At 39.2% G+C, this 72,089-nt stretch overlaps 1 protein-coding gene across 3 annotated transcripts; it reads right to left on the reverse strand.

Moving 5' to 3' along the window:
- Positions 1 to 8,940: 8,940 nt before the first annotated feature.
- LOC131248808 (protein TITANIA) lies at positions 8,941 to 43,342 on the reverse strand. Of its 3 annotated transcripts, none has more exons than XM_058249278.1 (4): positions 42,615 to 43,342; positions 27,802 to 28,364; positions 27,600 to 27,666; positions 8,941 to 9,620 (listed from the first exon to the last, which is right to left on the reverse strand). In XM_058249278.1, the coding sequence occupies exons 1-4, from the start codon at positions 42,943 to 42,945 to the stop codon at positions 9,148 to 9,150; spliced, it is 1,434 nt and encodes a 477-aa protein (XP_058105261.1). In that variant the 5' UTR covers positions 42,946 to 43,342; the 3' UTR covers positions 8,941 to 9,147. The 3 variants fall into 3 exon arrangements, with proteins under 3 accessions (XP_058105261.1, XP_058105259.1, XP_058105260.1); XM_058249276.1 differs by having other exon boundaries at positions 8,941 to 9,629; positions 42,615 to 43,341; XM_058249277.1 differs by having other exon boundaries at positions 8,941 to 9,629; positions 27,802 to 28,361; positions 42,615 to 43,340.
- Between the last annotated feature and the right edge of the window lie 28,747 nt (positions 43,343 to 72,089).

The raw sequence follows: 72,089 nt of genomic DNA on the forward strand, positions 1-72,089 counted from the left end.
GACATTTATCCACACCGTTCATCCGTTTTTACAGATCATTTTAGTCGTTGAACCCAAAATTGAAGCATATCCAAATCTCAAGTCGACAATACCACAGGAAAGAGTGGAAGTATTGATTTCCTCCGTTGATACCTTTCTAAGGCCCCAAGTGATGTTTATTTGTCTCCAAGATATTCATAAGATCACACAGACATGGCTGAAGGGAAATCACCAATATCACCTTGATCTAAAACTTTTATGGCCCCTATGAACTTTGCAATGGTAGAATTTCAATTCACACTGTTTCTGGTAATGTGTTCCACTTGCGCTTTGGATATGCTTCATTTTTGAAATAACTCCCTAATATTATCTAGTAAAAAGGATGGACGGAGTGGATAAGATGTATGTATGATGGTGGGCCCCAAAGAGTTTACTCAGTACGTTAAGCGTACTGAGTTACTCAGTATGTAGTCCGCTTCCCTACAAGAAATCGGATTACGTACTGAGTTACTCAGTACACTCTTATCGTACTGAGTACAATCTGTTGGGCCCACCTTGATTGCAAGACATTTATCCACACCGTTCATCCGTTTTTACAGATCATTTTAGTCGTTGATCCCAAAATTGAAGCAAATCCAAATCTCAAATCGACAATACCACAGGACAGAGTGGACGTATTGATTTCCTCCGTTGATACCTTTCTTAGGCCCCAAGTGATGTTTATTTGTCTCCAAGATATTCATAAGATCACACAGACATGGATGAAGGGAAATCACAAATATCAGCTTGATCTAAAACTTTGTGGCCCCTAAGAACTTTTCAATGGTAAAATTTCAATTCACACTGTTTCTGGTGATGTGTTCCACTTGCGCTTTGGATATGGTTCATTTTTGGGATAACTCCCTAAAATCATCTAGTAAAAAGGATGGACGGAGTGGATAAAATGTATGTATGACAGTGGGCCCCAAAGAGTTTACTCCGTACGCTAAGCGTTCCAAGTTTCTCAGTACACAATCCGCTTCCTCTCAAATCGGTTTTCGAGGCAGTGCGCTCTTATCATACTGAGTAAACTCTGTTGGGCCCACCTTGAGTTCATGAATTTAATCCACACAGTTCATCCGTTTTTACAGATGATTTTAGTCGTTGATCCCAAAATTTAAGCATATCCAAATCTAAAGTGGACAATACCACAGGAAAGAGTGGAAGTATTGATTTCCTCAGTTGATACCTTTTTAAAGCCCCCAAGTGATGTTTATTTGTCATCCAAGATATTCATAAGATCACACAGAGATGGATGAAGGGAAATCACAAATATCAGCTTGATCTAAAACTTTTGTGGCCCCTAAGAACTTTTCAATGATAGAATTTCAATTCACACTGTTTCTGGTTATGTGTTCCACTTACACTTTGGATATGCTTCATTTTTGGGATAACTCCATAAAATTATCTGGTAAAAAGGATGGACGGAGTGGATAAAATGTATGTATGACGGTTGGCCAGAAATAGTTTACTCAGTACGCTAAGCATAATGAGTTACTCAGTACGTAATCCGCTTCCCTACAAGTAATCGGATTGCGTACTTAGTTACTCAGTACGCTCTTAACGTACTGAGTAAATTCTATTGGGCCCACCTTGAGTGCATGACATTTATCCACACTGTTCATTCATTTTTACAGATCATTTTAGTCGTTGTTCACAAAATTGAAGCATATCCAAATCTCAAGTGGGCAATACCACAGGAAAGAGTGGAAGTATTGATTTCCTCCGTTGATACCTTTCTAAGACCCCAAGTGATGTTTATTTGTCATCCAAGATATTCATAAGATCACACAGACATGGATGAAGGGAAATCACAAATATCAGCTTGATCTAATACTTTTGGGGCCCCTATGAACTTTTCAACGGTAGAATTTCAATTCACACTATTTCTGGTGATGTGTTCCACTTACACTTTGGATATGCTTCATCTTTCGGGTAACTCCCTAAAATTATCTGGTAAAAAGGATGGACGGAGTGGTTAAGATGTATGTATGACGGTTGGCCACAAAGAGTTTACGCAGTACGTAATCCGCTTCCCTACAAGAAATCGGATTGCGTACTGAGTTACACAGTACGCTCTTATCGTACTGAGTAAATTCTGTTGGGCCCACATTGAGTGCATGACATTTATCCACACCGTTCATTCATTTTTACAGATAATTTTAGTTGTTGTTCCCAAAATTGAAGCATATCCAAATCTCAAGTGGACAATACCACAGGAAAGAGTGGAAGGATTGATTTCCTCCGTTGATACCTTTCTAAGATCACAAGTGATGTTTATTTGTCATCCAAGATATTCATAAGATCACATAGAAATGGATGAAGGGAAATCACAAATATCAGCTTGATCTAAACCTTTTGTGGCCCCTAAGAACTTTTCAACGGTAGAATTTCAATTCACACTGTTTCTGGTGATGTGTTCCACTTGCGCTTTGGATATGCTTCATTTTTGGGATAGCTCCCTAATATTATCCGGTAAAAAGGATGGACGGAGTGGATAAGATGTATGTATGATGGTGGGCCCCAAAGAGTTTGCTCAATACGTTAAGCGTACTGAGTTACTCAGTATGTAGTCCGCTTCCCTACAAGAAATCGGATTACGTACTGAGTTACTCAGTACACTCTTATCGTACTGAGTAAACTCTGTTGGGCCCACCTTGGGTGCGTGACATTTATCCACATCGTTCATCCGTTTTTACAGTTCATTTTAGTCGTTCATCCCAAAATTGAAGCATATCCAAATCTCAAGTGGACAATACCACAGGAAAGAGTGGAAGTATTGATTTCCTCCGTTGATACCTTTCTAAGGCCCCAAGTGATGTTTATTTGTCTCCAAGATATTCATAAGATCACACAGACATGGATGAAGGGAAATCACAAATATCAGGTTGATCTAAAACTTTTTGGCCCCTAAGAACTTTTCAATGGTAGGATTTCAATCCACACTGTTTCGGGTGATGTGTTCCACTTGCGCTTTGGATATGCTTCATTTTTGGGATAACTCCCTAAAATCATCTAGTAAAAAGGATGGATGGAGTGGATAAAATGTATGTATGATAGTGGGCCCCAAAGAGTTTACTCCGTACGCTAAGCGTTCCAAGTTTCTCAGTACACAATCCGCTTCCCTACAAGAAATCGGATTGCATACTGAGTTACTCAGTGCGCTCTTATCATACTGAGTAAACTCTGTTGGGCCCACCTTGAGTGCATGAAATTTATCCACACAGTTCATCCGTTTTTACAGATGATTTTAGTCGTTGATCCCAAAATTTAAGCATATCCGAATCTAAAGTGGACAATACCACAGGAAAGAGTGGAAGTATTGATTTCCTCCGTTGATACCTTTTTAATGCCCCCAAGTGATGTTTATTTGTCATCCAAAATATTCATAAGATCACACAGACATGGATGAAGGGAAATCACAAATATCAGCTTGATCTAAAACTTTTGTGGCCCCTAAGAACTTTTCAACGGTAGAATTTCAATTCACATTGTTTCTGGTTATGTGTTCCACTTACACTTTGGATATGCTTCATTTTTGGGATAACTCCCTAAAATTATCTGGTAAAAAGGATGGACAGAGTGGATAAAATGTATGTATGACGGTTGGGCCCAAATAGTTTACTCAGTACACTAAGCGTACTGAGTTACTCAGTACGTAATCCGCTTCCCTACAAGAAATTGGATTGCATATTGAGTTACTTCGTACGGTCTTATTGTACTGAGTAAATTCTGTTGGGCCCACCTTGAGTGCATGACATTTATCTACACCGTTCATTCATTTTTACAGATAATTTTAGTCGTTGTTCCCAAAATTGAAGCATATCCAAACTCAAGTGGACAATACCACAGGAAAGAGTGGAAGTATTGATTTCCTCCGTTGATACCTTTCTAAGACCACAAGTGATGTTTATTTGTCATCCAAGATATTCATAAGATCACATAGAAATGGATGAAGGGAAATCACAAATATCAGCTTGATCTAAACCTTTTGTGGCCCCTAAGAACTTTTCAATGGTAGAATTTCAATTCACACTGTTTCTGGTGATGTGTTCCACTTGCGCTTTGGATATGCTTCATTTTTGGGATAACTCCCTAATATTATCTGGTAAAAAGGATGGACGGAGAGGATAAGATGTATGTATGACGGTTGGCCCCAAATAGTTTACTCAGTATGCTCTTATCGTACTGAGTAAATTCTGTTGGGGCCACCTTGAGTGCATGACATTTATCCACACCGTTCATTCATTTTTACAGATAATTTTAGTCATTGTTCCCAAAATTGAAGCATATCCAAATCTCAAGTGGACAATACCACGGGAAAGAGTGGAAGTATTGATTTCCTCCGTTGATACCTTTCTAAGACCACAAGTGATGTTTATTTGTCATCCAAGATATTCATAAGATCACATAGAAATGGATGAAGGGAAATCACAAATATCAGCTTGATCTAAACCTTTTGTGGCCCCTAAGAACTTTTCAACGGTAGAATTTCAATTCACACTGTTTCTAGTGATGTGTTCCACTTGCGCTTTGGATATGCTTCATTTTTGGGATAACTCCCTAATATTATTTGGTAAAAAGGATGGACGGAGTGGATAAAATGTATGTATGATGGTGGGCCCCAAAGAGTTTGCTCAGTACGTTAACCGTACTGAGTTACTCAGTACACTCTTATCGTGCTGAGTAAACTCTGTTGGGCCCACCTTGAGTGCGTGACATTTATCCACATCGTTCATCCGTTTTTACAGTTCATTTTAGTCGTTCATCCCAAAATTGAAGCATATCCAAATCTCAAGTGGACAATACCACAGGAAAGAGTCGAAGTATTGATTTCCTCCGTTGATACCTTTCTAAGGCCCCAAGTGATGTTTATATGTCTCCAAGATATTCATAAGATCACACAGACATGGATGAAGGGAAATCACAAATATCAACTTGATCTAAAACTTTGTGGACCCTAATAACTTTTCAGTGGTAGAATTTCAATTCACCCTGTTTCTGGTGATGTGTTCCACTTGCGCTTTGGATATGCTTCATTTTTGGGATAACTCCCTAAAATTATCTAGTAAAAAGGATGGACGGAGTGGATAAAATGTATATATGACAGTGGGCCCCAAAGAGTTTACTCCGTACGCTAAGCGTTCCAAGTTTCTCAGTACACAATCCGCTTCCCTACAAGAAATCGGATTGCGTACTGTGTTACTCAGTGCGCTCTTATCATTCTGAGTAAACTCTGTTGGGCCCACCTTGAGTGCATGAAATTTATCCACACAGTTCATCCGTTTTTACAGATGATTTTAGTCGTTGATCCCAAAATTTAAGCATATCCAAATCTAAAGTGGACAATACCACAGGAAAGAGTGGAAGTATTGATTTCCTCCGTTGATACCTTTTTAAAGCCCCCAGGTGATGTTTATTTGTCATCCAAGATATTCATAAGATCACACAGACATGGATGAAGGGAAATCACAAATATCAGCTTGATCTAAAACTTTTGTGGCCCCTAAGAACTTTTCAACGGTAGAATTTCGATTCACACTGTTTTTGGTTATGTGTTCCACTTATACTTTGGATATGCTTCATTTTTGGGAAAACTCCATAAAATTATCTGGTAAAAAGAATGGACGGAGTGGATAAAATGCATGTATGACGGTTGGCCCCAAATAGTTTACTCAGTACGCTAAGCATACTGAGTTACTCAGTACGTAATCCGCTTCCCTACAAGATATCGGATTGCGTACTGAGTTACTCAGTACGCTCTTATCGTACTGAGTAAATTCTGTTGGGCCCACCTTGAGTGCATGACATTTATCCACACCGTTCATTCATTTTTACAGATAATTTTAGTCGTTGTTACCAAAATTGAAGCATATCCATATCTCAAGTGGACAATACCATGGGAAAGAGTGGAAGTATTGATTTCCTCCGTTGATACCTTTCTAAGACCACAAGTGATGTTTATTTGTCATCCAAGATATTCATAAGATCACATAGAAATGGATAAAGGGAAATCACAAATATCAACTTGATCTAAACTTTTTGTGGCCCCTAAGAACTTTTCAATGGTAGAATTTCAATTCACACTGTTTCTGGTGATGTGTTCCACTTGCGCTTTGGATATGCTTCATTTTTGGGATAACTCCCTAATATTATCTGGTAAAAAGGATGGACAGAGTGGATAAGATGTGTGTATGACGGTTGGGCCCAAATAGTTTACTCAGTACGCTTACTCAGTACGTAATCCGCTTCCCTACAAGAAATCGGATTGCATACTGAGAGTTACTCGGTACGCTCTTATCGTACTGAGTAAATTCTGTTGGGCCCACCTTGAGTGCGTGACATTTATCTACACCGTTCATTCATTTTTACAGATAATTTTAGTCGTTGTTCCCAAAATTGAAGCATATCCAAATCTCAAGTGGACAATACCACGGGAAAGAGTGGAAGTATTGATTTCCTCCGTTGATACCTTTCTAAGACCACAAGTGATGTTTATTTGTCATCCAAGATATTCATAAGATCACATAGAAATGGATGAAGGGAAATCACAAATATCAGCTTGATCTAAACCTTTTGTGGCCCCTAAGAACTTTTCAACGGTAGAATTTCAATTCACACAGTTTCTGGTGATGTGTTCCACTTGCGCTTTGGATATGCTTCATTTTTGGGATAACTCCCTAAAATTATCTGGTAAAAAGGATGGACGGAGTGGATAAAATGTATGTATGACGGTGGGCCCCAAAGAGTTTACTCAGTATGCAATCTACTTCCCTACAAGAAATCGAATTGCGTACTGAACTCTGTTGGGCCCACCTTGAGTGCATGATATTTGTCCACACCGTTCATCCGTTTTTACAGATCATTTTAGTCATTGATCCCAAAATTGAAGCATATCCAAATCTCAAGTGGACAATACCACAGGAAAGAGTGGAAGTATTGATTTCCTCCGTTGATACCTTTCTAAGACCCCAAGTGATGTTTATTTGTCCTCCAAGATATTCATAAGATCACATGGACATGGATGAAGGGAAATCACAAATATCAGCTTGATCTAAAACTGTTGTGGCCCCTAAGAACTTTTCAACGGTAGAATTTCAATTTACACTGTTTCTGGTGATGTGTTCCACTTGCGCTTTGGATATGCTTCATTTTTGGGATAGCTCCCTAAAATTATCTGGTAAAAAGGATGGGCTGAGTGGATAAAATGTATGTATGACGGTGGGCCCCAAAGAGTTTACTCAGTACGCAATCCGCTTCCCCTCCACAAGGGGTGGAAATGTATCAGGTTTGTCTCGGGTCAGGGCTCCTGAGCTGGATCGTTTACTAACTAGACCAAGAATTCTAGAGTTAAAGGTATGTCCAGAACGGCCAATTAATGGATATATACATTCATGCATTACCAACCATATGTGTGAACTCTCTCTCTCTCTCTCTCTCTCTCTCTCTCCTTATATGGGCTGGCCAGACCAGGTAGTGAACCTTAGCCCAACGCATGTACTTAAATGTCCAACCTTTTTAAGCACAAACCAAAACTGCTACCCACTTGGCATGGGTGAAACCCACCTCATAAACAGGTCAGGCCAGTTGACCCACAGGCCCGCCCAACCATTGGCCGCTGTACTCTTTATGTTCAAAATAACAGTACCATCATCAGCCATCAGAGACCACCGTTGGGCATTGCTATCTAACTTACAGCGACCAGGAGGACGAGATAACAATGGTGTGATTGTGGTGATGAAAATGGCATTGATAATGATGAAGATGATGATGAAGATGATTCATATGCATGGATATTTCAAAAAATAAAAAATAAAAATACAATAAAAGGAGGGACTTTTCCAAGAATTCTTGTCCCGGTCTTTTCTTTTCTACAAGCATTCATGTGCAAGCAGCCACTTTAATTTGTGGGGAGGTAGGATAGCCCACATGTGCTTGCCAATATGAGGTACAAATCTTTCATCAGGTGCGGTGAATGTGGCCCAACAAATATGATTTTTGGGCCACCGTAAATGCATACACATTAAGGCTCACCTGATAACCCGAAGATCAGGCATGATGATGGATCAAAAATGGCTTTGATCAAAGTTATAATATGAAGTTCCGTTTACATAACCCTTTAGAATAGCCACATATTAGATGGTGGAGAATTAAAAATTAAAAAAAATTAAAAAAATGGTCCACATCCAATGAAAATAAGACCAAAGATCAAATGCATAGGATCTTCCAATGGGGAAAATATTGGAGCACTGCAAAACAGTAGTGGCATTCAGATCAATAATCTGGACCACTGAACCAAGGTCCTCACATGAATGGAAACTTGGACAGCAAGGGAGTACACGATAATTCATTTACAAGTCCAACCTAGGGAGGTGGGTTGTGTGGCCCTGACTGTCAGTTTCAGCGCCCAACTCCATCCTCCTGTGAGCCAATCCAATCAAATAGCCTAAATCAACAAACCATAAGTACATAATTATGATTGAACCCAAGAAGCTAAATGGCCCTACTATTCCTCAAAGCATCTCAAATAAATGTCCATTGAAGTGAGGGAAATTACAGTAAGATCTCATTTAAGGGGTCTCAAGCTGAAACAGGGAGAGTTAATGATCCCCTCAACAGAGATCTTCGTAAACAGTTTGGACAAATTCAGCTCTCACATCTTCTAAAATAAAAATTTTAAAAAAAATTAAAAATGCGAGAAGATTCGTGCGCATTAAAAAACTGAATTGGACACTATACCATGTTGGGTACCAACAATTCAAAAACGACCCGCTCATTGTGGAACCTGCTCTGAACCATCAAATCCAGGGTGAATTAACTTCAGCATTTTTTTTTAGTACTGGATATTTGTTTCGAAAACGCCAATAAATACAATGGAGACAAATTACGAAGATAATGGCAAAGCAATTCTGCAATATCAGATGAGAGATTTAAAAGTCCTTTCCTAATCAAGATTACTCAGAGTAGGTGGAAAAACAGTTAGACGTGTCTTCCAGTTGGCTCTGTGTCTGCCTGGTAGTTTATACATAAGTAGTTAAGCAAATGCCAAGAGGAAACATAGTACCACAAGGACACAAATGAAGAACAAGCAAACATACTCAAGTTGCATGCTGGTGATGTTAAGTGAGTTCAATCTTCAATCGGCAAACCAAAGTGCTCCTTTAATATAGCTTTTGGAGTCCTCCCAAACCCATTAGCAATTTCCACCATATGCCTGAGCTTTATGACTTCTCTCTTTATTTGTTCCACTCTACTCAAGACATTGGCAAGAAGGGCATCCGAGTCATTGCCAGCAGGTGATGCTGTATGCTTTGCAAGTTCAGACCTCTCCATATCAAGCTTTTGATACAATCCAAGAAGGAGATCCTTGTGGCCATACAGCTTTTGCTCTGCAACTTTGTACTCCTCTTCCTGTGATTTTCTCAATGATTCAAGAGCTCTATCAATCTCATTCTCAAACTTCAAAGAAGCAATATGATGATCAGAAGTTATGTAGACAGGTGTTTGAGCTCCTCTTCCACGCGTGTCATCAAGCTCATGTGAAGGTTCAGATCCAGCAATGAAATCCAAAGAAACTTGATTGCTTAGAACATCCAGTGGCCCTGACAAGGCTGTGCTATTTTCAGGATGAGATTAAGATATAACAGTCGCTACACATCTGGACAGAAATTACAAAATCAAATCTTCAAGACATAGCAGGGAAAGGTTCTTCACAATTCCCAAAGGGTCACATTAAAGTATGATATTATAGTTTTCCTCATGATAATCCAGCTTTTTAATTCTCAGTGCCCAACCTTGGGTACATACACCGTGCGGGCCACAGTGTAAAACATGTAAAGGAGGTCATCCCATCTAAAAAAATAAACTAAATGGGCACACACATTGGCATGGCTAACCAAATTCCTAGCTTTTCTTCTTGCATTTGGCATGGGAAAACCTGACTAAGCACAGCATACCTATTATTAGAAGGTTTCAGGTTTTCTAGCGTTGATGCAAAGAATGGAGTGATTTTTGGGATAAGTGGACAAATGTGAGCCGGATATGGGAAAGTATTGCAAACTCATCCAATAATAGCAGGTTTCTTTTGTGGGATTAGAAAAAAGATTCTAGTTTTAGGAGAAGTCTCAGTGTTGAGAAGGAAATAGCCAATGGGAGTGCTTAGGGAAATCAGGTATTTACGATTAGTTTTGGAATACTATGAAAAAAAGTGTCTAAAGAATAGGGATGGTATTAACAGTTTTAAAACTTCTCTATATACAGGTGAACGTGGATGCGCATAGAGCCTTGTAAAGTTGGCATTGAGACATTTGAATGAGAGAAAAGTGCCTCTCTGGGCACAATTACTCCATACTCACACGCACATGGATTAAGGTCTCTACCATGCAATAGCAGACAAGGGATTTAGATTAAAAAACTGAGTCCTTTTGAAAACTCCTGCAAGAAGATTCCCATGGCGTGAAGTTCCTTCTATTGTGCTCCTTCCATAGTGGAATCTATTGGCACTGGTGGCAACGTAAAAGGCCCTTTCAGTCTTAGTTAGAAATATCCCTTTCTCATAAAATCTGGCAGGGGTTTTTGGTTGATATGGTAACCTAACAGATGTTATTATCCCTATGTATAGAAACTCAGGCAGGAGTTGTGGTTTGCTTTCAGTTGGTAATTGATAGCAAGATGAGGCCCTGAAGCCCATCTTTATCCTTGATCGATGGCAGATTGGAAGAAGCATCACGAAAGTCTGTGAAGGGTGTGTGGAAGAAGCAAGGGCCACACCCCAGTTCGTTTTTTAGAGAGGGCATCAAAATAATGCTCCCAAGGGTATTCAAAGTGCTGGAGTATGTGGCAGATCTTTTGGAGTCTCGGTGTGTACAAGAATGACGATTCGCAGTGTCCGACATTCGGTGGGTTGAAATTTGATATCTTGTTAGAGTCAGAGGTGATTATGCTGGAGGAGCCTTTCAATATCAATAAAATTCAAGAGGCAATGTTCAAATTCAAAAGGGGGCATTGCCCCTGCTCAGACGGTTCCAATGTTTTTCAAACAATTCTATTGGAATTTTACCCACGAAGAACTACCAGTAGTTATGGAGGATTTATGCATGAAGATCTAGAGGTGGTTGGGGTGTCAAGGTTGCTTCAAGAAGATTCAGCTCCTTGATGTCGTGTGTGATTTCTTCAACTCAGACTTTATTCTCTAGCGGCTCACAGTTCCAAGTTAGGAAAGATGACAAAGTTAATTTCTGGGAGGATAAATGTAGTGATCCTTCTGCTAGTAAGTTTGGCCCTTGTTCCAACTGGCTACTCAAAGGGGAGAAGTGAGTCATTTCTTCAGTCAAGAGGCTCCAATTTGCTTTGTCCAGCCATTACCTGAATTGCAACGGCGCTTTTAACACTACAAAGGTTGTATAAAAAAATTTAAAAATTATTATTATTATTATTATTTTTTTTTTTTTAAAAAGAAAAAAAAAAAAAAAAGAGCCTAGAAGCTTTGTCGTGCCGGCCAATTGGAATAATAGGCCTTAGTCAAAGAAGGCTGATGGAAAACAAACTATCTTTTTGCAATCGTTCTAGACAAAGTACTGAAGGCACTGAAATCTTCAGAACCCTTAGTAAGTGTGTTAAGATTGGTGCACGGTAATGAGAAGCCAACAATGGGATATATCTACAATGCGATGTAAATGGCTAGATCAAAAATTATGGAGCACTTTAATTATAAAGAACGTGATTATAGGCCTGTATTAGATATTATAGACAAAAAACGGGCAACCAAATGTCATCTGCTTTGTATTCAGATGCCTACGTTCTTAATCCAACCGTATTCTTCACTTTCGCCAATCGGAGTGACGCAGAAGCGATGCCTATGGTTGGATTTCTTAATGTTTTAGATAGATGGTTCCAAATAAAGACGAACAGAATAGGATCTCTAAATTTCCGAACTTCTACTTGAAGAGTGCAAGGATCTTCTCATAGGATAGTCATCAATCATAGAATTTTGAAACTGCCAAGTATGAACGTCTTGCCGAGTTACTCTAATTTAGAGGGATTTCTTGCAATCAACAAAGTCTGACTTACTCCAATTGTTATTTGGACACCTGATTAGTGGGGAATGTACAGAGTAGACCCAAACAGGAAGGATTCATCACTGAAAAAGTTAGCCATGCAAATTCTTGGCCTTACAGTTCAACAAGCGATTGAGAGCACAACTGGAGGTACGTTCAAGTCAGTAACATTTTCAATTCACTCTTCAAATGTTGGATTTACAGTGAATATTAAAAGTAGATAATCAGTAATCACTATCACGATTCACGAATTCACTTCAATTCAAATGTGATATGGATTCACCAAAAAAAAAAAAAAAAGTCTTCAACAAAAGAAGCCAATGAGCTAGTCTTTGTCCAATACAACCAAAAGCTACAGAAACGATTCCAAGCTAAGCAACAAAACCCTGGTTTCTATGATCCCATCTGCTTAGATGATCTAGAGGCAAACAATGTGACGGAAGACTAGGTGTTTGCAGGATAGGACGTAACATGGGCCCAAGCTGAAAATGTCACAATTGAATCAGCACCTGAAGAAGATAGAGAAGATAGAGAAGACAATATTTAGGAGATAGAATAAGAAAATGATCAACCATTGGCTGTAGATCAAGAACTCATGAGAACCGATGACAAAGAAACAGAAGAAGAGGAAGTTCATGTCGAAGGAGGTGGTGGCAGCGGCGGCAATGATGGTAAAGATGTGTCACAATGGATTAGGGAACAAATTGTATAACTTATCTTTGAAATTTTAAATTTTGATTTTGTACTTTGTAATTGTAACTTTATAGTTTGTAGTTTGTACGATGTATTTTTTATTTTTACATCAAGCCATCTGTTGAAAGGAACATTATTGAATAAGTTTTACACTTGAATAAGGTCAAAGCCATCTCTTGCTGCCTCCTATGGACTATCACCTTAGGTGATCGACTCAAGAGCTACCTACCATATGACAGGTTCATCTTCCCTCCTCTCATTTCTCAATACATTTGTTCATTGTTCCCTAGTTTTCCTAGCTAATGGATCATTGTTAAAAGTTCTTCATCAAGGAGCTGCTTCACCTAGTCCTTGCATTACCTTGTCTTCTGTTTACTCTTTGTGAGTAAACTTACTGATGAGGACATCGTGCACACGCACGCCCGCACACCACCACCCCTACGCACGTACGTACGCAGAAGGAGGACCCCACCATCGATCTGGTTCGATGACGACGTTCAGGGAGGGCCTCCTAGCTAGAAGACAAGTTTTGGTTCAAAAAAGTGGGCCCGATACTCAAGAAAAGCCCATCATGGGATCTCATGATCATGGCCCACTCGTCGGATTGATTTCATATTTTAGGTTTTGCTTATTGTTATTATTTAAAACATCATGAATGCTTTAGATTTCTTTGTTTGGTTTTTATTTTAGTTTACTTCATCGCCAAGTAATAGGTTGCGCACATGGTGCGAGTTTTTGGGCTATAGGGTTTTCCCTATAAATAGGCAACCCTTGTAGTTCTTTAGATATTGAAGTTTAATACAAATTTCTGCTTTATTTTTCTGCTCTCTTCCTGAGTTGTAGAAGAATTCAAAAGTGGGTGTAAAGCCCTCTCTTTGCGAAGGGCTAACTACCGTGGTGCAAAGCCACATCGATCCCGATTCACCCCCATCCTCCATCATCTCTTTTTTTTTTATCTTCCATCCTCATCCGTACTTCGAATTCATCCTTTATTGCATTGGCTTTCTTCATTATAGTAGGTTTTCAGATTTTGGCTCGCGGGAGGGCTGAAACTTCGGCGGAGCACCACGTACAAGCCGTAGCTCGGATCGACCCAAAACTTCGGGGTTTTGGAGCATCCCCCTGGCCAACTAGGGCCAAGGAGAGCTTTTCCACAAACGACGCCCCCTCGCACGTGCAGCCAGGTACCTGCGCACGTGCGAGCGCCCCAGGCCCGCTGTCCATACATGGGATCGTCTTTTAGCTCAGGTTTTTATCCTCTTTTATTCTCCCATAGCTGTTTTTTTTTTTTCATGAATCCTAGCTCTAGATTACGTTTTCCCTAAGTTATTTGCCAATTTTCTCACCCTAGGGTTCCTTGAATTAAGATTGGGGAATCCCTTGGATTAAGGACTGATTCTTATGCATGTGTGGTTGATTTCTATTTCCCTTTGAGTATTGTTTGGTTCATAATTTTCATTGATTCAGCCTAACGTGTGTAGGCCTGGACCTGCATAGATTCTCCTTTAATTGAATGTTTGGATTTTCATGTGGGATGTGGAATTTGTGTGATTGTTTCTGAATTGGTGTGATCCAAGCCTGAAATCTTGCATATCGTATTTAAATTCATGTCCTGCATCACTTACTAACATATTTAACTGCTCTGTCACCTTTTATCCTTCCCATTATGTGTTTTAGGACCTCAAAACAAATGAGATAATTGGTGGAGGTGAACTGCATGGATTCTAGTATATAGAACCTTGAGTCATTACTTTTACCCTTAATGTCACCACCACTCCATTACAGTGGCACGCACGGTTTCGTCACCCCTCAGACTCCTCGAAAATTTATGTTCCTTCTTTATCATCTATTTCCTCTCGCGTATGTGAAGCATGTCAGTTAGCTAAACACATAAGAATTACATTTTTGCCACGTCTTCACAAACGGAGTCTATCTCCATTTTTATCTCATGCATAGTTGCATACCGATGTGTGGGGCCCAATTCAAATACCTAGTCTTCAAAACGTCAAATATTTTCTGACATTTATTAATGACTATTCAAGAATGACATGGTAGTCATGATGAAAGACCGAATTGAAGTGTTTGAAATCTTTAAAAATTTTCATTCCGAAATATGTACACAGTTTAACACAGGAATCAAATGCTTTCGGTCAGATAATGCACTTGAGTATCTCTTGACCTCCTTTCAAGAGTTCTTAACTTCTACTGGCATTACCCATCAGACGTCTTGTGCCTATACTCCACAATAGAATGGTGTTGCCGAAAGGAAGAGTAAACACTTTTTGGAAGTTGGAAGATCCCTTCTTACTCATATGATTGTTCAAAAATGCTTCTAGAGTTTTTCCATTCTTACAACATGTCATCTCATTAATCGAATGCCCTCCTTAATTCTTGAGGGCAAAAATTCATTTTCTATGTTATATCATGATGCCTCACCCTTTCCTCTTTGCCCATGAGTATTTGGATGCATTGGCTTTGTCCATGTTTTACAACCTAGTTCCGATAAACTTGATGCACTTGTTGTTAAATTTATCTTCTTGGAATACTCTCGCACTTAGAAAGGATACAAGTGCCTTGACCCCTCACGTAATCAGATACTGGTTAGTGCAAATGTAAACCTTCTTCGAAGATACACCATTCTTTTCCCGTCCTCCCGATCATAGGGAGAATTGTTACTCAAAGGAAAATCTCATTGCCATTACTCCCATTCCTCGTCCTTCTATTTCATATCCACCAACCATTCCCCGACGTCTGAATAAACTGACATCACTTTTCAGGACCACCCCTATGATCCCCAATCCACACAATCCCCATCTCATTTGGATAGGGCTCTTGAAGCATAACCAACACCTTCGGACCAAGACATCCCGATTGCTCTTTGTAAAGGTACTCGCTCCTCTACTCTTCACCCAATCACTATTTTTTTTTTCATACCATCGTCTGCCTCCATCTGCCTGTACATTTGCAATGCCCCTGTCACAGGTGGTCATTCTGATATCCCATCATGAGGCGTTAGCTCATCCTAGGTGGCGAACAGCAATGGAAGAAGAAATTACGTCTATGCATCAAACTAGTACTTGAAAACTATATTCCCTTCATCTGCTAATAAACATTTAGCTGGTTGTCATTGGGTTCTCCATTAAATATCTACTTGATTGCTCAATTGAGCGTCTGAAAGCACGACAAAGGAATATACTCAAACACCAGGCTTAGATTATGAAGAAACATTCCTCCTATTGCAAAATTGAACTCTATTTGCGTATTGATTTCTGTGGCAGCAAATAAGTCTTGGTCGTTATACCAACTGGATGTAAAAAAAAAAAATGCTTTTTTGAATGATGAGCTAATTGAAGAAGTTTATATGGAGAAACCACCTGGATTTATTGCTTAGGGGAGAATAGGAAAGTGTGTAAACTTCAGAAGGCTATTTATGGTTTAAAACAATCTCCCAAGGCCTGGTTTGAAAATTTTAGCAAGGTGCTAATCAACTTAGACTTTAACATATGTCATGTTGATCACTTAGTATTTATGAAGCATAATCACAGAGGGATGGTCGCAATGGGCTCACATCTAGAAGCGGTTCCAAACAAAGGACCTTAGCCCTTTCCGTTACTTCCTCAAAATTGAAGTGGCTCGATCAGCATCAGGAATCAATTTTATCTCAACAAAAGTATGTATTCGACTTGTTGAAAGAAACTGGAATGTTAGGATGCAAGCCAAGTGACATGCCAATGGAGCCCAACAGTAAAATATTTGACAATCAAGGGGACTTGTTTAAGGATCCATAAAGATACAAAAGACTAGTTGGAAAACTCATCTACCTCACAGTTACTAGACCTGATGTATCATTTATTGGAGAATGGTAAGTCGGTTCGTGCATAAGCCACGTATACAGCACTGGGATGTAGTCCTACGAATTCTTTGTTACCTAAAAAAGGGCCCCAGGATTAGGACTAATATATCAATCTCACGTGCATCTTCAAGTCGAATCATATGCTGTCGCAAACTAGGCAAGCTCCATGACTGGCAGGAAATCCACCTCTGACTATTGCACCTATGTGGGAGGCAACCTGGTAACATGGAAAAGCAAGAAATAAAACGTCGTTGCTAGATCTAGTTCAAAGGCAGAATACAAAATTATGGGTCGTGCCATATGCGAGCTAATATACGTCCGATCTCTTCTCTAAGAATTGCAGTTATTTGATGAAGGGGCATTCACACTATTGTGATAACCAAATTGCACTACACAATACTAGCAATTCCGTATTTCATTAGTGGACAAAGCATATAGAGGTTGACTGCCATTTTATGAGAGAGAAGATTGCCTCCAAAGAAGTCTCCACGAAATATGTAAACTCAAGAACTCAACATGCTGATATATTCGCCAAGTCCCTATAATGCAGGTGCATTTTCACACTGGGCTCGAGTGGGGTCGCCTGTGGGATGCAGGTGCACACCCGGGGTGGGTGACCCATGTGATTTGGGGCCCACGGGGGAGGTCTCGTGTTCAAGACTCCTCAGCAGGGGTGATTAATGCACATTTCACACCAGGCTCGACTGGGGTAACCCGTGGGATGCGGGGACACACTCAGGGTGGGCGGCCCATGTGATTTGGGGCCCACGAAGGTGGTTCGGCCGAAGTCCTAAACCCATGAGATGTGGGGCCTGGGCTATGAGATAAAGGGATTAATTCGCCATACTCTAATAGTTCGAGCTTTTCGAGTAAGTGGTTAATTGTCCTGCATCAAATTGGTATCAGAGCGGGAGCTCTCGTGTTCGAGACTCCTCACCGGGAGTGATTAATACAAGGGCATTTTCACACTGGGCTCGAGTGAGGTCGCCTGTGAGATGCAGGGGCACACTTGAGGTGGGCGGCCCATGTCATTTGGGGCCCACGAAGGGGGTTCGGCCGAGGTCCTAAACCGATGAGATGTGAGGCCTGGGCTATGAGATAAAGGGATTAATTCGCCATACTCTAACAGTTCGAGCTTTTAGAGCAAGTGGTTAATTGTCCTACATCACCCTAGCTCGTAGTCAGTTTTCATTTCTCATTGGCAAGCTGGGCATGATAGATATATATAATTCAGCTTGAGGGGGAGTGTTGAAAGGAACATTATTGGATAAGTTTTACACTTCGTTGAATAAGCTCAAAGCATGTCATTAAGTAATGTACCAACACCGACCCTCTTTTAGAAAAGCCCAAGACGTCCTACACGGATTGTACACAGTCTCATTAGTTATAAATAAAATAAAAAGGAGAGGCTAGGGTTTCATGACCTAAGCGTCATACGTTTCTCTCCCTCTCTTGTTACAATCTCTCTCTCTCTCTCTCTCTCTCTCTCTCTCTCTCTCTCTTATCCTCCTCTTCCCCTCTCCTTGCTAGAATACTACAATTTTTTTTCACCATCAATAAAATTTCTATGTTGTTTCTTTTTCACAGTTTTGATTCACAGTTTTGATTGAGTAGTATATATATCATTTGAGTGCTTATTAGTTATTACCTTCTTAGTTGACTGTGTAACTTATTAGATGTAATGTAAATATGTAATAAATATAACAAAATATGAAAACATCAATGAACATATAATTCCAAACACTTGTAGTAGTTTTACATTTTTATATATAATTTTTAATATTTTTTCCATTCAACCCCCCCCCCCCCCCCCACCCGTTTTTTTGAATTTTTGAATTTTTCAAAAATAAAAATAAAAATACTACTCACGGTGGTTGTGCTAGTTGCTTATACGATCGTCCCTATGGACCACTTAGGGTCGATATGCCATTTGACAACATCAGACAATTCCAATTTTATTGAGATTGTTGCCTTGCTCCAAGGTCATTGTTTGGTTGTGCTTCATAATTTCAATCCACTCATCATGGACAGTGATTTGAGTAACTTAATTGGTTGGATTGTGGTAGAGCAATGTAACACCCCGAACCTTTCGATACTCGAGTATCGAAAGTCCTCGGGTGTTACCAGGAAAATCTAATTTAGTATATAAGTGTGGGAACACAACCTATATTTTAATCGTTCATTTACACTCCAGCCTAAATCTAACAGTTGGGAGTAATCTCCATCCATGATCAAACCATCCGACCATTGATTTTTAAGACGGACCATCAAATACCCTAATATTCTCACATGTTCATCAAAACCAACCGTTCAATCAACTATTAACCACTAGATAAAGATATCCAACTGTCTACTTTGATTTTGGACTATCCGATCATAGTAAACTAACTTCCTTATCTCCATAATTCTGATCCTTTCATCGTGTTCGTCACCTACCTATCATCAAAACTACGATCTAAGGAACTTGCACATGTGAATGAACAACTTGAATCTAACAGTGTACGTGTCCTACCCATGGATCACTTCAAAATCCATTTTGTGTTTACCCGTTTACAAAACCGACCATACAATGGCGCATGTACATGATTAAGTTCGTAACCATCCAATTACCTTAATTTTAACCCATCATATTTGTATCTACCAAACAGGCCATCTAAATAACAAAATAAACCGATCATCTCGAAGATCATAAGGCATATATCAAGACTACTAGCTAACTTTTCTATTAGATGTGCACATGCGTTGCTTTGGATCATGGAGTAGGATAGCCCATTAAAAATGCATCTTGGTCATCCTTGAGAGATCAAGACATGGATTGGGGTGTTGGAAAGAGTGTAAAAAATGGTGGGACATGGTGGAGTTTCAACTCAAATGGACGATACAAATGGGCTACTCACATATTTGAAATTTTTCTTAGAAAAGAGAAGAAGAGAGAGGCTAGCTCCCTGACACCTCTGACGTTAATAAGATAATGTAAATATTATTTATATATATATATAAAGGGAAACATGTGAGTTGTTTCCAAGAAGGTTTTAACGGTAAGCATTCCCCATCCATTTTGCGACCCATCTAATCAAGGTTTGTTTCATATTTGGACCCATGGCTCAAGATGACATGGAGAAACTAATGGGTGGTGTGGATTTTGGTCCACATAGTTGTGGGTCCCACAGAAAAAAAAGATTAAAAAAATAATAAAAGAGAACTTTGACCAAGCGCCACTCGAGTAAAGGGAGACAATGGTCTCCTACTCGTCTTACTCTTCCTGCTTCGTTTGAAACAAAATGTGGGGGTCGCTACTTATGCGGTGGGCCCACCATCATCATGCATGACGATGATCCAAACCGCTCATCGTTTAGGGACCCTAGAGAGACATCCAACAACAGGTGTTTTATGATCCAAACTTGCACGTTGTGGCCCACCTAAGTTTGGATATGCTTCATTCTTGGGCTCATGTTCTAACATGATCTGGCAATCTAGATAAACGAAGTGGATTTATCAACAAACATTACAGTGGACCCCATCTAGTCCCTACAGATAGTACGTGTCCGCAATTTGCGTTGAAACTATCCAGCTCTAGGAAGGAGTTTAAAATGAAAATTCTTCGTTCTTCTTTCCTATTCAGAGAAGGATTTTCCCATGAATCTTTGACTTGCCATGTTAGAATCAATCCTAACCATCCATTTTTATAACTTATTATGCAAGGGACAAAGCCAGAGTCAAAACAGTCGTGATTCTCACCATCTTCCTCAACTTTGTGTGGCAAAAGGCCAAATCTATTCAAATTGAGAACCCACTTACCCATTGACGCTGGAACTTTGATTTCTTCCTTCCTTAAGCTTCATATGACAAATCCAAACCATCCATCAACTTTCGATTGAAGAAATACTCATCAATTGTAAATATGCCATTAAAGGCCGAAGCTTTCTCGTCATTTTAGTGATGATCGCTCGTCACTGTATGGGCCTCGATCACAAGATCTGAGATGATCATTGGATGGGCTATATGAGCCGTATTCAACCCCTAAAAAACCCATAAAAAACTGTCATACGAAAATCCACTAAAACAAATCCAAAAACAGTGAAGAAACGAAGCCATGCGCGACTTGTTCCACATGTTGTATAATGCAGCGACGAGTCAAGCCTCTCTACACTTGCATAAAGGCTATTTGAAGCCTATAAAAGACCTCTCCTGTGGAAAAAGAAAGTACATCAGAAAGAAATGGGGGAAAAAAAAAAACGAAAGAAAGATATATAAAAATAAAAATTAAAAAAAAGCGAGTGTTTTGGTCGGCCGAGTCGACTTGGTAAGACTCGTTGAGTTCGCATCGAGTTCAGACTGGTTCAGATTTGAGTTAGGTTCAATCAGACACAACATCCTCTTGTAAGTCTCAATAGATGTAAACTCCCATTCAAGTTTTGCTTTCAAATGTGTGTAAGATTTGTAAGAGCTGAGTCAACTCAGCAAAGATATTCACTGAAATCTAGATTTTGTCAAGCTGAGAATAGTCTCTGAATACGATAAGTTGCCCATCTATGCCATACCTTAGTTGAAGTTTTATTTAAATCACAAACTAGTGTAAATCCTAAACCTAGATTCTAGATCCAACCCTAGTTTGATCCTAACCGTATAAACCATATAATACCACGATTTAACCATAAGAATTGTGTTAAACATGTCTTAAAGGGTGTTCACAAAATTCTAGCAAAGTTTTAAAGCAGTCCGACTGAAGAGGTGAGGATTTCCCTTCAAGCTTTCCACCTGAATCATGGAATAGCTATAGTTTGTTGGTTTTGCTTAATTTAAATTATTCTTTTCATTTCATGTTTATTTATTGTAATTCATAAGTTTAATGTGAGCTAACATGAACAGGATTCCTCCACGTACGTTGTAGATGTATTTATTTACAAGTCATGCTTTGCTATTTAGCCACATGTGTTGATTGTTACATGATGGAAATTATTATGTTGATGGAACTATAATTTGGAACTTAGTGGCCTACTTTGTTATGGATCAAATACCTTGATGGTATATGAATTTGGATTGTCATTATGTGACTTATTTGATATCTTATGTGGCATGGGTGACGAGCCCTTATTTGTGTCCACTTACGACTTATCTTGATGATTTATTGACATGGGTGACGAGCCCTTTTAGTTGGTGTCCATGAATGGACTTTGATTATGTTTATTATCTCCTCTATATGGTAGGGTAACATGAGGCCACTAAGTGTAAGGTTTTCCATAATTGGTTGATTTGTAAATGCGGCCGTTCCTTTGTGAATTTTACTGGATAACTAGTCATTGTGGGGCTGTCCCTTTGCATCATAATACCGATGATTATCCTTAGTGACTGTTGGTTCACACGTGCCAGCTGGATTTGCATCCACAGGCTAATGTGCATTCATACATCTATGCATTAATTAATATTCACATTGTGAAGTGAATGTGTTATTTGTTTGTCTTATGTTTATCAACTATACTGGACTGTATTGAGGGATGTGTAATCTTGGGAGGGAGTTTTCATTGAATTGGCCACTTACCATCACAATATTTGAAAAACAACCACTGGTGATGCAGGACTAGAAGAGTACGATGACGTGCCTAAAGAATTGATCGAGTGGATGAGTTGTCGTACCTAACTTAGAATAGTTAGATTTGTACTTTGATAATTGATGGATTATTTACTTTTGTAATCAATCCCCAGCTGAGTGGACAAGTAGCTGAAGTATGTAATGTTTAGAACTTTGATTATAAAGTTCTATTTATTTTACTTGTGTGATGTATACCATACAAATGTGAGAAGTGTTTCAAAAAAATTTTGACATGTTACGAAGAAACATTCGTTTATTACTTCACTGACACCTGGAATTCTCCGGCATGAGTGTAATACTCGGGCTGCGAAAATTCAGGGCGTTACAAGCAAGGACTATGGAGGTTATCTTGCTTGCTAGATGAGGCGGTTAGCTTTAAAGTCAAATTGCAAGTCTCCCTTCAGCATATCCTGCTTCTAGTAACCAGAGAGCATATGCTCTAGCCAAGGAAGGAATCAATCATGCATCCCATGTGGTTGTAGATAAGAGGCTGTGATATACTTTGCTGCCTCCAGATGGTGGTATATTTGCATATTTGTGGTCGTCCCGTTGGTCCTGGGCCCTCCTCTTTTGAGCCTTGGCTTTGTATTTTGTTTTCTTTTCTCTTAATAAAATTTTAACATTAAAAAAGGAATAAGAAGGGGACATGCACACGCTAAACCCAAAACTAACCATCAAGGCACATCTTCATGGGGACATTAGCTATGCTCCTAGAGCTTCAATGTGGGGTGGCCAATCATCAATCCGTATCGTCCATTCATTCATACTTACAAGGTGGGCCATGGTGCAAAAATCACGCCGTTCAGATGATTCGAACCATCTTGATCAACAGCTCAGCGTGCTGCTTTGTTTTGGTCAATGGTTCACTAAAAGGATTCTTCACAGGATCTAGGGTGGCTACTCCAAGGGTATCCTCTACCCATTCCTCTTTGTAGTTGTTGCCGAAGCTCTCAGCAGAACGCTAGAGAAAGCTAGGGAGGAAGGATTAATTAATTGCTTCCAGGTGGGGAAAGCAAATTTCCAAGTATCCCACCCTTAGTTCACAGACAATTCTCATTAGTTTTGCAATTCCGATGAACTAAATCGATAACCTTGAGGAAGGTTCTGGGTTATTTTGAAGAGGTCTCGGGTCATAAGATTATTATTCTAACAAGTGAGCTCCTAGGAGTCAAATTGGAGAGAAGAAATTGGATACTTGCTAGGGTGTTCAGGTATAATAGGCCACGCAAGCTTCCGAATCTTACCTAGGTCACCTGTTGTGCTCTGGAAAGCCAGCAAAGCATCCATGGGCTTCGGTGGTAGAGAAAATAGAAAGGAAACATTCAGGTTGGAAGAGTAGGTGAAGTAGAATCACGCTGATCGAGGCAGCTATGTCAGAAACGATGGTTGATTTTTTGTCCCTATTCCAGTGTCTTGCAAGCATCCTAATAGACTGGGGGGGGGGGGCCAAAGAGACTTTGTTTGAAGGAATCCAAAGAGACTTTGTTTGAAGAAGGAAAGGGAAACAAAAATTCCATTTCATGTAGTACAGTGAGGTGTGTAAACCAAAAAAGCAGAGGTAGAATAGTGAGGAAATCATCAAAAACCATAAACACAGATTGCTAGGAAAAAAATGGTTGTGGAGGTCCGAGGTGGAGGATAATAACTTTGCGAGTTATATCAAGCAAATCATTATCACTAAGCCTTATGCCAATTAATTTGTGTTGGCAAGTTATATCAAGCAAATATGGTGAGAATATGGACAGATGGCTTCCTGAAGCCTCATTGTGGGACAGCACCAAGAGTGGGCCACAACACCCTCGAGGCAGCTCGCTCTCTTTTCAAAGGGGGATCTCTTCCAAGGGCCTTCACTACAACTCTTATCTGTCTAATTCCCAAAACCCCGTCCCCAACCAAATTTTCTGATTTTCGCCCTATTAGACTGTGTAACTGCATTTACAAAATTCTTTAAATTATTTGCAGACAGGCTTAGCAGAGTCCTTCCCAAAATCATCTCTTCCGAAACAAGGGGCTTTTGTTCAAGGGAAAGCGATAGCAGAAAGCTGTGCTCTTGCGCAAGAGGCCTTCAGGGACATTGACAGAAAGGTTCGTGGCGGGAACATCCTCATTAAATTAGAAGGCTTACGACAGGCTTGATTAGGGCTTCCTAAAGGCGGTCCTTCGGCGTTTTGGGTTCGGGCCTAATTGGGTAGATATGATCGAAAAATGCTGGTGCAACTCCTGGTTCTTGATTCTTGTAAATGGTGTACCATGTGGCTTCTTCTAGTCAACCAGAGGTCTCTGCCAGGGGGATTCCATCTTGCCTGTGCTTTTCATTCTCGCGTCTGAGGTGCTAAGTAGGGGCTTCAGGCAGCTGATTATTGGCAGTTGCTGCCAACCTTTCCAGACCCGAAGAGGCTGTCCTCCTATCTCCCACCTACTCTTTGCAGATGACACGCTCCTTGCAAATGGCGGCCGTAAATCACTAAAACAGATAATGGAGTTTCTTGCCCGGTATCAAGGTGCTTCCGATCAAAAGATCAATCCCCGTAAGAGTTTCTTCATCCTCTCAGCCCATCAATCCGACTCCCAGGTCAGGTCAGCTCACAGGACCCTCAGTTTCCAGCAGGGTGTCTCTCCTTTCTCCTATCTTGGGGTCCCAATATGTAAGGGGAGAGCCAAGAGGGCCTATTTCCAGGGGATTCCAGAGAAACTTCAAAACAGAATTTCAGGCTGGAAAGGGAAGATCCTGTCCCAGGCAGGTCACAGGACCCTCATCAATCATGTCCAAAACAGCATACCGGTCCACTCCATGGCAGCGGCTGACATTCCTCTCCCCTTACTCAGGGAACTAGAAAGAACTTGGGCCGATTTCTTTTGGGGCTGGGAGGGTGATCAGAAACATTACCATTGCGTGAATTGGAAGCGGATTGCTTGGCCGAAAGCGGAAAGCGGCTTGGAAGTCAAGAGCCCGACCAGTGTCATGCAGGCCCATAGGATGAAACTACAGTTAAGTGCAGGGGAAATAGCAGCTGTTGGGCAGATTTTGTCAAAAGGAAATATCCCATGGATCTCTACTCATCAGTTGGTTCGAGCGTGGCTGCCTATGCGTCACCCATGTGGAAACATATTTGCAATTTCTTCCCGACAATTGCTGCCAGGTCAAGGTGGATAGTGGGCCGAGGTGATTGCAACTTCTGGGAAGATGACTAGTCCAGTTTAGGGCCGCTATCCGAATAGAAACTGCAGTCTGCCACGTTGCAGCCCGCTATGTAACAGAATCAGCGCGTTCATTTCTTCATCGGGCCCAACGGCTGGAGGGATCCAGAAGGAGTGCGCCAGCTTCTCCCTCAAGTCGTCATAGACCACATCACAGATGAGGGGACCTACAACTCCTTCGATGAGGACACTCAAATTTGGGTTCCATCTGTAATCGAGGAATTTCAGATCAGGTCAGCGTGGGATTTAACTAGATCTGGAGGGAATAGAGTTTCGTGGTCCAAAATGGGTGTGGCACCCCAAACTGCCGCCTAAAATTTCGCTTCTTACCTGGAAGATTATCAACAAAGCAATCCCCATGGATGCTAGAGTTCAAGCCAAAGGGATCCACTTGGCCTCAAAATGTGATTGTTGTCCTCCTCCGCTTCGGCCCCACACAGAAAGGATTGACCATATTTTCTCCTCGGAAGGCATACCAACAGCGGTGTGGGGCCATTTTCAAACCCTCTTCAACCTCGGGTCATCAGCCCATGATACCACGGTGGGTCGAGCAACCAAATGGTGGGCGGTGGCTGCCCCATCTGATCGTCTTCACATCTTGTGAGGCCTCACCTCGGGGCTCATCTTTTGGGAGATCTGAAAGTCCAGAAACGCCTCTCACTTCGACACCTCCGTCAGCACTTCAACCAAGATCATTACGTCGGTCCACCGGCAGATCTCCACTCTCGGCCCTTCCCTCCCCCTCCCCAAGTTGGTGAAGCGTGCCTCTACTCTAGCCCTTAGAAACCTGGGGATCGATGGAGCATCAATGCAACTGAAGAAAATCCAAGTTGTCAAATGGATTAGCCCAAAGAGGGATTGGGTTGAAATCAACGTTCATGGGTCCTCCCTTGGAAATCTGGGCCCAGTGGGGGTGGGGGCGTTTGTAGAGGTAACGGAGGAAATTTCCTCTTTGCCTTCGCGTCAGGCTATGGTATTGGCTAAAACACTCGCACTGAGATCCAGGAGATCTATGAGGGGCTGTCTCTTTGCACAGGCCTGGGCTTCTCCAAGGTGGAGGTTGCGGGTGACTCCAAATGCATTGTTTCCTCAATTTCCTCAAACCAGGAACCCTCCTGGCCCTTGTGGTACTGGAGGTCCAGGATTATAGCGCTAATGGGCACTATGGAGATTTCTATCTCCCATACCCCTATAGAGGCAAATGTAGTTGTCGACCACCTTGCGCGGAAGGGCAGCAGTAGTCCATCAAGGGCTTTCTTCACTTCGCAAGCCGATCTCCCCGGCATTACCAGAGGCCTCGTATTCTTGGATAGGGTTGGGTTGAGGAATTTGAGAGAGAGATGATCCTCTCTTTCGAGCCCCTATTTTTCTCCTCTTTTCTCTTTTTCTGTTCTTTTCTCACGATAGGCAGGCCTATCGTCTTTTAATGGGTAGGCCCGCCCAAAATATCTCTTTGTACATCCTTTGCCTGTTGAATGGAAAATCCTTTTGAAAAAAAAAAGAAGGTTTGAACGGTAATTTTTAAAATTTAAAAAAAAAAAAAAAAGAGTATGGAAAGTGGTATTTAGAGTTGAAAAATCATTCCAAAAGGGAGATTTATCTTCAGTGTTGGGAATGGATCTCGAATTCAAATATGAGTGATTTTTATAAATATGTACTGGCGGACATCCTACTATTCCATGGAGTGGATTACTTGAGCATGTGTTTTATACACTTCTGTACCAATTCATACATTCGTTTGCCTTCATGGCCTGGCAACTTCCCCTCCATGACAATACCCAGCTTGCTCATCATTTCAGGCATACATGTAATAGACTTATTGTTGGATTGGAGGCAATACTAGCTGGATCATGTTGGCATGTAAGTGGTGTCATAGTGTGCCTCTGCCATGGCCGGTTCTAGAAGCCTGGGAGAAAAAGGAAGGTTAATGTCTAGGGGCGACCAATCATAAAACTTTGCCAATCTACCATTTAAAAGAAACCCCAAATTGCAAGGAGAACGGCTAAGATGGCTATGACATCTTGAAAACTGTGTGCATAAAAGATGATGATGATGATGATGAGGGCACATATATTAAAGAAGTCACATGAAATGGAAGAAATAAGTTTCAAGGAAAAAATAAAAATAAAAAATTGTGGGGAATTAGCACCAAAACACCAGTCTGCAGAAATGACATTTAAAGGCAACTAACCTGCAGAAAACCTTCGACTATCGTCATCCACCTTCCAAATGTCTTCAACGTAAATTCCACTCTTAAGCTGATGTAAATATCGAAGGGTCATGATATAGGTTGAGAAACCCTAAAAAGAGACTAGGATGACTTTGGGAAAAGAAGTTGCAATTTCCATGACTGAAGAGGCCACTAGTTACAAAAATAAAATTAAAAATTGTACCTTTGTTAAAACCAGCTCGATATGATTCAGCAAGTTCTTTGCGCTTGTCTGTTGGGAGCCACGCAAGATGCACAAACCAAGGTTTAAAATCTTCTCAATGCCATCCCTGGAATCAACAGATTGGCATGTTTCTAGAAACCTTTCAACATGTGAAATCAGGTTTGTCTTGTTGTCACATCGTCTACAATAGTACTCAACATCCAAGCCAATGCTTCCTCCTACAGTCCCAGCCATGTAAGAACGGAGAGCACAATTCACATGGGCAATGTGCCCACAGATATAGTTTCCCTTCACCCTTGCTTCACATTTTACAAAACTATACCCTCCATACTCCCAGTCAATAGTCTTGCAACATAGAATACAGCAACAATCACGACAAAAGCCAGATTCAGTGCAACAGATATCACATGCCATGGCTTCAAGGGAGTTAGTCCTTGGTTGTACTCGAAGACTACACATCTTGTTTCCAGCTTTACAATCATTATCTCCAAATGTTGATTCAGATCCGGCATGTTCATTTGCCAAGAGTTGTACAGGATGCATGTCAGAGGAGTCATTACCTGCTATATATGCCATGGTAAAATCAAAACCACCACCAAGACATCAGATATCCATGTTTACGACTACTCATATGCATATCTACATATCTATAATTCTAAGAATATTACTTTTTTCGTAACTACAGATATCAGATGCAAAAATGTTAATATATATAAAGATCTTGAGCTGGAGTGTTCAAATTCAAACAATCTATAGGAAGGAAAGTATGAAAAACTCCAATGCTGAACTGGTTAATCATTATTAATAATACAAGAATGCGTGAGAGAATAATTACAAAGACAAGATGAGATTATGTGATCTGTATTTACTGATAATATTCAATTTAGCTTCTGGAATGCAGAAACACCTACGTGAATGATATATGGTACATAGCACCTCCAAACTTGCCAGGAAAATATGAACCAATGTTCTCATTCCTCATGACAAGAAAGAGAATTTAACTAATATAGTCCCATCCCTTGTCATCAAGCGTATCAAAAATCCATCATCCATAACTTGGAATGGAATAAAGAGATGGAGTAAAAGGAATTGACAGTGACAACACTTCACCGTGCACAATGTTTTCCGTATGCTTTCAAAGCAAACAAAATGACTGCTTAAGCTCAATACCAGAGTCGTCACAAATAACTTAATATTTGCCATCAAATACGATGTGGATTTAAGTAATATTTTGGTTGACAAAGTCGTTCAAGAAGATTGTAAGAACGAAGAAAATGCCAAATGAATGGAGGAGAGGTATCATCGGACCTATTTATAAGAATAAAGGAGAGATAAACCTGCCATGGGACTGCACTTATGAGCCATACTATGAAACTTTGGGAAAGAGTGACTGAGCAAAGTCTGAGGCATGAAACAAATGAATGAGAAAATCAGTTTAGTTTCATGCCAAGGTCTACCATTGAAGCTATCTTCCCATTTAGACAATTGATGGAGAAATATAGGGGGATGGGGAAGTATTGCCACATGGTCCTTATTGACTTAGAGAAAGATTAATATAGGGTCCCTAAAGAGTTAATCCAGTGGATGTGGGGAAAAGAGTTTCAAGAGGCATTTTGACATGATTAAGAATATGTATGAGGGAGCAATAACAAATGTGAGGACCACTAGTGGAAACACAATTGAGTTCCCAATTATGGTGAGCTTACACCAGGGGTTGGCACTAAGCCATACCTCTTCGCATTGGTTATGGACGAATTAACAAGACATTTGCAAGAAGAGATCCCATGATACACACACACACACACACACACACACACATACATACATACATCTCATACGCAAACTGAAGATGAAATACGCGAAGATTGCTACAATCCACACTAAACCTCCTCAACAAACCTTCCACATTGGCCTTTTCAATCATCCACCTCAGCAACAATCACAAATAAAAAAGGTAAGAACATATCCCCGTTGTTTGCAAATGACCAATGTTGTCCAATGGCATAAGTGATCCTAAACGATCGCCAATGTGTGATCACTTATGTGATCGCACAATCACATAAGTATCATACACAATTATTTTTTTAATTAAACTACAAAATTAAGATACACTATGTAATTAGTAGAAGTGATACAAGTTTTTTTTTTTTAAATAAAATTATTTCATTAAAATTTGTGCAATTAGTACCTAAGTTACATAAGTATAATAATCAACAAGTCACACTTAACACTAAGTCATCTTCTAAGTTCTAATTCATTAACAAGTAATAAATAACAAGTCAACAACTTATTAAAACTTTAAAATTTTTATTGAAAAATAATATCTTGATGACTGATGAGTCACTTCACTTGATATAATAAATGGTAATTGGTACCAAACTACCAATACCATACAAAGTATAAATAACAAACTGGGTAAGAAAAAATAGTTGGAAAAAAAAAAAAACTCCTAGTTACAAACTTACAACTTACGAACTTAAAAATTTCAATTTACATACCTAATAATTTATACTATAATATATATTGATCCCTCTCTCTTTGTGGCACATCACCACCAGCGTCGTTGTCGTCATCTTCGTTGGAGTCATATCCTTCTTCAACATATACTTCATCTTCTTCTGTTTCTTCATCATAGGTTTGCACAAGTTACCCTTCCACATCTAAAAGTCAATCATCTTCTTCTTGTACCTCTTCAATCTCATTCTCACCATCTTGGCCTTGGCTGTTACTAAGCCTAGTGCCACTACTCGCCCCTCTTCTCCACCTATGAGTTGAAGAATCTTCTCCAGGTGCCAATCCAAAAGTGGCATCTTAGACTTTGACCCATGTCAGGTGTTTTCCTGCAAAGACAGAATCCTCTATCTCCACAAGCCACTCACTATCTGCCTCCACATCATCTAGGCAAATAGAATCATAGAAACTAGGCTTTTCTCACCTAGCCTGGAATCATTCTCACAGCTTTCGGTTGTATTAGACAAAGACCAAGTCATTGAGCTTCTTTTGATCAAAATGATTCCTTTTTTTAATGTGAACTTGCATAACATTCCAAAATTTCCATTGAAAGTGAATTAGCGATAAGTTGATGATGGTCGTTACTTTTATGTTTAGTGAACTAAAAGTGAATTGTAAACTCAAATGTACTCTAATTGCCCTCACAACCGGTAGTAGAACATGTAAGGCCAAGAATTTTCATGGCCAATTTTTGTAGTGCCGGATCATTCTTGTTTTAGTCAACTCCATACATTGACCATAAGTAAGTTGTGCAAATAACATTTTGAGTTAGATTTTTAACATTGTAAGCAATGTTTTAAATATCGACAGTATTGCCTGAGATATCTTGTATCGCACTTGTGCAATATGAAACGCACAAGTAGTGCCGATATATCCCACATGTTCGATTCAGTGAGCATTTTCAATTTTCGATCCCTTTGAAAAATATATATACATACATACATACATACATACATACATACATATATATATATATATAATATGTTAAATCAGTGTCAAATGGTTACAAATCCATTGATTCTTTGTGTTTTTCATGAAAAAAACATGGAGTTGGAGCTTTGATTGTGATATCCATTGGTTCATCATGTTCTCCATGTTTTTTTTCGAAATTTTCCTTTAACCAGCTGTCAATTGAGATTAATTTTGAAGTATTTAGGAGTGTAATTGATGAAATAATCATCACATACACTCTAATTTCGAAATTTGAGTGTATTTGGTTGGATTTGGGGGAAATTCGAAATTTCCCCAATTTCTCTCAAATTGCTAGCAATGTTGCACACCAAACATGAAGCATGTATGAGGGTTGATCTACCAATTTGTTAAATCCTTGTAAATTTTTGGAAATTAAAAATTATTAAAATATATTTTTTTTTCGAAATTTCCCTTCAACCAGCTATTAATTGAGACTTATTTCGAAGTATTTAAGAGTGTTTGATAAAATGATCAACACGTACACTCTAAATGTTATGCATTCAATTTGAATATAGTAGTATCAGTTCAATCAGATAACGCATAGCTTAGGACCCTATACAAGGGAAGCCTACTATGTACACTTCTTTTGAGATGTTATGATTTAAAAGAGTGTATTAATGTCTTTTTTAACAATCACTAAAGTTTTATTAAAAGATTCAACCATTTTCCAAATGTTTCCCAAAAACGTGCAATAAATTACCAGATACAAACGATATATCCCATGCGATAACCGATACGTATCTGTATCCTAAGGATGCGATATATAATATGATACCGATATTTCGAACACTAATTGTAAGAAACGATTTTTAAGTTAGACCAATTCAATGGCTTTCATTTAAGAAGGAAACTTAAATTTCTCAAAGATAAAATTAACTCCTGGAAGAAAGGTTTTGGGTGCTAGGGAGGCGGAATTCGACTCTATTGCTGAAGAGATCATGGAACTCGATCTTTCAGAGGATAGAAGGGGTCTCTAGTTAGAAGGCAAGTAGAAGAGAAGAACTGTCTATGAAATACGCTCAGTGCTCCAAAGAAAAGGGACTCAAGTGACGGCAAAGATCGAGGGTGAAGTGGTCTCTCGTTAGAATCGTCAGCGCTCGGGCTCGGGCTAACAAAACTTCTTCTCTTGTAGTTAACAGGCCGAGAATCTCATATAAGAGTCAGATCTGTGACGCTATTGTTTAGCTTTATTCAAGCCTTCTCTCGGGGGAGAACTAGAAGCGACCGAGATTGGAGAGTATTGATTTCCGACAGCTTCCCTCTGCCAATGCTTCTCTCTTAGAAGCACCTTTTTAGAGGAAGAGGTTCATGCAACCTTGGGTACTATGTGCAGAGATAAAGCGCCGGGTCCCGACGTTTTCCATATGTTATTTTATCAAAAGTTTTGGCATATTATAAGAAAGGATGTTATGGATTACTTAGCACAATTCTAGCGTCGTGGCTGCCTATCTAGAGAACTCGGAGCTAAGTTTATTGCTCTAATCTCAAAATTTAAAGGGGCAATTCAGCTCAAAGATTTTAGGCCAATAAGCCTCATATGTGGTCCTTATAAACTTTTGGCCAAGATTCTCGCTCTTCGTTTTAAAGGTGTCCTTACTAAAGTCATTTCAAACTCTCAGGGTGCATTTGCAGAGGGAAGACAGATTCTGGATAGTACGCTCATAGCCAATGAATGTATTGATTCAAGATTCGAGAAGAAGAAAAGGCATATGATCACATCGATTGGGATTTCCTACACCATATGCTCAGAACATTGGGATGCAGCCTAAGTAAAGAAGTTGGATGAAGGCTTGTGTTCAATCTGTGTCTTTTTCTGTTTTGGTCAACGGCTCATTGAAAGGTTTTTTCAAAGCATCTAGAAGTCTTAGACAGGAGGATCCTTTATCCCCAGATTTGTTCGTAGTTATTGGGGAAGCTGTTAGTAGGATGCTTCAAAAGGGAGAGGAAAATGGGTTTTTCAGTGGGTTCATGACCTTGACAAATGGTTTTCAAATTAGTAGTCTTTAGTATGCCGATGACACACATCTTTTCTGTGATGCAGAGGATTCCTCAGTGAATAAATCTCCAGAAATTATTTGTTTTTTCAAAGCTATGTCAATTTTTAAGATTAATGTGGCCAAATCTGAGTTGTTGGGGATAAATGTTTGTGATGGTGATCTTTGCCGCTTGGAGTATTTTTGGACGCATATTAAGGTCTTTCCCGTCGACTTATTTCGGGTTCCCCTTGTGCACCAGGAAGCCGGCTAAGCACCTTTGGGACCGGGTTCTGGAAGGGATAAAAAGAAACTTGCTTCTTAGAAATGTCGATATCTTTCTATGGGGGGTCATCTTACCCTAATCAAAATAACTTTTTTCTAATATGCCGGTTCAGTTTATGTCATTGTTTAAATGTCCCAAGGAGGTGTCAGATAGGTTGGATAAGATGAGGAGGGATTTCCTCTGAAAAGGCGCTTCGAATGGTAAGAAGTTCCAACTTCTCAAACGGTCCGAAGTGTGTAAGGCAATTAAAGAAAGGGGGACCAAGATTAGAGGTTTAGGAGATACGAATTTCACTCACCTCAGCAAATGGATCTGGCGATTTACATCAGAGGGGAGATTATGGAGAGATTGTTGCTAGGAAATACGAGGTTCAAGAGAGTGGTTGGTTTGTAAAGAGATCTTCGCTCTATAGAGCTTCTCGTGTGTGGAAAGTGATTGCGACGACAGAGCATCTTCTTACACGGAGGATTCCATTTTCTTTAGGCCATGGTCATTGCGTTCGTTTCTAGGTTGATAGATGGCGCGGAGATCGAGCTCTTTAGGACCTTTTTCGAAGAGTGGCAAACAAGATCTAGATCGATTCGTTTCAATTGCGAACTATTTTTTTACGGTCAGTGGATCAATGGTTCGGAATCCCCCTTGTAGGAGGCATATGTCGGATGAGGAGTTTGATGATTTTGTTGATTTGTTGACCCATCTGTTGATGGCTTCCCTCCCCCTTCTAACTCAGATTCTCTATTTCAATTAGGCCCCCCTTCTGGAAAATTCTCAGTGCATTCTTTTGTGAAGTGTCTTGGTGAGGTTGGTTCCTCTTCGATGGCTCCTCACTCAATTTCATTGCTAGTTTTACGGAGCTCCTCCGAGGGTTGCAGTTTTCGTTTGGCTTGTGGGGCACAAGAGAATTCTCACCTTGGACAATCTTTAAAGGAGAGCATTGATATTACCCAATATGTGTCTAATGTGTGAGTAGAACGCGGAATCGGTTGATCATTTGTTTTTGCATTGCTCCTTTGCCTCTGTATTATGGGCCCATTTTCTTCATTTGCTTCGTGTAGATTGGGTTATGCCAAAGTCGGTAGAAGATTTCATGTGGACCTAGCATAGAGAAGTAGGCAAATTAGAGAAAGCCAATTGATAAATGATTTTGATGGGGGGGGGGGGGGGGCGGGGGTGGTTTGGGCTATTTGGGGAGCTAGAAATGGTCATGTTTTTTGGAATGAAAATGTGGGGGAAGAGGATCTTATTAAGCGGATTAAAAGGCTTGCTTCGAGTTGGGCATCATATGTTAAAGCCGATGTGTCCAGCAATCTTTTCAGCGTTGTTAAGTGCTTTCTTAGTTGTATTCTTTTCCCAATTTGTGGGTTATTAATAGAAATTTTTCCTCTCTCTCTCTCTCTCTCTCAAAAAAAAAAAAAAAAAGAAAAAAAAAAAAGAGGGCTTAGTTTGGAAGACCAAAGGTGACACAAGACCATGCAAATTAACGTTAAAATAAGATGAACCTAGAGACGGATTGTAAACAAGTAGAAGAAAGATATAACTAATCTACCACAGTTAGATGGCATTCAATAGGGAAATAAAGCATGTATATTCAAATAATCACTGCCCCGCATTGATAACATCCACAATTTACAAAGAAAACTAGGATCCAAGGGTCATAGAAGCCCTCCAATTAGCATAGGTTTGATTATATTGGATTATTGACTTCTAGGGTTAGGATTTCTAGGGAATAATCAATTGGGGCTGTATGGGATAGGGTAATTTGGGACTTAGGGTTTAGGAAATTAGGAATTTGGGAACTAGGGTTAAGGAAGTGGGAGTTTTGATGTAGGGTATATGCTAAAGGAAAAGGGAATTTGAGAAATTAAGAGGGAAGAAGAAAAGATGTGCGAATGGATTCCTATAGGACTGTACGGTCGACCGTATGAACGACAACATATGGTTAAAGGATTCTCGATGTTGGGTTTAATGGGTGGATTTAAGGAGGTTTGGGATTAAGGAGGTTTAGATAGAAGCAAAAGAAAAGATGGGTGATGGAGGAGAAGATGAAGATTTGAGAAGGTAACTTAAAAGAAGATGATCTCCCTTGAAAGATGTAGGGATCACTCCCACTATGGCTTCGCACCACTTCCCTTCACAGAAGAAATAAGCTTCTTCACAAAGCAAAGAGCAAAAACTCAAATCTTAAACAAAACTAGGGTTAGGGTTGGATGTTCACCACAACCCCCTACTCCTTAACAAAGTTACAAATAACCCCCCTTATTTCTAGCAAAAGTCAAATTAAATGCTTCAAAGTTCCAAATCTAACAAATAAACACCTAAACATCCACAAATTTTTAAAAATTAATAAATAAAGCAAATAATAAATCCTACAACTACGATCTTATTCTTATGATCAAGGGTCCACGTATCCATCCATCTAATTGACGTGTGATCCCACATGATCCAATGGTTTGACTAACGCGATATTGCACATGATATAACGGTAGGATCCATGTGTGACAACTTGATCTACGGTCCAAAACTCCTTTGGGGTCCTCAACATCCATCCATCTGATCTCTAAGCCAAAGAGAAATTGGGGCTGATCTCCTCCTCCTTTGGTACACTGTGATGGTATGATGTCGTTATCAACTCTCCCCACCTAAGAAGAATTTGCTTCTAGCAAAACAATACCACGATATTGCTCAAGAAGGTCTAGGTCGAGTCGTTGGAACTCCGCCTTTGTAATCCACGTATTATTTGATACCAGCTTATTCTTCCACTTAAGTTTTTTGAAATCCACCAAGCCAAGTGGAAACTACCTGCTCATCTAGAATATCTTCTATCTCCTCTCTTCTTTTTTGTATGGGTAGTAAAGGTGGTAGAGGCTTAGAAGAAATGTTTGGTAAGGGCCAATGGTCATATGTATCATCAACAAGGTGCAAATGAGGGCCAGGACGGCCTTGGAAAGGCACAAGATCTTCCACATTGAATGTAGAACTGATGCCCATACTATGTGGAAGATCGATCACATACACATTGGGACCTAGTTTCTTCAATATCTTACAGGGTTCAGCGCTGCGGGCTTGTAATTTCTTCACAGTTCCATGGGAAAAACGTTCCGAGCGTATTCTTATCAAGACTTCATCACCCTCTTGAAATTCTTTGAACCTGCGGTGAGAACAACAAATATCTTGTATTTCTCATTGCTTACGTTAATCCATTTCCTAATTTCATCATGCAAATCATGGATGTGATGTGTGAATGCATCTGATGGCCTATGAGATAATGACATGGCAATGAGGTCTATGGGCTTTCTAGGCTTATAAGTTATAACCGATGTTTTAAATATTGACGATAACGGCTGATATATCCCACGATATATCATGCATCCCACCTGTGCGATACGAAACACACAAGTAGTGCCGATATATCCTACATGTTCGATCCGGTGAGCATTTTCAATTTCCGATCTTCTTCTTCTTCTTCTTCTTCTTTTTTTTTTGAAATTATGTTAAATCGGTGTCAAATGGTTATAAATCCATTTGTTCTTCATGTTTTGCATGAAAAATCATGGAGTTGGAGCTTTGATTTCGATATCCATTGGTTCTTCATGTTCTCTATGTTTTTTTTCAAAATTTTCCTTCAACCAGCTATCAATTAATACTAATTTCGAAGTATTTAGAAGTATTTGATGAAATGATCATCACATACACTCTAATTTCGACATTTGAGTATAAGTGGTCTGATTTGGGGAAAATTGAGGAAAATTCAAAATTTCCCAATGCTGCACTCCAAACATGAAATCAAGCATGTATGAGGGTTGATCTACTAATTTGTTAAGTCCTTGTCAATTTTCAGAAAATAAAAATCATTTTTTTAGTAAAAATTAATAAATTATTATTTTTTTTCGAAATTTCCCTTTAACTAGCTGTCAATTGAGACTATTTCGAAGTATTTAGGAGCGTTTGATGAAATTGATCATCAAATATACTCTAAATGTTATGCATTCGGTATGGATATAGTTGCATTAGTTAAGTCAGAGAGCGCATAGCTTAGTACGAAATACAAAGGAAACTTATTATGTGCACTTCTTTTTTGAGATGTTATGATTTAAAAGTGTGTATTAAGATCTTTTTTAACAATCCCTAAGGTTTCATTGAAAAATTGAACCATTTCCCCAATATTTCCCAGAGAGTGCGATAAATTACCTAATACAGACGATATATCCTGTGAGATAACCGATACGTATCTGTATCCCAAGGATGCGATACATAACGCGATACTTGATATTTCGAACACTGCTTATAACCATGCACAACCTTAAACAGACTCATACTTGTGGACCTATTGACAGACAAGTTGTACACGAACTTGACGATAGGAAGAACAACATCCAAAGTCCTAATGTTGTCACCCACGAGATACCTCAATAGATTCCCTAGACTCCTATTGACCACCTCTATTTGACCGTCGGTCTGAGGATGGTACGCCGATGAGAACTAGAGTCACGTGCCCATCATGTGCCAAAGTGTCTTCCAAAAACAACTCATGAACCAAAAGTCTTGGTCAGACACAATGGTTTTGGGCAAACCATGCAAACGGCCTACCTCCTCAAAGAATAGCTTCGCGATGTTAAAGGCATCCAATGTCTTGAAACATGGAAGAAAGTGGACCATTTTAGAGAAATGGTCCACTACGACAAAGATGGAATTGTGCTTCTTGATAATCTTGGGAAGCCTAAGCACGAAGTCCATGCTAATGTCTCGCCACGATGCTGTGGCACTAGCAAAGGTGTATATAACCCTATGTTCTGCTTCTTCTATTTTGCCAGCTAACAAGTACGACATTGCCCAATAATTTTGGCTCTATCTTACTTGAGACTTAGCCAATAGAATCGATCTTCCACAAGGGTAATAGTCTTGTCATGACCAAAGTGACCTGCTACTCCGACATGAAGCTCCCAAACGAGGAAATCCCAGAGAGAGGTACGGGGAATACAGAGTTTGTCACCTTTAAATAAGAATCTATCATTTGGGACAAATCCATTATCACTCCTCGACGGGTCAACCAAGAGCGACGCACATACTTTCCCAAAATCTGGGCAAGCAGGGTATTCATCCCTAAACTGGTCAAACCTAGTAACCTCTACACTCATGGACTGTAGAAGCAACACTCTACGACTAAGGGTGTCTACAGGTTTGTTTTCGACCCTGGCCTCATGTTTCAATACGAACAAGTACACTTGAAGAAACTCAACCCACTTAGCATGCCCTGGGTTCAGCTTCTTCTGGGAGCTAAGATAATGTAAGGCCTCCTTATTAGAAAACAAGACATTCTTACAGTAGCAGATAGTGTCGCCAATGTCTCAAGGACTGGACTACCGCATAGAACTCTTTGTCATGGTAGAGAATCGTTGCTTTGCATCATTCAACTTCTCACTAGAGTAAGCAACGGGGTGCCCTTCTTGACTAAGCACTCCACCTATACCTATACCAAATGCATCACACGTAACTTTAAAGACTTTAGAAAAGTCTGGAAGACGCGTGATAGGAGCTTGGCTCATTTTGCCCTTTATCTCCTTGAATGCTCTAGAGGCTGCTTTAGTCTATGTGAACTCTCCTTTCTTTATGCAATCTGTAATGGGAGCCATGATGGAACTAAATCCTCTAATGAACCGCCTATAGAAAGTTGTTAAGCCATGAAAGCTTCGTACTTCATGAATGTTCCGCACTTCAGGCCACTCTACTATGGCCTTGACCTTCTCAAAGTATGCTCTCATGCCCTTAGATGATATAATGAACCCCTAAGAAAATAGTGTTCTCTGACATGAATGTGCACTTCTTAAGGTTGGCATAAAAAAAATTCAGCTTTGAGGACCCCGCAAACTTGCCTCGGATGGTGGAGATGTCGTTCCTTTGATGTGCCATAAATGAGAATGTCTCGTCGAAGTACACAACAAAGAACTTGCCCATAAAGGGTCTCAACACCTGGGTCATCACTCTCATAAATGTGCTCAAGGTATTAGTCAAGTTAAAGGGCATGACTAGTCACTCGTACAGCCCATCCTTCGTCTTGAAGGCTATCTTCAATTCATCCCCTGGGCGTATACATATCTGATGATACCGGCTCTTGAGATCAATCTTTGAAAAGATGGTGACACCCGCCATCATGTCTAGCATATCATCAAGACGCAGTATGGGAAACCGGTACTTGACCGTGATCTTATTGATGACTCTTCTATCCACGCACATGCGCCATGTGCCATCTTTCTTGGGTGTAAGATGCGTTGGCATGGCATGCAGGCTCAAACCCTCTTGAATGAGACCCTTCCTAAGGAGCCCATCTACTTGCCTCCTCAACTCTGCATGCTCCGTACTCCGTAGGGTTCATTCAATAATGAGGAATGTTTGGTAGAGTCGCCCCATGGACAAGATCAATGGCATGTTGAATGTCCCTCATGGGTGGAAAGCTCATCCGGTAAGTCATCTAGAAATAGGTAAGAGGTACACATTAGTGTGAATAGGTAATCCTTGGACGGTGGTGTCAAGCCCCTTGCATTTTCCCCCACTAGTAAGCCTTTCACCTTTGGAAACTATCACTTCAAACTAGTCGCCATGTCACACCTTGATGCATGCCCTTTTGATCACGGTTGGGTCCACAAAGTTGTGTGCTACTGAGTCAATCAAAATGGTCACTGACTGCTTGTTGATGCGACCTTCAAGTCTCATGGTCTGGGGTGCCAAAGACCTTGCAATAGTGTGTAACGAGATCTTGGAGAGGGTTCTTTAGGCTCTTCCATCACAATTCAGCTTCATCAGGCTCTTTACTGATCTCTTCTTCCTCATTCGGCCAGTTGCCTTCCATAAGGAAGAGTGCTTGTGTCTTACAATGATGGCCTATATGGAATTTCTCACAACAGTTGTAACAGAGACCTCAGTCCCTTCTTTCTTTAATCTCAATTGGTGTCAACCATTTAAATGGTGGTGTGGTTCCCCTGGACATCCTTGTACTAAACGTGGAGGTCTTGACCCCTTAGGTTGCATCATCTTCCCTTTTGCAATTAATTTTTCCTCTTGAAATCTAGCAAACCCGATTGCCGCTATAAGGGACTTAAGATTGAACATTTGAACGTCTAGCCTGAGTTCATCCTTAGGCCCACAAACAAAACAACTCACTAGGAAGGACTCGCTCAAACCTTCAATGTGATTAGACAACCTTTCGAACTGAGCTTGATAATCCCACAATGACGTGGTTTGTCGTATCTTGGCTAGAGCTCCAGCATGGTCCTTGAACTTGATGGGTCCAAACCTAGCATTCAATGCCTTAACAAACTCGTCCCACGACATGGGGCCTTGGGCCTTCTTCAACCATCGAAACCACTGGAGCGCTTCCCCTTCCATGTGGATGAATGCAATGATGAGTCATTGATCAGGTGTTGTTTGATGATAAGCAAAGAATTGCTCAGCCCTATAAATCCAGCCAGATGAGTGTTTCCCATTGTAGTGAGGAAAATCCAATTTGAGAGGTCTTGTTTGGATGATCCTATTCGAACCAGATTGTGAAAAATCCCCTCCAGCTTCGGCTCGTGAAAGTTCTGAATGTGGCTATCAGTCGGCATATCTGCCCAGCGGAAAAATGATACGATACGGCATCGCGTATCGGTATCGGTATCGGGGCCGTATCGACTCATATCGGTTAGAATTTTTTTTTAAAGCAATATATATATATATATATATATATATATATATATATATATATGAAAATTATTAGAAAATAGGAAAAAAATGAATATCCAAGAATCCTTCATTTTTTGTGTTTTGACCATGTATTCAATGGTGTATTGGACCATACTTTGATGTGAATGTTGTTTGTCGGTTTGACTTGTTGAAGGTCAAGTAAATGGGCCCTAATTGAATACAAATCAAGCATGATTTGATTAACTAGGACCCATTACATTGAAATACAACAAAAAGAAGATGAATTTTTATTTTTATTTTTTAAGTGAAGGTTTACCTTTTCTTTTCAATTTTTCCCATGATGGCCGACTACACTTCGATTTGTTGAATCCCATTCAAATCATTTGTTTTGATCCCAAAATAGGTCTAGATCTAACCTAAAATGAGTTTTTAAGCTTATTCCATGGTTTAAATGAAAAAAGAAGAGGGAACGAGTGAAATTTTGGAAAATAAATAAAATTAAAATTGGGCTTTTATGGGCGTATCGATCTGTATTGGTTGTATCAACCCTATATCGATGTCGATACGAGGCATATCGGCCGATACGAGCCAATACAAGCCGATACGGGTCAGTTTTTTTCATATCAAATCGATACGGGTCAGTTTTTTTCATATCAGGTTGATACAACCCCGTATCGCGTATCATCTCACGGATACGATACGGCTGTATCGGCCGATATGATACTGATATTCCTATCCATGATATGGGAACACCCTTTAGACCTCTCGCTCCTATCCTTCTGGAGAGTTGCAAGTTGGTCATACTTGATATTTATGACCACCGAATTGGGGGGGGGGGGGGGGGGGGGGTGGTTGGGGAACACAGGTTGGTTCAATTCGAGGAGAACCGGCCGAAACAAAGGATTCGGTGGTTTCTTTCTTCATTGCTCAATCACAAATAAATAACTACATAACTCGACCAACGACAACCCACACAACAACTTAGTTACATGACATGTGTCCCATACCTACAAAACTACCTAGACAAGGAATCATGGATGATGCAATGTGTCCCATACCTACAAAACTACCTAAACATGGAAGAGTCTTAACTTAAAGAGGGAATAACTGTAAAGACATGGAAAGGCCCCATGATCCATGTAGGCTAGTTGTAAATGAAATACAGGTAAATGATTTAAGAGTTCATCAAGAACAATGTAGATGGATTACATGCATGCCTGTGCATGTTGTGTTTATGCAGAGCGATGGCAGGTCAAGACCAAAGACGAGATACTGTTAAGCAAAAGAACATGCTATTAAGGGGAAGAAGAAATTAGAAAATAATAATAATAATAATAATAATAATAATAATAATAATAATAATAATAATAATAATAAAATCAAACCCAACCGACCATTCACTGGAGAAGCAGAAGCACATCTGGTGCAAGGAACCTTCCAAGAGAAAGAGGCAAAGAAAGCATCGACATCAGTGCCAGGGAATTCCTTTTTCAAAAAATTTATAACAGCAGGGCGGCTCGCAAAACGCTGACTGCGAGAGTGGGCTTTCTGAATGCGGTCGGGAGGAGAGAGGTATCTGTCGATCCAGAAGCCAGAGGCGGATTTCCGATTCCCGACCTTCCACTTCCATTTATCTCCTGGATTAGGCCAATCTTGAGGAGCAAATGGCAAACCCTCCCCAGATTCCGACGGGCCTACAGTTTCAGCTATTTTGTCAACATCCATACTAGTCTTCTCCTTTATTATTCCTTGATTCTTCACTGTCTTATAGTGCTCGCTTGGACTGCCTACTTGTTCATCACAGAATCAAAATGAAATGCATTGCAGCTGGAGAGAAAAATACATGCACAGAGAGAAAGAGATGATCTACTGCTTCACGACTCGCAATATTGCAGGAGAAAAGGGTTTAGTGAGAGAGGGAGAGAGGATGGAAAGAGGGTTTATGATAAAGAGGAGGAAGATCATGTTTATGGAGATGGACCACGCATGTAGCCGTACGCACTCTTCGGGAATTTTCTTTTCCGCCCCCTCAATTGTTTTTTTTCTTTAAAATCTTTCCTCCGTTTCGGTTTCCGTTTCCACGGAATTTTTTTTTAATCTTTTCATGTTAACCGGAAGGTAGCACTCGGCTGAGAATAATTGTGGTGGTGGGGACATAAGACACATGGGAAGGCCCCATGGACTAAAACGTCCTGCACGTCACATGTGTGGCATAAGTGAGGCGCTCGAAGTAAATCTTAACACGTGGGATGATGTGGGATAGTGTGGCACATTGACCAATATAATACATGAATGTTACTTATGGCCCGCTGGTCGCACATGGGGTTGCTTGAAGAAAATGGTGCGCATGCAGCACATTAACATTTTCGTGTGGCTCTGTTTTTCGTTGGACGAGCATGTGTTATAATTGAAATTGCGACTTCAATTCAAACCGAATAACTATGACCCCAAGTGTTAAGATAGGCAGATGTGTAGTATATGACCGAAATCTAATTAGATTGGTTGTCTATTCAGCCACTCGTTCAATGTGTAAATAGGATCAAGTGATATTTATAAGATGGGGTTCGTTTGGATGATGGGTTACACCTTTGTCTTCCATACGAATGTATCAAACTCTCTTTCTGAATATTTTCCCAATGTTCCTCTTCTCTTTGCCTTAACATCATTTTGGAATATATCTACCAACACCTTTATGTTTGACTGTGGACCGATGAGCATTTTCATTAAGGACATCTGTCATCTGACCAAGCTTTCCCCCTTTGAAATGACTTATCATGCAAAGGCTAAAGCCAGGCAGCGTAAGAATTTTCCCAATAAGAATGCTAAAGGATATATTAACTTCATGAACTCCTACCACAAACTCACAAGACTGGTCGAGGAGCTTAAGCATCTTATTTTCTTCTTTTTTGGATATGTCGTCATCTCATATGTGTCAACACTCAACAAGTTATGATTGAGTACATCGCACTGATCGAATGCCTTGTACAGGGTCAGTGAGTAGCATTGGCGCCATTTGTTCTCAGTCACCTGTATAGAGGTCTATATGAAGTTAATTCGAGAGGATTATATTCAGCCAAAGGTCCTATATGGCTTATATAAATGTGGTTCATCGCGTATTTTCGATCACAACTCTTCAGTCAAGAGCATATCGGTCGGTCGTTCTCTTTGTATAGCGACTGAATTCTGCATATCCCTATAGAAATTGCTACAATCGACGAATATCTGCAAGGATTCTTCTCTCTTGATCATCCCGACAATAATTTGCCCTTCATGCCATTCGCGGAAGAAAACACCTAGGGACCAAAGTGGCTCACAGGACAATTTGATCCTACTAACGAACATTCGGTCGGCCGACTTCATCATGCTTGAAATTGTTTTGTTGTTATCCGAGATTTGACTTTCGGAGGCATGATCAAGAAAGGAAAAAATACGAAAGCTAATATTGAACAATATCATCTTTCTCTGTTTGCTCGGCAATTAGGCTTCGTACAACACATTCCCTACTATCTTATTCACGTAACCAACAACCAACCCCCATTCGACCATGTGATAGTCATTGACGAAGAATTTTACATCTCTCTTAATTTATCTTACCATAAAGAAACAGTCGCTCTGCAAATGCTAGTGTATCTAGAATGCCCTGCAGCACTGGAAAACATTGTCTCTTGGTGGAAACGTCAGTATGACAAGTTTTTTAGGCGGCCGAAGCACTGTAAAACTTTTGCGCCAATTTTGCTCTCACTTAGGCCTACTAGAGAGTAAGAAGAGAAGTCTTCCTACTCCCTCAGTTACAACTGCCAAGAGGATGACAAGGGCGAAGACACGGTTGACTAGTACAATCTTTGTTTCCGCCCCTGCTTCGATAGCTGAACTTTCAAATCCAGATGTTCCACAAATCACCCAAGAACATCTCGACATTTTGACAACTGCTCGACCGCAACGGATGGCTCCGAGGAAGATTTCTGACCTGGGAGGTATCAGTCCTCTCCCAAATCCTCCTTTTCAACAATTAAATCCTTCAAAACACTCTTTTGCCCCATACAACATTGGTCGTAAACGAGAACTAAGAAATCGATAGATACTTCTTCTAGTAAGGCCATTTGAGCATTTGAAAAATACTTTAAAGTAAAGTATTGCCTCACTATAGCGAAGCAAATTATTCTGAAGAAAGAACCGCGGGCATTCAGTGGCATATAGAAGCTCATATCAATAAATGCTTTAACAAATGGATCTAAGATAAAGAAAGATTGGACGATCTTAATCTCCTGATTGACAAATACCTTAAACCTTACCACTTGCAACCTCCACCATTCCCCATTGCAACCCTGACATTTGCAACTACAATAAAGGATCCCACATCTATACAGGGAGAAAGAGTCTAAATTGTAATTCCTTTTGGCTTAGGTGGAAACCGCCTGCTTTTTATTCTCATTTAGCCTGATATTCTCATTTTTGTACTTATTTATTCTTATTTTGATTTTGTAGCAACTCAAAAATCACTTAACCAACAACCACTTAAGGGCAGAACACGGAGCCAATATTAGAAATTCTGTTGGCCGCACTTCCTCCTATATCCTACACCCTCACTGGCAAAATGACAATAGCAATCATTACTCCCGTAATTCTTGAAAATCCCACTCCAGCGATTACCATAGTGATAGATTCAAACATTACAACTAGCATGGAGGATACCTTCTCAAGTGATATGCCCAGGACCAGTATTCCATCCGGTGACGCAGAGTGCGCTCAATAGGAACCATCTCCTTCTTCATTGACTACACAACAATGGGTCCTGATTTCTCCTACTTGACCATTCAAACTAGCTTTAGTTCCAACAATTCCTTCGCCATCTATCACTGTTGGCAACTCTTTAACTCTGACCGAGTCAGCAACGACCGACGTGCCAACCAGGCCTGAGTAGATAGTCGAGGCCAAGAAAATAGCTTCTGGAGAGGCGACAGTTGTAGATACTCATGTGGAGATAGTTGAACAAGTCACAACAACTATTGAGAAACATCGATCGGTCGAGTTTGAACAATCGACCACAATTGATATGGCCAAAAATATGACAGCATCAGCTGCAAAAGAAACAATTATCATGACGCCTCCTCCTCATCAGGTGGCAGTTTCTGAAGGCGAAACTTCTATTCCTGCCAATCTCTCTTCAGTTGATGAGACTCTTTCTATAATAGAGAAGGCTTTGGTTGGAAAGATGTATAGAGCAAAATCCCCTCTTTGCCACAACAACTTCCAAATCTTACTGACTGAGCTATATGATCTCCTTGGAAAAGAATTGTCTGAATCCTTTGATGTCGAACTGACATATAAGATCAGTCGGGTAACTGATTCAGCCTACATACTATCTCAGTCATATCCAACTCTGACAGTCAAGGCATCATCACTTATAGATCTCCAAAGCATACATGATATGTATTGCCATGCTTGGACAGTTGTCAGTCATCTTGAGGCTGAGAAGTAAGCAACCAATCTCAAGAAGGCTAGTGTACAAGAAATCGCCAGTACTTTTTTGGCCCAAAATACTGCTGCAAGATCTTCTAAAGCGAAGATTGAGAACCTTGAAAAGAGGATTACGACATTGAAAGCCGAATTGATAACGTTAAACCAGCAATTAGAGGATAAGCGTGCAGAGCGGGTCAAGACTGCGGATGCAATATCTCGGTTGGTCGATGCGGCCCATTCACAAGTGGAAGAAGTGAATCAAGCATCCCGCTCCCTAGCTAGAGAAGAGGCATCACTGATAGCGGCCAGAAGACGGATGACGAATGTTGAGGAATTCTTTCGAGAATTTTTGTCTTCCAGTTTGTTATATTTCTATATGAATAAATGGCTTTTAAGCCTCTTTTAAAATTTTTAATTTGTTACCTTGCAAAACGATTTGATATCTAACATGTTCCCTTAAATTTGCTGAACACAGCGTGTTTCCGCAAAATCTGCCTTAACCGTCAATATTGTGAACGAACTAAAACTTGCAGCTTCCATAACCGCGCACATTATGAGTAATGGGCTCTCTGATTGGACTATTTAAACAATGCCTACCTCTCAATCTTCACCATTACTCCCAACGACATCATGGCCATTAAATTACCTTCTTTGATCACAGGGGCTGAGTCATTTCTTCAAGATATTCTAAAGGAAGGACTAAAGGATTTCTTTAAGAGGTTTGTTGTCGATGCCTCTTGCTTGCTTAACCTTCATCCTTCGACCAAATTAAATGAATGGTTCGAAGGACTACTCAAGAAATTAAAATGGCTAGCCACGATGGCGGACCGCTTTGAAAGAGCTTTCTACTGCCATGACATAAATCGATGCTACCTAGATCAACAAGAAGCGGCCATAAAAGACTCGGCCGAGATGAATGACAAATATGAAAGAGCTTGGTACCACAAGTTACATTGTGTTCAGGTTCATCGATTCAACTAGTCGATGCTTCGAATGTTACAATCGTACCATTTTGGCATGATAGAAGAACTACAAGAACAGGGTAGTACCTTTTATGCAAAATACATGACCAACCCAATAGACTTAGAATTTATAGACAAACAAATTTGTATCTATCAGACTCGGTCGACGATGAGCTATTCTACAAAAAGGGCAGCCGAACTTGCGGTTCACTCAATTGCTGTCTACGTCGACCAGTTCTTCATTTCCCGCCACTTTTCATTGAAGAAAGGAACCGTTGGAAGCCTGCTAGGGAAAAAGATGAGACAAAAATGCAAACTCTTCTGGAAGAATTAAAAAATATAAAGGCCTATTTTAATTAGCCTCTATCGCTTTTAAATTTTCATCTTTCTTTATATAATAATGTAGTCGATGACCAACAACGCAATGAAATAAACTTTTTGAAAGTTTTCAGCCAGTATTTAGTCCTCACACATTTCACGTCCGAGCACACCATCATACATGGATAGGTGATCATTCACACCCTTCGCCTGCCTCCACGTAGTAGTGTGGCTACCAATACTTAGCCATATCCAAGTGTACTTCCTGTATCTCCTCTTGCAGTGATACATCACGTCAAATGAATCAACTTTAGTTACCTTTCAATGCATCCATAATAACTGTAGTTACATCTCAAAAAGCTCATCTGATGCCCATCCTTTATGTGCATTAACTCCCCTTTGCTTCATCTCATCTATAAAAGAGGAGCTATAGGCTTCAAATTTTCACGACCCAACAATCCTCGCCATACTTATCCTTGTCCGATATAGTTTTCCTCTCTTAGGTTGCGAAACCATAGAGGAGAAAACCACCTTCAATCCCAGTTCTTTTCTAGATCTTTCCATGCCCATTACCTCTTCTTCCTTCAGAATATTACCAACCGCTCTGTAAATGATTAGTCAACATGGGCAGTCATGGAGACTTCTCGAACACCCGACAGATTAAAGACAATGATGCAACGGTCAAATGTCGACCGCTTCCCCATTTCCTTTCTTCCTTTGAACTATGGAATTTCAACAGCCCATCTAGAAATGGCTTGGCAGAACGTAACAAGGAGGTCTCATGATCATGACTCTATTAATAAGAGGCCATGGTCGATGGGGCTTTCCCTGAACATTGAAGCTAGTGACTCAGCTCAGATCCATTTGCGTTGCCCAAGGCGAGCACAACTATACATCAAAGGGTTGGTCTCATCAACCAAGTCCCTGGATTCCCTTCAACCAAAAACTTTAATCTTTAGCGAGATTGATCATGTATCGGCCGAATAGGAGATCGGGGACCAAGCCATCTAGGGCCCTATTAGTTTTGTCAAGAAATAGCTCGACAAAACATAATGTATAAGGTCCCGGATAGAACTATTTTAAGGGAAACATCATATGTGGCAAGGGAGGGGGGTTAATATATGACCGACCAGAGACGTGCGGTCGTAGCACTGACCATTTTCTTTGCCACAATTTGTCCCCTCCATCCTCTTCTTTTCCATCTAGGTATCTTATAATGAATAGGGCTGGGCCTTGATGTCATCCTTACTATCAAAGGAGGTTCTCCAATCTTATGTAATTATGCGGTTTGAAACTAGTAAAGTAATGAAATGATACGATCCTGACCGGTCGAAAACCTTTTCATCCATTTTTCTCTTTATATGTATGTTTGCCATATAACCACGAAGATGAAACGATCACACCTAATCCTCTCATAACTCGGCTTGATTGATAAAATAATTGGGTGCTACTATGATAGGTGTATCTAATTTTACTCGAAGGTTACACACAACCATCGACTTTGCAACACACATGTTTGGTATTCTGAGCCATGAAAGCGACACTTAAGCATTTTAGCACTTGAACCATCATTTACAAATAAAGCTTTGACTGTTCAACTACCCTCCACGACTTTGAGAATAACTCCCGTATTATTGAGAACCCAATCGTCACTCAGTAAATCGTACACATTAACTACCGCTTTTAAACTCAATATATAAAGAAAGACTTAAGCATCAAATAGACTAACCTTAATCAACACCTCTACAAGAGAGATTACATATTCAATGTATCACTTTAAACTTCTGGATGAAATTGTTAATGAAGGTATAAAGACTTTCTTGCATTCTTCTTCGACGGATAAACGATTCTCTTTTTTTCGAGATATTAGTGAGGTTCCTAAGCAGGAGTGGCCTTCCTAGAAATTTTAAATATCTTCTTAGAACTCCAGCGCCTTAGACATGTGTTTGCTAAAGCAGACACTGAATTTAACCACTGCACGAATGACCTGAGATGCCTATCGGCTCTCGGTAGAGAATGTTGTGCTCTGCCAGCCCGCTTTGAAGCATCTTGGAAGAACTGGCTACATTGGACTCGCAAGCATGAGTTCAACCAAAAAATGCCATGGGCACTGATCCATTCCCGTGACCGCATACTTCACAACTTGGCTGAGACTAATCAGCTATTTCCTGAGCGTGATTTGCCAGGAAGCACTAAGCTTGTCACTTTTGTGGATGGCCAGTTGGAACTCTACCAAGGTTATGCCGATATCAGCGAAGCTGAAGAAAGATCGGCTGAGATGGAGAAAACAACCTTAGACAGCCGCTTAACCTACATCCAGTGCTCCTCGATTGAGCTCATGAGTAAGCAGGCATCCTGGAATGAAAGGACGAACCGGGCAAGAGACGTAAACTTTAATGCTGTCCGGACCTTCGCTCACGCCAAGTAGGCTAGGGGGTGACTTAGTCGTCTGACCCTCACCCCGTTTTTTTATATATTACATTTCCTACCCCAATGTGGGTAGAATTCATGGCCTCCATCCCTTATTTTCAAGTAAATTAACTAGGCCCCATCATTTACGGCTTTTATTTAATTGCAATTTTATTCTTTTTACTAAACTGATTCTGGCCAATTTCTAATAACCTCCCATAGTGGAGGGAAGTATTGCTTTAGAAATTGGCCATTTATAGGTGATGGAGCAACATTACCATTTAAATCTCTAAGGAGATAAGCATTTGCCCTTAGATCTTACTCGATAACATATGATCCATCCCACGCGTGACTGTTTTCCTAATGCTCGGTCTTTCTGATTGATAGGAAGGACCATTTTCCAAACTGTGTCCCCTTTCTTAAAGGCTTTTCTTTTAACTCTTTTGTTGTATGATTGGGCCATGACCGCTTTGTTGGCAACAACAGAATTCAATGCTTTGATCTCATCCATCCCTTTAAGCTTAACTAATATTTCTTCCGTAAATTCGAGTGGGCTTAACTGAGATTGATGGGCAACTCACATTGAGGGTACCATGATTTCTAGAGGCAAGATTACTTCACGCTCGTAAGTTAACATGATGGACTGATCCCTATACTATTGCAAGGTGACGCCCTGTAGGCCTATAGATCTTCAAATAGCTTAAGGTGTCATTCTCGTGGGTTTCCTTATATCATTGTCCTCAAGATATTCTTGATCACTTTATTACTAAATTCAGCTTGACCATTAGCCTGAGCATAATATGGGGTTGAATGAAGGATTTTTATTCCATATTGATCGGCCATAGCCTTTGTCTCCTTGGCCGTAAATGCTGCACCTCGGTCTATGGTAATGGATTCCAGAATACCAAAGCGAAGAATGATGTTACTTTCTATAAAACTAATAATGTCATCTTGACAGACCTCGGTCCATGGGTTTTGTCTCTATAAGTGCTATGGTCTCATGCTCCTTTGGTTGTCAAATTTTGTTGTGCCAAAACTCTATTTGTGTCTTGTGTTTATATGTTGTTATATATGTTCCAGACACTACTTCACAAGTGCTTCAAGTTAAGTACAATGATCGACTTCAAGCCAAGTCAAGCCATATACTGTAAACATCAATGTTCAGAGCTACATCAATAAAGAGTACAAGACTCAAGTACATTTCAAGACTCAAGAGCAACTCAAGTTGAAGTTTGATGTCAAGGTTTCGAAGATCTCAAGATCAAGCTACATCAAGTAGAGATCTCAAACTTTGTAAAGTTCAAAGGTCAACAATCATTTGATAGAATGGAGTTTCAATATCCATACTTCATGTCCTAGGTATGATTAACCTTAGGGTAGGTCATTTCGGATACACAATTCAAACTGTATGTTTATATATGAATTTGGTTTGTTTTAAGACTAGTCTTGGACCTTGTTCGACTAGTCCTAACACTGGTTCGACCAGTCCAAGAAATTTCACGACCAGTCCTAAGTTGTTGAAGATTTTTGAAATTTTTTGGTTAGCCTACGACCAGTCCTGGTGGTCCTTCGACCGGTCGTAGGTGTGTTCACGACTCGAACTTCGACCAGTCACGGGTCCTCGACTCAAACTACAGTGACCTACTCATGTGGTCTACGACCAGTCCTGAGTCATCTACGACCGGTCGTAAGTGGTCCACGACCAGTCGTAGGCACCCCACGATCAGTCGTAGAACGGTTTTCAAAGATCGTGCTTAAAAATTCAAAATGCTGTTGAAGTTACGACCAATCGAAGTTTCCTTAAGACTAGTCGTAGACGTGATTTTTGCTTCTATAAATTGAGCACGAATCTCAGAATTTCATAACTCAATTCAAAGAAATTTAAGGCTCCACTCTGAGATAAGTTAGTATTCATTTTAAGCTACTTTGTGCATAATTAATATTTCCTTTTGTTAGCTTATTTTTATTTGATTTTGATCTACATTCCAATCTGATTTGAAAAGGAAAAATTCTGTAATTCCTTCTTCTTGGAATCAAAATCAAATAGAGCTAGCCCATTTGATTTAATTTAAAATCTATTAGAACTTAGAACCATTTTAAGTGAGTATTGGACATTAAATGTTGATTCAAACTTCTACTCCGATTGGTTCTTCCGGGCTGCTACGAAAGGAGAAATCCAAGTATTTTACGTTTATGTAAAATTTCTATTCTTTTGGGTTTTTTTTTTTTTGAGATTCGCCAGAAAAATCTCATTGTGTAGTTATCTGATGAGAGATAAAACTCAGAAAGTGTGGGTTTTTGGAGTGTGTAAGCCCAAGTTAAAAAGACACAATTATGAAGGTTTTAGGTGAACCTGTGAAACCTATTTTGTTAGTGAACGCTAATATCCCCTATGTGAGGATATTAGGAGTGGAGTAGCATTTTGTGTGGCTGTTGTGAAATAGGTGGTATACACACAGGTGAACCACTATAATTCTTTGTCTTATGGTTTGAATGCTTGCTTAAGTTTTATATCTTTTATCATTCAAGTTTGTGGGATGTATGTGTGGATGTGAATGTTGTAAAATTTACATTTTAAGCAAGTGTGTGGAATGTTGTAATAATTTAGATTTAAATTCCTGTAATTTATTTTAATTCCTTACTATTTATTTATTTCTCTTTAGATTGAGTTTTTGATACAAAGGACGTTCTAGAAATAAGGTTGTCCTGCCATAAACCCTTAGTTTTTATTGTGTAAGGTTGTCCTTAGAACTGAATTCGTATTAACCTCTCAATACTTGTTTATTGAGGTTGATTTTATTTTAGCATTGTGAATTGATTTGTTTTATTTGGCTATCTCTTTATTTTATTCCGCTGTTATAATTATAATTTGGCATAGTCCTATTCACCCCCCATCCCTAACCGATCTAGGACGTATAGCTAGGCCGTTTCAAGTGGTATCAGAGCCTAATAGCTCGCTCTTATTGCTTTTTATTTGCATTTATTTCCTAAGCTAACGATCTAAGCTATATAAAAGATGTCAAATTTTGATGGCCTATCAGTCACTAGGCCTCCACCCTTTGATGGCTCCAACTATGCCTATTGGAAAGCCAGGATGAGGATCTTCCTCAAATCAATGGATGAGAGTGTGTGGCTAGCCACAGTGACTGAATGGAATTCTCCTACCACTGAAGTGACTAGAATCGATGGTTCAAAATCAATGAGAGTAACTCCTTATTTCTCTTAGACCACCCTTCAGAAAAATGAGAGCAGTGCCAATGCAAAAGCACTAAATGCAATCACTTGCGCACTATCACCGGATGAGTTCAAAAGAATCATATCCTGTAATACTACGAAGTAAGCCTGGGATATATTAGAAATGACACACGAGGGTACTACAATTGTTAAAAAATCTAAAGTCCAACTCCTCACAACCAAATTTGAAGAAATTCATATGGAGGAAAATGAAATGTTTATGGACTTTTACACAAGATTAAATGACATTGTAAACTCAATGTGGGGTCTTGGCGATAAAATCCCAGAAAGTAAAGTGGGTGCAAAGATACTACGCTCTCTTCCTGAACGGTTCAACTCTAAAGTAACCGCGATCCAGTAACTTCGTGATATAGAAAATATGAGGGTAGAAGAACTAGTTGGTTCTTTACAAACCTATGAGTTAAACTTTAAAGCTCCTAAAAGTAAATCCATTGCTCTTAAATCTTCTAAAGGTATTTCTCAAGAAAACTCAGATTTAGAAAATTCTGAAGACGATATGGCTCTTTTAGCGAAAAAGTTTTACAAGATTTTCAAAAGCAAGAAAAGGATAGATTTTCAAAAATCAAATGATAAGAAAAGATCTAAATCTAAATCTAAAAATTGGAAGTCTTTGAAAGATAGTCAATGTTACAACTGCCAAGAGTACGGGCACTTAGCAAACAAATGTCTTAAAAAGGACAAAACAAAAGGGAAGGGTATGTTGGCTAATTGGGATGAATTGTCTGATCCTGAAGCTTTTTCTGAATCAGAAGATTCTGAAACTAAGTCGGACAATGAAGTTAAAGCCCTTATGACTCTATCCAAGTTCACTTTTTAAGATCATGATGATTTAACTAGTGAGGAAAATTTGAACAGTGAATGTGAAAATGAAGAGGATCTTCAAGATGCTTATAATGCCCTATACAAGGAAAGTTGTAAAATTGCTGTCAAACTTAAACTTTAAAAAAAAAGTTTTTTAAACTCAAAGAATGTCTTGAATCACTTGTTTTAGAAAAATTCCAAATTGTAGATTGTTTTGAAAAATTAAAATGCGATTTAGAATTCAAAACCTCCCTGATTGAAAATCTGAAATCTGAAAATGAGAAACTTAAAAATGAAGTATCTTCTCTTCTGAGTTTAAAGGACACATGGAGATATGCCCAAGGTGATCCAAAGTTAGAAAAACTATTATCCAAATTAAGAAAATGTGGCAATCGATCTGGGTTGGGCAATGTTAAGAATATACCTCCTAAACAAAAGAATACTCCTCCTAAGTTTGTGAAAGGAGAGACCTCAAACTCAAAAGGGAAAAGTACTTATCAAGGTTTTTCTAAAAATATAAAAACTTTTCAAAAACCTAAAAGCAGCTATGTCAACTTTAAAAATCAGAACCGAAACCCACTAGCTGAAAAGATAGTTGATTTACTCAAGGAGCTCTTAAAATCTAACTCAGTAGGTCATTCTTACAACAACAGACAGAAGAAGACCAACTATACTCCTAAACCCAAAACAGTTCTGAAATGGGTTCCTAAAGTTGCCCGCTTGGTTGCCCACACTGCTTTCAAAGCAACAAGCCATTCAAAGTGGTACCTAGATAGTGGATGCTCCAGGCATATGACAGGCGACAAGGCTTTATTCACCGATCTAAAAGATATGACTGATGGGTAAGTCACATTTGGTGATGGTAGCAATTGCAAGATTATTAGCAAAGGTACGGTCCAACTCTATAACCTCCCTTTATTTAAAGACATTTTATATGTTGAGGGGCTAAAACACAACCTGTTAAGCATATCTCAAATATGCGATAACAACCATAGTGTGAAATTTTCTAATCAAGGTTGTGAAATAATAAACAAAAAGGGTTCTGTTATATTAACTGGTCGCAGAATTTCTGAAAACTACTATATTGTAAGCGATGGTAGCTCATTTAATCAATCGTGCTACATGATCCATACCGAGGAGACAGATTTATGGCATAAACACCTTGGACATGTACACTACCGAAATTTATACAGATTGAGCAAAGGAGAACTAATTAAAGGTCTACCAAAGTTGCAAAAAGTAGGCAAAATATTTGGTGAATGTTAGTATGGTAAACAAACTAGGAGCTCTCACAAAATGGTGAACTTCAATGCCACATCAAGACCACTCGAGCTGCTCCACATGGATCTTGTAGGACTAACCAGAAGGGAGAGTCAAGGTGGCAAAAAATACATCTTGGTTATCGTAGATGATTATACCAGATTCACTTGGGTAACGTTTTTAAGGGACAAATCAGAAACTCTTGATGAAGTGAAAAATATCATCAAACAAATCCAAATTGAAAAATGTTATCATGTCAGTAAGATCCATAGTGATCATGGATCTGAATTCGAGAATAGTAGTTTTGAGAAATTCTGTAGCGATCAGGGAATATCGCATGAATTCTCTGCGCCAAAAACACCATAATAAAATGGAATTGTGGAAAGAAAAAATAGAATGCTTCAAGAAATGGGAAATGTAATGTTAAATAGTATGAAGCTCCCTAGAAATCTTTGGGCTAAAGCAGTGAATACTGCCTGCTATATTATTAACCGAGTTTATACTTGTAAATCTAATAATAAAATGGCTTACGAACTTTGGTTTGATAAGAAGCCTACTGTCAAATACTTTTGACCTTTTGGCAGCAAGTGCTATATTTTATGTGACCGTGAAAATTTGGGAAAGTTTGACACTAAGAGTAATGAAGGGATCTTTTTAGGATACTCTTTAAATAGTCGTGCATATCGTGTACCGAACAACAGGACCGGTGTGATTCAAGAGTCCATTAATGTGGTCATTGATGATCAATTGAATACACCTGCCCCTAGTCCAAATAATGATGAAGTTCTTTTAATTAACAAACCAGATAATTCATCAAATCAAGTTAATTCTGAATTAAGGATTGTTAAAGATCATCTAACTACTCAGATGCATGGAAAACCTCTCACTGGTGTGCGCACTCGTAGACAATTAGAAGACATGTAATTATGTATGCTTTACATACCAAATTGAACCGGCTAATGTAAAAGAAGCTCTTTTTGATGAAAACTGGATAGTTGCCATGCAGGAAGAACTTAATCAATTTGTTCGTAATGATGTCTGGTATCTCGTTCTTAAATCTAAAGATAAACACATTATCGGAACAAAGTGGATTTTCAAAAGTAAGTCTGATGAACTTAGAAATATAATTCGAAACAAGGCAAGACTGGTTGTACAAGGGTGCACTCAAATTGAAGGCATCGATTACGGTGAAACCTTTGCTCCAGTTGCTCGCCTTGAATCAATCAGACTTTTTATATCCATTACATGCTATAGAAAATTTAAGATTTATTAAATGGATGTAAAGAGTACCTTTTTGAATGGCGATTTACATGAAGAGGTATATGTTGAACAACCTACAGGGTTTGAAGACCCTAAGTTAACTGATCATGTATACCGTCTTAAAAAGGCTCTCTATGGTCTAAAACAAGCTCCCAAGGCATGCTATGAGAAATTGACTAAGTTTTTACTCAATCATAATTTTTAAATGGGTAGTGTCGATAAGAAGCTTTTTGTTAAGAAACACAACAATGATATTTTAATGGTTCAGATCTATGTTGATGATATTATTTATGGATCAACTTGTACTAACATAACTATTGAGTTTGCAGATTTAATGAAATCTAAGTTCGAGATGAGCATGGTTGGGAAATTAAATTATTTCCTAGGGTTGCAAGTAAAACAACAACTTGATGAAATTTTTATTTCTCAAACTAAGTATGCTTTGAACTTGATTAAAAGGTTCGGATTTGAGAATGGTAAGAATTTTGATACTCTAATGAGTACAACTTTAAGACTCTTAAAAGACTCTACAGGTAAAGATGTAGATCCTAAATTGTATCATAGCATGATTAACAGTTTACTTTATTTAACCGCTAGTAGACCTGATATTGCTTTTAGTGTTGGTATTTGCGCTAGATATCAGTCTAATCCTAAAGAATCTCATTTAACTGCTGTTAAGCCAATTATGCGATATGTCACAAGTTCTGCTAATTTGGGTCTTTGGTATCCATATGATACTAGTGTTCAATTGGCTGGGTACTCAGATGCTGATTGGGCCGGTAATAGAGATGACAGAAAATCAACCAGTGGTGGTTGTTTTTATATTTGAAATTACTTGGTTTCTTGGTTTAGCAAGAAGCAAAGTTCTATATCGCTTTCCATTGTTGAGGCTGAATGCATCGCAGTAGGAAATGCATGTACTCAGCTTGTTTGGATGAAACGTATGTTAAGTAATTATGGAATTGCACAGGACTCAATGGTTTTATATTGTGATAATTCTAGTGCAATAAATATTTCTAAAAATCCAATCCAGCATTCACGTACCAAGCATATTGACATTAGGTATCATTACATTCGTGAATTAGTGGGAGAAAAAACAATATCTATGGAATACATTCCAACCGAGACTCAACTTGCTGACATTTTCATAAACCACTCGACAAAAGCAGGTTCAATAAATTAAAGTTTGACCTCGGTATGTGTAATTTATATTGAATATTCTTGCATAATTGTAACATATTGTATATATGTTTATGTATTTTTGTGGTTAAATTTTTAAATTCGCTGAAAAATGTAATTTTTGGCCGGTACTCGACCAGTCGTGGTCATACACAACCAGTCGTGGTACGACCGGTCGTGTATTTCCCAAGACCGGTCGTGGAGCGTGCTGACTTCTTTAATTTAGGAAAATCTCTCTTCTTCCTCATTCTCACTTTCTCTCCAACAAGTCGAGCTACGACTAGTCGAACCCAAGTGTTCGATTCAATTAGGTCAGAGCAATTTGCTTGTCTTTCTTATAGATTCATGGTTTATTTTCTTCAATTTCTTCATTGGAGTAGTTAATTTCAAGTTTGCCTTGAGCTTTTTAGGGTTTTCTTCTCCATTTGCTGATCTAGAAAAGCCCATGTCTACTTCTTTGAGATTTTTTATTTTTATTCAAGAATATGGACTCTAGAGGGAAAAAGAAAAATACTAGAGGTCCCTCGTCATCCAGATCAACTCCTATTACAAGACGCCATCTTCGGTCTCCCGAAGATGATCCATCTTATGTGCGTGATTTGCGTCTGCGTAATGTCATTATGGAAAAAGCCGTTGATTTAGATCACATCGCTCGTTTCGGTCTCCTTCCTCTTCTCCAATCTGTAGGTTGGGATAACATCCTACGTTGGGGTGGGGCGGCATACCAATCCATTGCGCAGAGTATGTTTGCATGAATATCTGAATTTTTTATTGAACAATTAACTTTCTCTATTGCTACTAGAGAAGGGCCTTTTCCTGTTGATCGTCATTTAATTTTAGGCCTTATGGATATACCTGTTAATAATGATGGTATTCCACCTAGCACTCTAGCTAAGAAAGTTTCTGAATCTAAAAAACATATTTATACTAGAGCACTTTGTAACATGAATGCTCAATGGACTCAGAACGGGAATGCCCTCGCAACCAAATATTTATTGCCCAGATACAGAGTTTTGCATCGTCTCTTTATTTCTAATATGTATCCTCGTTCTGGTAACAAAACAGAACAGACTATATTCATGGTTCGTATCTTGTACTCTATCATCACTGGTGTAAATGTTTGTCTGCCCTCTTTGATATGTCATTCCATTATTTAGTTCCGTATCCATCCAGGTCATAGTGATCTTCCCTTTGCTTACTTAATGACTGTGTTAGCTACTCACATGCTAGTCGCTATGCCTGTTGGAGAGGCTCCTATCCAACACCTCATTTTCAACAACTCCAACTTAAACAAAATGAAGTTGTGATTGGCCGAGGGCCAAGTAGATGTTGGAGAAGGTGAAGCAGCAGGTGTGAATGAAGAAGAGGGTGATAATCTTCCTCCAGACGATGTTAATATGGATGATATATTTGATGAAATGGAATCTAATTCTGGAAATGATTCAGACTTTGTGCATCTGGCTTTGATGAGAGATTGCGTTCTCTTGAGGAACAGGTGGCTGAAATACGTGTAACCCAAACTTCTCAATTTGCTTATATGCACAAGTTATGCGGCGCGTTACTAAGGGTTTGCACAAAATTGATCCATTTATTCCTGCTCCTTCTTCAGGATCTGACTGAATGTTTTTATTTGCTGGTCTGTAATAACTCACATCTATTTTGCTTTATCTCAGTTTGTATAACTGTTTTTATTTGTCTTTGGACCTGACGGTTTTTGATATTTGGATGTATGGACTTTATTTCATCTCTTGCTTACTTTGCTCTCCTAATTATCATTATTATACTTATATTCTTCCTTTGTCATTTTGTGACAAAAAGGGGGAGAAGACTTTTTGAAGCTAATTGGTTATGGATTAAGTAGCATTTTTTTTAAAATTTTGAATATCTATGTGTGCTACTTAGGGGGAGTACTAAGTATAGAGGAGTATAGAGGAGACTTGCCTCTAAATGAATGTGTGTGCTAGTTTTTGATAACTGGTGCATGATTCTTTGTTGAACATGTTGTACTTCTCTTATTCTCTTTGAGAGTGTTTTGTCTCAAATTTGACAATGGGGGAGATTGTAAGTGGTATGGTCTCATGCTCCTTTGGTTGTCAAATTTTGTTGTGCCAAAACTCTATTTGTGTCTTGTGTTTGTATGTTGTTATATATGTTCCTGACATTGCTTCACAAGTGCTTCAAGTTAAGTACAATGATCGACTTTAAGCCAAGTCAAGCCATGTAATGTAAACATCAATGTTCAGAGCTACATCAATAAAGAGTACAAGACTCAAGTGCATTTAAGACTCAAGAGCAACTCAAGTTGAAGTTTGATGTCAAGGTTTCGAAGATCTCAAGATCAAGCTACATCAAGTAGAGATCTCAAGCTTTATAAAGTTCAAAGGTCAACAATCATTTGATAGAATGGAGTTTCAATGTCCATACTTCATGTCCCAGGTATGATTGACCTTAGATTGACCTTAGGGTAGGTCATTTCGGATACATAATTCAAACTGTATGTTTATATATGAATTTGGTTTATTCTAAGACTAGTCCTGGACCTTGTTCGACTAGTCCTATCACTGGTTCGACTAGTCCAAGAAATTTCAAGACCAGTCCTAAGTTGTTGAAGATTTTTAGAATTTTTTGGTTAGCCCACGACCAGTTCTGGAGGTCCTTCGACTAGTCATAGGTGTGTTCACGACTCGAACTTTGACCAATTGTGGGTCCTCGACTCAAACTACAACGACCTATTCATGCGGTCTACGACTAGTCCTGGGTCATCTACGACCGGTCGTAGGTGGTCCACGACCAGTTGTAGACACCCCACGATCAGTCGTAGAACGGTTTTCAAAGATCACACTTAAAAATTCAAAATGTCGTTGAAGCTACGACCAGTCGAAGTTTCCCTAAGACCAGTTGTAGACGTGATTTCTACTTTTATAAATTGAGCACAAATCTCAGAATTTCATAACTCAATTCAAAGAAATTCAAGGCTCCACTCTGAGATAAGTTAGTGTTCATTTTAAGCTACTTTGTGCATAATTAATATTTTCTTTTGTTAGCTTATTTTTATTTGATTTTGATCTATATTCCAATATGATTTGAAAAGGGGAAATTCTGTAATTCCTTCTTCTTGGAATAAAAAACAAATAGAGCTAGCCCATTTGATTTAATTTAAAATCAATTAGAACTTAGAACCATTTTAAGTGAGTATTGGACATTGAAGGTTGATTCGAACTTCTACTCCGATTGGTTCTTCCGGGCTGCTATGAAAGGAGAAATCCAGGTATTTTATGTTTATGTAAAATTTCTATTCTTTTGGTTTTTGTTTGAGATTCGCCAGAAAAATCTCATTGTTTAGTTATTTGAGGAGAGCCAGAAAACTCAAAAAGTGTGGGTTTTTAGATTGTGTAAGCCTAAGTTAAAAAGACATAATTGTGAAGGTTTTAGGTGAACCTGTGAAACCTATTTTGTTAGTGAATGCTAATATCCCCTGTGTGAGGATATTAGGAGTGGAGTAGCATTCTGTGTGGCTGTTGTGAAACAGTTGGTGTACACACAGGCGAACTACTATAATTCTTTATCTTGTGGTTTGAATGCTTACTTAAGTTTTATATCTTTTATCATTCAAGTTTGTGGGATGTATGTGTGGATGTGAATGTTGTAAAATTTACATTTTAAGCAAGTGTGTGGAATGTTGTAATAATTTAGATTTAAATTCCTGCAATTTAGTTCAATTCCTTACTATTTATTTATTTCTCTTTAGATTGAGTTTTTGATACAAAGGACGTTCTAGAAATAAGGTTGTCCTACCATAAACCCTTGGTTTTTATGGTGTAAGGTTGACCTTATAACTGAATTCGTATCAACCTCTCAATACTTGTTTATTGAGGTTGATTTTATTTCAGCATTGTGAATTGATTTATTTTATTTGGCTATCTCTTTATTTTATTCCGCTGTTATAATTATAATTTGGCATAATCCTATTCACCCCCCCCCCCCTCTAGGACGTATAGCTAGGCCGTTTCAGCCTCGACCCATTAGGTAAAGTAGTCTGTCACTACCATAATAAATGTATCCATCTTAGTTGAGGGTGGGTGGATCTGCTCAATCAAGTCGATCGCCCATCCTAGAAATGGCCAAGGCTTTTTAATGAATGCAATTTGTTCGTAAGTACATGTTGAATTAACCCATTCCTCTGACAAGCCTCACAGCCTTTTGCATATCGAACACAATCGGCCATCATTTCCAGCCAAAAGTATCCGTAACACCTAAGCATACGTCTCATATTCCTTCTTGCTTGGTGATCCCCACAAACATCTTCATGGACCCCTTCCATAACAGTCATTGCTTCATTTTTCGACAAACATTGGAGCAGAACTCCATCGACCCCTTTACGATAAAGTTCGTCATCGATCATGACATAATTTATGGCTGACCTTCTTGTGCTTCTTTCGGCTTAAGTTTGAGGACTTTAAAAATAACCCATAAGTGGGGCCCTCCAATCATCTTCCTTAACCTAGATTAAACAAACTTTCGCTATGCTTTCCCTTCAGAAGACGGAAGGCAACAATCTTTTTTAAATCGTGATTGATCGACACATTGATCCCTTCCATATTTCCAAGCCTACTACCAGTTGTGCAATTTCATTGGCATCTATATTGTAATTTCGAGTAACATGCCTTAGTTGGACGTCATCGAATCATTCTAAAAGTTGAATGGCCACCGCATAATACATTAATAAGGATGGGCTAGTGCACTTAAACAAACCACCCATCTGATTTATCACCAGTTGAGAATCCTCGATGATCATCACATACTTTGCCCGTAATTCCAACAATATCTCTAGGCCGATTATCATAGCCTCATATTTGGCCTGATTGTTAGCACTCAAATTCCAACTGAAACGCGAATTCTTACCAATTCCCATTGGGGGCAACCAGTACTATGCCAGCCCCAGATGTCTCGTGGGTTCTTGATTCATCAAAGATTAATTTCCAAGGCTCGATTTGCACAACATATAAATCCATAATACCCAGAGGAATATGCTCCTTTAGGTCTGATGGGTGGCTGGCCAAGAATTCCGCTATTGCCCTTGTTGGAGCATAAAAATCATCATCAAAATAGAAGTGAAGAAGAAAGAAATTAAGGAAAAAGATGAGGAAGACAACAAGTTGCGCGAATATATGAGTTAGGCAGGAGCAACAAAATTTTAAAGAGATTATGAGTTGCATTGGACCGCGCAACTCATCACAGTTGTGCAGGTCCGTGCAACTCGTGCTTGGTGGATACACATGAGTTTTTATCATAATGCGAAGTGGGTCCCATGACACAGGATTCAAGGTCTCACATGTGCGACAGTTTATAAATACCCCCTACCCCTTCATTTGAGGGATTGGATCGGCCGAAGAGAGAAGACTTCGATATCTCTTACAGGTATTGGAGAGAACAAGGATGGACGTGCAATTGAGACGAGTTGCGCGGACCCGCACAACTCAACGAAGAGTTGCGTGGGTAGTTTAAAGCAGGGCTCATGAATCATGATGTTTTCATGATATTGTAGTTCTCTAAAGATTTTAATATTCCTTTACATTATTCTAAAAGGATATGTAGATCCTCGATCCGCACAACTCTTCTCTTATGAAGACTTGAATAGTATGAGCCGAAATGCTGTCGAAATCGACATTAAGCTCATTCGATATTTGTATTCTTTGGCTATAAGTATTTTATCTTGGAATCAAAGGATACGAAGGATGTAAAATGAATATAGAATAAATGAATAATATATGATGGTCTTTCCCTTCATTCTTTCTTTGTTATTATTTAGTAAGATAATTCCCAAATCAAATACATTTCGTTTCTGGTTGAAACAGCCCTACCCGTCACCGCTTTTTTCGACACATAATGTAAATTAAATTCAGATAATGCCATACCAATTTACCAATTTAGCTACTTAGAATATGCTAATTTAACATGTATTTGATTAGATCAGTGATTGAAATTACATTAACCCTTTCGACCAACAAATAATGTCTTAACTTAGTAGCTGCGAAGTACAAAGACAAACATAATTTTTCTATAGTTGAATACTGAGTTTCTGCATCGAGTAATATTTGGCTTAGGTAGTAGATTGCTCTCTCTTTTCACGAATCATCTTCTTGTGCTAGGAGGGCTCCGATCAACCATGTAGAGGCAGGTATATATCACTTAAGCGGCCAACCTTTAATAGGAGGCATCAACACGGGCGGCTTCATCAAATACCCCTTGATTCTGTTGAAAGCCAATTGATGTTCTGCTTTCCATAGAAATTCAGCCCCCTGTTTTAGTTTCAACAATAGAGAAAAGGTGTTAGTCTTACCGGCGCATTAGATATGAACCGTTGCAAGAAATTAAGGTAGCATAAAAACCTATGTAACTTGCCCTTACTCTTTGGTGGCCTCGCATCAATCATAGCATGAGCTTTATTTTGATAAATTTTAATTCCTCTGTGATGTACGAGGAACCCTAGAAAATTGCCGATTGACACCCCAAAAGCACAATTCATTGGGTTCATTTTCAATTATGGACACGCATCCGCTTGAAGGACTTGTGCAAATGCGCCAAATGATCTTCCGCATTGGCCAACTTGACTACTACGTTGTCAATGTAAACCTCCATAAATCGGCCAATTATATCATAAAAGATGGCGTTCATCGCCCTTTGGTATGTCGCTCCAGCATTTTTTTAGGCCAAAAGGCATTACTACCCAATAATAAGTCCCCAAGGGTCTAAGACACCTAAACACGGTTTTTGATACATCATCCAAGGCTATATATATCTGATTATATATACCCTGAACGCCCGTCCAAAAATGACACAATCTCATGCCCAACAACTTGATTGATTAACTGGTCAGCCATAGGCATATGATATTCATTTTTCGAAGTGGCTAGATTTATATTTCTAAAATCTACGCACACTCTTATCTTACTTGTCTTCTTCATTACTAGGACCACATTTGACATCCACTTCGCATACTTGATCGGTTAGATAAACCTGGCTTTCAAAAGCCGTTCGATCTTTTCTTTGACTTTTGAGAGTGACTTCAGCTGTCATCCTCCTTGGAGGCTATTTATGTGGCCGATATCCTTCTTTGGTTGGTAACCTATGATCAACCAAAGATTTGTCCATTCCTGGCATGTCGTGATAGTCCCATGCAAAACAGTCCATGAATTCTTGCAATAACTTTATTATTTTGTCTCGCTTTGGCGGTTGTAATAGGTTGCTTATAAATGCGGGCTTCAGATCCTGATTTGTCCCTTGATTTACATCATCAGGACCTGCGGTCGATGTTCTTCCACTTCCTCTAGCAAATCTTCTATTTTAAAACTGTCTTTTTTGGCCAACTCATTTAACTCGGCTAAGTTCATAAAGACTCCTTCATCGCTACCTTTTAGGCTTCCTTTGAGCCTTTTTATCCTGGACACAAAATCATCTAGGCACACTGTTGAGACTCAAATATTGCATATTTTCCCTCATTTATATCTTGGTTTTATAAACATGATATTACTTAATGTTATGTTTTATGCATGTTTGTGTTGTAAGGTGAATCTGAGAGCTTAGATTAAAAAGAATGCTAAAAGCATAGATTTAGTGCTCAAGAATCACCAAGGCAAAGGAGGGATCTTAGGAAACCAAGTACAAAGGATGGAGAAAAGATTGGCAAAAGCACAAGTTAAATAGCAGAAAAATAAGACATTTCGGTGCTACCTAAGCCAATTTCAATGTCACCTAAAGTGCACAAAACAGTCCAGCAAGAAAATAGCTTAATTCGGTGCCAACAAAATCAATTTTTGGTAGCAAATTTGGTGACGAATTTTACCGCTTAAGTACTTTGCACATATAATTTTAGATGCGATAAAATGTAGATTTCGGTGCCACTGATGCAAATTTTGGTGCCACCGAAATCGCGCAGTGTAATGCGGTGTCTACATAGATTGCATAAATAGAGTTTATTTTTCAAAAGTAACCAAGGTAGGCTATAAAAAGAAGTTTCCTATCGACTTCTAAAGCATACCTAGGGTTTTTTGAAGCAAATCTAAGGTTTTTGGAGTGCTTTCTAATTTTTTAGAAAAGTGTCCAGTTTCATAGTTTTAGTTTTTCTTTACAAGTTTGTTTTAGATCTTTATTTGTTTATGTACTTGCTTTTTATTTTCTTTGTTTTAATTATGTCTTTCTAGTTCTCTCTAGCCCAAACTGGAAAGGAAGCACATGGGTTTAATAATTCATAAGTTATGATTGATTGATTTGTTTTTAATGATGAGATGAATGGTGTATGCATGTTATCAATTATCTAGGTTTAGGTTTCTTATCCTCATGTGAGATCCATATGTTTCTATCATGTGAGATCCATATTGATGGATAGGCTTAACTTGGATTATTAGATTTCTTAGATGGGAGATAATTTCAACCTGTTACATTATTTGATTCATTATCTCATGGATATTGAATGCTTATAATCACTGGCGCTTGAGAATATATGTTAATGGTACAAATCCTTGATTCTCTAACCTCTCATGTCATTTATTAAAAAGATTTGAACTATTTTATTTTTCGATTAGGCCGACCATAGTACTCGGATCCTAATTGTGTTATCGAAATCATCATGATTTATGAGTTATTAACCTATGTGTGGAACTTTAAAGCTTGAGTATTGTTTTAAATTTAATTAAATTCCATTTAAAAACAAAACCCTCAAAATCATTGCATCCATTAATTAGAATTCTTATAGATCAGTTTCCCTTACTCAGTTAGTTTTGCATTTGATTTGTCATTTTCCTAAACCATCTCCCTGTGGGATCGATCCTATATTCACAGGATACTACTTATGAGCCTTTGCACTTGGAGGCAAGCAAATAAGTTTTTGGCGCCATTGCCGGGGAGACGGCAAGAGATTGGATCTGTGCAAGATAGCTAAGGTAAGTTTTTTCTTTTTTTAAAACCTCCAAAATTTCTGTAGATTTTTTGAATATTTGTTTTGCTTTGAAAGTAAATTCAGTTGGGTCTTTCAAGAACTAACTGTGACATAAGGTTGCTCTTGCTTGGGATTTCATCACCCAAGTGTTATGGTTCTCCTACAATTATTGTTTGATCACAAAGATCATCCGCTGAATCTATTTTCCAGATTAGTATAGTTTAATTTTTGCATTAGTTTTACTTTCTTTTTATTTATTTTACTTTGTGCTTTGAACCCTTATGGTCGGCTTTGCCACCTAAGTTGTTGGATAAGTTTTTGTTTTTACTCTAAGTATCATACTTGCAATTTGAAGTTGTGATTTTTGTTGTTTGGTGTGGATGGTTTATGTCCCGTTGGAGTAGAGATCAAAACAATTGACTCTCCTCTGAAGGTGGACTAGTCCCAGGCCTTGATCATTTATTTAGGAAAGGCATTCAACACCACTTGGATTCCATGACAAACCCAGTTGATACTGCAAATCCAAATTTATTAGATCCAACTCTAATTGAAAACAGAGAAAATCAATGCAATCCTCCGCTTGAGGATGAGCATGAAGTTCATAGGAATGTGTTAAACCAACCCTAGACTTTATGTGAATAGCTACACCCTGAGAGATCAACTTTACCATCTTGCATTGTGTTCCCTGCTCACACAGGGAACATTGATTTTAAACTGGTGTGATTCAATTGATTCCTAAATTTCATGGCTTGGATTCTGAAAGCCCCTACTTACACCTCAAGGACTTTGAGGAAGTGATTGTAACATTACAAGTAAACAATGACAATAGGGATGCACTTAAACTTAGGTTATTCTCATTTTCTCTAAAGGATCGGGCTAAAGCATGACTTAACTCTCTAAGACCTCATATCATCACTACATGGCAAGCTTTAAGTAGAGAGTTTTAAAAAAAATTCTTTCCCGAGCACAAAACAAATGCACTGAAACAGGAAATGATGTCGTTCTTTCAAAAGGGGAATGAACTATTTTTTCAAGCTTGGGAGCACTTCAAAGACCTTCGACTCACTTGCCCACATCATGGTTATGAACCATGACACTTGATTGATGCATTCCGAAAGGGGCTCACCATGGATACCCGTCAGTTCATAGAGATGATGTGTGGTGGAACCTTTTTTAACAAAGATCATAATGAGGCTTGGAATTTTCTAGACATGTTGCAGAAAATACTCAGATAAGGGATGTCTTTACTAAACTACACTAAACTAGACCCATTAATAGAGAGAAAGTGGGGATGTATGTCCTAAGAGAGGAAGATGACCTTAATGTAAAATTTGCTACATTGGCAAAAAAGGTCAAAGCCTTGAAAATTAGGAGGTTGATGCGATTAAAGCAAACACTTCCTTAAGTAACTTTTGTAGCATTTGTGGTGGTGCCGACCATGACATAAAGGAATATATCCAACAATTCGAGTTGTACAATTGTAACGCCCCAGATTTCGAGGGTCGAGCAAAGCTCTATTCCTGAGATCCAACGCATCACTTATGCAACATAGATAATGATGTTTAAATGTTGTCCATATTAGTGCATTAAACATGAGAGGGATTATACTAAAACAACATATCATACTCCAGAGTTAATGTAATTAAGTAAGCAGAAGACTGAGATGGATATATAAAGTATATACGTGTTTCACAAGCTCCAAAGTATGATCATATAACCGGGATGAAATTTATACATGTATTGGTTCAAACTAAACAAAATATCAAAATGTGGAGTATTCAACTAATCTGTGTATCCCTGTAATCCCATTGAAGTAGCACGAGGTCCACGTAGACCTGCTAGAGAGCTGAACATAGGAGAACTCTTCCTCTTCATCTGCGAAGTTCAACTCCGCTGCATATACATCCTCATCACCTGCATCTATAACAGAGTTTGGTTGGTGTTTTAAAACACCATCCCAGAGTGGGAGTGAGTGATCAACTCGGTGGTACTATAAGGCAAAGTTAACATGTTATTAATTTAATCAAGCAGTAATGATAAAGTAGTACAACAATTATGTCTTAAGTACTCTTGTTAATGCAGGGATGGTATGCTGTAATGATGTATGCCCTCACAACAAAGCTCCCTCAAGCAACTTCATCAACTATTCACACATGGCAAACTCCATAAACGTGTACTTCCTCGCCAAAGCACATGCAATGCGGTGCATGGTCGTGTTAGCCAAGTATTTAATTAGGCTTATTCATTCAGCAGATTTGAGAAGCTAAGGTACCTCCCTTTTTATCATTAACCCAAGTGGGGATCCATTTAGGGTCGTCAATCCTAGTTAATCACATACGATAGGCAAGTTTTAGGGCATCACTCCTAATGAAATCAGTGGATAGGAAAATTTAAGTGTTTATACCCGAGGTCACTATGGGAGGCTCGTCACCTGAATGTAGGCCGACAACTTGAACATAGTGTTCTATACCACCATATTCAGCTCACGAGTTTAGGTTGCTCACTGGTCACTACGGGAAGGCTCGTCACCCTAGCGTAGGCCGACAGCTCGACCACAGTGTCTTATACTACCATGTCCGGTTCATGAGTCTTAGCAGATCGTGGTACTATGGTTGAAACATGCTGTTTCATTGGTAAGTGGTATCTTAGATTCAAGCAGTAGCGTTCATATAAGATAAACACATAATAGGCCAATCAGTTTAATAGACAAGTTCAATTGGTACGAGCGCATACTGAATTGATCGACATGGAGTGCATAAGCACTCATGTAGCCTAACCACTGTCGACAATCGTCGTACAGCCTAGATTCACCGAACGTATCAAATGTGACGAGACTAATTCGGCCTCTCAAATAGGAATTGTTACCGATTGCCTAGACTACGTTGTAGTCCTAATTTTACTCAGATGCATTAAACAGATATATGTGGTAATCATATATGCATTTAACAGACATTACCAATACGAATCTCTTTCGAGCATTTCATCGAACACATTGCACATATCACCAAATATTACATTTTATCCTTAAACTGCATAATCGGAATTTAGGTTACATGAAGGAAACTATACATATAGATACGGTAATTGAGAATTATATCTCAATACCCTTAATAATTACAATTCACCAACAATTTTCTCATTTAGACATTTTATCAAATACTTAGACTACACATTACCACACACATAGACTAAATTAGTTATGACATATATTATGGCAAATCCTTTCACAAGGAGATTATCATATATACAACAAATATAAATTCTAGGTTAATAGTCAGGGCAAGCACAAATCATAATTTCAAGTTCATTTAAACATTTCAACAAACACATAGAATGCATATTTGTCCAACATAGTTCATGCATGTATAATATATGGAAAACGTTGTAACTAAGATCATATGGCAGCAATCAAGTCAGACATAAATCATTAGCTGACATTGAAGGCCTTAAAAACCATAACCTAAACGTTTATAGTCAACACCTTTCATCGGAATACGCGATTTGAACTCGGTTCCAATACAACATTCCCGAAAACGGAATGACGACACCTATATGATGAAATAGGTTAGCTATTTCGTCGATTATTCTATTTAGATTTCTAAATCAGATTAGGGTGAGGATTTTTTACCCAAATCGTAACTAGAGATGATCGTGTAGCAAGGTGGGGAGGTGAATCGAGGTGTGGAGTTGTGGGAGAGAATCCCAGTAACGATCACCCACTCTTTTTCTTCTCTCGTCACACTTTTCTCTTCTTTTCTCTCTTCTCTCTCCTAGGGTTAGAGAATTTTGTATGGAAATGGAATGGGGTGGTTTAAGGACTATATATAGGCCCATAAGTGATGCAAATGGCCCCAGGGCCATGGTATAATTAGGTTATAGCCAAAGGGTGTCTATTTCGAGCAAACGGGACACATCTGAAGGTCCATTACTCACCTACGACATAGGGCAAGTGCCTTGACAATGGATCTACGACAGGATATGGTTTCAACGTGATTGGATAGATCGATCGACCGTGACGGACCGGCATTAGATTAATGGTGGTTGTCACTCGATCAGGGCCACAAGTATATGGATATGTGGTGGTAAATTTCGTTGATCCATGGGTGAAGTTCGGTCAGAAACTGATAGCTTAAGTCTTCAATTTCGCCCATAAGCGAATGGTCCAATTCACTTAAGTTCTGGTTCATTTTCTCAAGATATTCGCGTTTCTCACACACTTTGCTCAGGGCTCAAGTTGTGTATTTCTAGATACTATCTGGGCTCGATTCTCGCGATGGTTGTAAAGCCCAATAAGGCGGTCATAACCCTATAGTTTCGCGGTAATCGGACTTTCGACGTGCAGTCCAGGTCCGATACAGAGTTTCAATGTGCTCCCGAGAGCAACTGGGTTTTGGGATTTCCCTGAGGTTTTCAAGTAATGTTGAGTTAGCATTTTAATGGTTTTGGGTCTTGCAGTTTGTATAGATAGTGGTTCAAGCTAATCCATCAATTAATTTAGTTTAGTACTTAATTAATTTTCATCTAATTTCCACAGTATACGGTCTTTAAGGATTTCTGCCTGAGGTGGTACTCGGGTCTTTGTACGGATTTTTTTCGAGAGGTTACAATCTACCCCCCTTAAAGAAAAATTTTATCCTCGAAATTAGTACCTTTATGTACTCCTCGAGGATCTGAGGGTAGTTCTTACGGACTTTGGCTTCTGTTTCCTAAGTAGCCTCTTCCACAGTGTGGTGAGTCCACAATACCTTCACAAGTGGGATAACCTTGCTGCGTAGCACTTGTTCCTTCCTATCAAGATACTTGTTGGTCACAGTACATAGGTGGCATCTTCACTTAGCTGCACCTGCTCCCACTTGATAATGTGAGTAAGATCAGGAACATATTTCTTCAGCATCGATACATGAAATACGTTGTGCACGCCCGCGAGTGGTGTAGGTAAGGCCAGACGGTATGCTACCACACCTACTCAGTCTAGAATCTAGAATGGACCAATAAATCTCGGCGTGAGTTTCCTTTTCTTGCCAAATCAA

The sequence above is a fragment of the Magnolia sinica genome, chromosome 6 (assembly GCF_029962835.1).
Source record: "Magnolia sinica isolate HGM2019 chromosome 6, MsV1, whole genome shotgun sequence".
In the NCBI taxonomy this organism is placed as follows: domain Eukaryota; kingdom Viridiplantae; phylum Streptophyta; class Magnoliopsida; order Magnoliales; family Magnoliaceae; genus Magnolia; species Magnolia sinica.

Coding starts and splice junctions, on each gene's coding strand:
- LOC131248808 (XM_058249276.1), bottom strand. CDS start 42,945: ATGGATGTTGACAAAATAGCTGAAACTGTAGGCCCGTCGGAATCTGGG. Junction 28,365..42,614: donor TTCTGCTTCTCCAGTGAATG/GTCGGTTGGGTT, acceptor TGGCATATATAG/CAGGTAATGACTCCTCTGAC. Junction 9,630..27,599: donor TAGTCGAAGGTTTTCTGCAG/GTTAGTTGCCTT, acceptor AAAATAGCACAG/CCTTGTCAGGGCCACTGGAT.